The following is a 72,089-nucleotide window of genomic DNA, read 5'->3' as shown; positions in this document are numbered from 1 at the left end:
AATATTACAACTACCTTAGCACTCAAAACGATAGCCTCGAATGTGGCCGAAACACTAGGAGATCAATCATGTCCGGGCTCATAACCTACAAAAGTGTAGAAGAAAGGGGTGAGTACCAAACAACACGGTACTTAGCAAGTGGACAACTAAAACTAAGCAAACCTCAATAGGAGCCCGTTTGGATGGGCTTAAAAAAAGTAACTTTTATGTATAAAGTGCTTTTAGAACTTTAAAGTGCTGTAAGTTATTTTTATAAATAAGCAGTTGAGTGTTTGGATAAAAGTGCTTATGATGTGAATTTTAGGGTTAAAAGAATAAAAAAAGGTAGTTTAAGAATTTAGTTAAAATATAAAGGATATAAAAGTAATTTCCATGGTCAAAGAAAATGACTTTAAGCACTTAGGAAAAAAAAAGTTAGGAATCCTAACTTTTCATTTTTGACTGACTTTAAGAACTTTCTAGCTTAAAGTTAGCATTAGGCAAACACGTCCAAAAGCTGAAAAAGGGCTTTAAGTTGGTTTTGACCAACTTAAAGCCAATCCAAACGGGCTCTAGATTACAAATACTCCTGTCATGCCAACTGAACCTCCTTAACTACAACCTGCATATAACCAACCCAACTCTACACTTTGTATAATAATAATAATACAGTCCATGAATACTCATCAATAGTCTCATCAAGTGAATCATATCAAGTGAAGTTCAGCATATATAGATCAATAAGGGGTAAACATAAATTCATAAATATCAGAAAGGTGTAGTGCAATGCAATGAAATGATGAATGTCTTTCCTATCGGTACACATCCATTGAATCACAGTACGGAACCCATCGGACACATTTCTGTCCATGTAACCTACCCCAGAGCATGTGGCCCATCCCCTCAATATATATATCCTGCCACAGAGCATGTGGCCTGACCTTTTTGTTTCTGTGTAGCCCGCCTCTTTTGTTTCATACCATTTCCAATCTCAGCACAGTATATCAGAATCAATGTGATCAATTCATGTTCATATAATTCACGATAATAGCATGAGATCAATAATAATTTTCACATCTCATATAAATATAGTCCATATGTCCAAAATAAGTCAATAATATCATCACATCGATCATACCAATACAAATCATGAGATTGCCATTTTATACCCCTCATCTTCATTTTTAAGTTCAATCATACAGTCCAATATCCATTACTCTCCAACGTACATAATAAGGAAATACTAGCATTTACAAGGTTAAATAGAGGTTTAGAAATTCACTTTCCATAAATAGTCGATCAATCACTCCAGAATTTGAGCCTTCCCCTTTCATTGGGTTTCCAAATCAATGCAATCTATTCAAATGAATAATTACGATAAGAATTTGAGCCTTCCCCTTTCATTTTTGAGGTCCTATGTCTTCTCTCTTTCTCTTTTTTTTCCAAACTAATTATGTACTAAAATCACAAACCCCACTAACTTATTGAATAACTAAGGTGGTATAGGGTATTAAATAAACTAACACTTTAGCCCATCAATTACATTAATTATTTATAATCACCATCAACTAATTTATCGTGGTTATCAAAAAGTCCAAAATTCCCAATTTAAATTTACGGAAAGGATCTTTAATGAAAGAAGGAGAACTCATTCTCAAACTGACCTAACGGGTCATTATATTATCCACTACTAAAAATCATATTCGTCCTCGAACATAAATTAAAGAAATATACCTGAAGCCTCAAAAAGATGAGGATCTCTAGCAAGCATGCCACCTTTCATCTCGCAAGTCACCTCTCCAACTAAATGATGCTTCCACTGTACCTTCATTGAAGCTATCTTCTTGGTTCTACGCTTACGGACTTTCTTATCTAGAATGACTATAGGCTCCTTCTCAAATGTTAGATCTGGACCCAACTCCACTGAATTGAGTGATAACATATGGGAGTCATCCGGAACATACTTCCGAAGCATGAAAACATGAAACACATAATGCATAATTGATAAACTAGGTGGCAAGGCGATTCTATAAGCCACCTCTCCAACTCATCCCAAAATCTCAAATGGGCTAATGAATCGAGGGATGAGCTTGCCCTTCCTCCCAAATAGCATCACACCCTTTAGGGGAGAAACTCGAATCCATACATGATCACCCTCCATAAACTCTAAGAGTCAAACCCTCCAATTTGTATTACTCTTCTACCAACTCTGGGCTGTCAATAATCTACCCTGAATCCTCTGAACCTGCTCCATGGCATCTTTAAGAAAGTCTGTATCTAAAGATTCCATCTCAGCCGAATCAAACCATCTAATCAAATATCTACATCGTCTACCGTACAACGCCTTGAATGGGGCCATTTGAATACTAGAGTGATAGCTGCTGCGATAGGAAAACTCTGCTAAGGGTAAATACTTATCCCATCTAGCACCAAAATCAATAACACAAGCTCGGAGCATATCCTCCAACACATGGATCGTCCGCTCAGACTGACTATCAGTCTTTGAATGAAAAGTTATACTCATATCAAGTGTAGTATCCAAACCATGCTATAATGCTTGCCCAAAGTGCAAAGTAAATACTGAACCCCGATATGAAATAAGGGATACTAGGACATCATAAAGCCGAACGATCTGACTGATATACAACTGGGCTAACTTATCCGCTGTGCACCTCATCTTAACTAGAATAAAATAGGCAGACTTGGTCAGTTTTTCAATAATCACCCATATAGAATCATAACCACCCATGGTGGGAGGTAAATCCACAATGAAGTCCATAGTGATTATTTCCCACTTCCAAATGGGCATAGGCATCCTCTGACTCCCACCCCAGGTCGCTGGTTCTCATAATTTACCTGCTGGCAAGTCAAACACTTGGACACGAACTCCGCAATATCCTTCTTCATTCCACACCACCAATAATGCTAGATCAGATCATGATACATCTTGGATGCTCCCGGATGAATAAAATACCTCAAACAATGAGTTTCCTCCAAAATAAGTCTAGTCAAGTAACCCACCTTAGGCACACAAATTCTACCGCCAATCCTCAACACACCTTTATAATTGAGTATCGACTCCTTAGCTTTACCTCTCAATACCTTGTCTCGTATGATACATAACTTATCATCCTCAAACTGCCTCTCCTGAATCTGCTCAACCAAGGAAGAACTTGCCTCCACAAAGGAAAGAACACAATTATCCTCTGAAATTTGCAATCAAACAAGGCTATTAGCCAGACTTTAAACATCTCTAGCTGAATATATACTGAAGACTCCTATGATTGGTAAATACCCCGCAATTCATACCATATAAGTAATGGTGCCACAACTTAAGCACGAAGATCACGATCGCTAACTTTAAATCATGAGCAGGATAGTTCTTCTCCTAGGTCTTCAACTATCTAGATGCATAGGGAATCACTTTCCCCTTTTGCATCAACACACCACCTAAGCCAACTCTGGAAGCATCACAATATATAGTAAATCCCACACCCTCCTCGGGTAGAATCAAAATAGGAGCCGAAGTCAGTAAAGTCTTGAGATTTTGAAAGCTCTCCTACACACTCATCGGCCAATGAAACCCCCCACTCTTCTGAGTCAATCTAGTCAATGGGGCTGCAATAGAATAAAAATCATGTATGAACCTTCTGTAATAAATGGCTAATCCCATAAAACTATAAATCTCAGTAGGAGAAGTAGGACTCATCCAACCTTTGACTACCTCAATCTTACATGGATGCACTCTAATCTCCTCATTGGATACCATGTGTCCCAAAAATGTCACCGAATCAAGACAAAAGTCACACTTGGAGAAATTTGCATACAACTTCTCCTTTTTCAACTTTTAAAGCACTAACCTCAAATGGTGGACATGATCAACCTCGGTCTTGGAATACACCAATATGTCATCAATGAATACTATGATAAAGGAATCCTAGTATGAGTAAAATACCCCGTTCATCAACTCTAGGGGCATTAGTCAACTCAAAGGACATCACCAAGAACTTATAGTGGCCATAACGAGTCCTAAAAGCTGTCTTAGGTATATCTGATGCCCTGATCTTCAACTGATGATAACTGGTCCTCAAGTCTATCATAGAAAACAATACCACTCCCTGAAGCTACTCAAACAAATCATCAGTATAAGGAAGAGGATACTTGTTCTTAGTAGTCACCTTGTTTAACTGCATATAATTAATACACATCTTCATAGTCCTGTCTTTCTTCTTTACAAACAAAATTAATGCACCCAAAGGAGATATACTAGGGCGAATAAACCCCTTAATAAACAAGTCTTGCAACTAATCTTTCAACTTCTTCAACTCAGCCGGAGCCATGCAATATAGAGGAATAGAAATTGGTTTAGTGTCTGGCTCTAAGTAAATAGCAAAATCAATGTCCCTATCTGGAGGAAAACTTAGGAGGTCAGCATGAAACACATCATTAAACTCCTTAACCACGTGGATAGACTCCATAGGAGGTGACTCAACACTAGTATCCTGAATGAAGGTCAAATAGGACATACACCCTCTATCAATCAACCTCTGAGCATGAATATATGAGATAACCTTACTAGGATAGGAGCCACAAGTACCCTTCTACTCAATCCTCAGGGCACCAGGTATCTCTAAGGTACAATCTTAGCATAATAATCAAGAATAACATGATAGGAAGAAATTCAATCCATACCTAATATCACATCAAAATATATCATCCCTAGAATAATCATATCTACCCAAGTATCATACTCGCCCAAGGAAACAAGAAAGGATCGATACACTTGATCCATTACTAAGGGTTTACCCACGGGTGTAGAAACATGAATAAGCATGAGCATATGATCACATGTTAAATCAAAGAAGATGTAAAATAGGTAGACACATCAGAAAATGTAGACTCTGGAATAAATAACACAGATGCAGGTCGATAACAGACTAGGACAATACCTTAATAACTGAATTGGAAGTCACAGCCTCGGGCCTCCCCAAAAAAACATAACACTATGCTTCCTACCACTTTCGGCCTGTACAGAACCTTTACCTCCTCCCTGTGGGACTATAGAACCACCAACACCACTACTAGGAGTGCGACCATCTCTACTAGTCTGGCCTCTACCTTGACCTCTGATAGACGGCACTAGTCCTCTAACTGATATTGAAGAACTAGGTTTGGTTCCTCCTCAAACCTGAGATGTACATGCCATAAAAGATTATTAGGATATCCACAAGTATAACAGAATCTCTTGTATGAAAATCTCTGTGATGATCTTGAAGAACCTGTGTAACTACCCTGGCACACCGACCTCTGTTGTGACCCTTAGTAACTCCAACCTATATTATAGGATCTACGAGGTGTCTGACTATATTGAGAAGCTAGTATAGATACATGAATGGGTTCTCCATACCAAAAAGAACCATCTCCTCTATAAGACCCTCTACTTCTAGATAAGGTACCCAAAAACTGACCAAAAGTACAGGCCTTCTTGGAGTACCCACACTCCTTTCTCTCCATCAACTTCGTCTTATTAGTGGCACCTATGATGGATTAGAAGGAAGTATCCTCACGGGTAGGTCAAAACACTGTCGTACAAATAGAATAGGTCAATCCTCGTATAAATCTGTTAATCCTCTCTGTCCCATCTGGAAAGACAGCCATGGCATATTTAGATATCTTATCGAAACGAGTCTCATACTTAGAAACTGTAAGAACCTCTTGACTTAAACTCTTAAACCGTAATCGGCTCTCCTCCCTCACACTCTAAGAGATGAATCGGTCATAAAAAGAACTAGCAAACTCATCCCAAGTCACTTACTGTGATCCAACTAGCCTGGAGCTCAGATACACTCTCCACAACTCTTTGGCTGGTCCACATAACTGGAATGTTGCATATCGCACTCTATGGGTCTCATCTAACCCCATAATCTCCAATAACTCTTGGTACATGGTTTGGAACGCGTGTGCATCCTTAGTCTACCCATACTAAAACTACCATGTGTCCATCTTTTAGAACCCTATCATATCGGTGCTGATCTTCATCAGTCAACAAGGCTATTAGTGCACCCTGAGTTTCCCCTACCTGTACTCCACCCTCATCAACTCTAAGGCCCACAAGTGGCTGGCCCACTAGACCCTGAAAAACTAAAATCTAACACTGCCATTGGGTCTGAGCCCCTTCTCTAATCTGAAAACCCTTGAGTATACCAATTTATACCACACTCTAAGTAAATCCTTTGAGCGCATCCAATATGCACATCAAAGTAGCCTGAAGTTGTGGTGCAGTAGAAAACTCTGAAGGGACTTGGTCCTCTCTAGCATCAATCTGTGGCTCAGGAGAAGCTTGTCTAGCATTATCTCTAGCTGGTGTTGTTTCTCTAGTGCAACCTCTACCTACTGCCACTCCACTACCATGGCCTCTAGCTTGGCCTCTATCTCTACCCCTAGTTGGGGTCCCAATATGAACTTCAGGGACTGCCTCCTCTCCTCTACCTTAAGCAGTAGCTATGGTCCTTGCCATCTGTCATAAAAGACATATGACAATTCAGTACTAATATAGGTAACCACACATGATACAAAGTGAAAGTAAAAAAGGGATATTTCTGAACAGTCTTCATATCCTCTTAAAGATAAGTACAAACGTCTCCATATTGATCCTCGAGACTCTACTTAGACTTGACTTACACACACATGAAACCTATGAACTTGGGGATCTGATACCATTTTATTACAATCTAAATTCGAGTGTGATGGCACTCAGCTCAACCTACCAAGACAAGTCAGCCTAATACCCAATGGAAAATAAATACGAAAGAAAATAAAATGAATCAAATTTTAACTAAATCAAAAATACATAAAATAAACTCAAATCCCCAAGATTGGTTGTCACGTGTACAAGCCACTAATATATTACCAAAATATGAAAGGAAATATCATTACAATGTCTTTGTCTCTAGAATAAGACTAAAACATAATAAAAGAGTAAGGGGTGTCTTCTAGATGGATGTAACAGCTACCTTAACACTCGAAATGATAGCCTCAGATGTGGAAGGAACAGTAGGAGATCAAGCTGGTCTGGCTCACAACCTATACAAGTGTAGAAGCAAGGGGAGAGTACCAAACAACACAGTACTCAACAAGTGAACAACTACAACTAAACAAAGCTTAATCCATTACAAGTACTCATGTCATTCTAACCGAACCTTCTTAACTACAACTTGCATTAAACCAGCCCAACTCTACACTTTGTAGAATAATTATAATACAGTCCATGAATACTCATCAATAGTCTCATCAAGTGAATCATATCAAGTCAAGTTTGGCATATATAGAGCAATAAGGTATAAACACAAATTCACAAATATGAGAAAGGTACAGTGCAATGCAATGAAATAATGCATGTTTGTCCTATTGGTACACATCCGTTGAGTCACAGTTCGAAACCCATGGGTGATATTTCTGTCCATATAACATGCCATAGAGTGTGTGGACCATTCCCTCAATATACATATCTTATCACAGAGCGTGTGGCTCAAAACCTTTGTTTCATAATACCTGCCACAGATCATGTGGCCCGACCTCGTTATTTTATAACATTTCCAGTCTCAACACAGTATACCAAAACTAATGCATTCAATTCATGTTTATATAATTCATGATAATAGCATGATATCAATAATAATTTTTACATCTCATATCAATATAGTCATTTCACAGGTCCAAAATAAGTCAATAATGTCAGCACATCAATCACACCAATACAGGTTATGAAATTGCCATTTTATATCCCTTATATCTATTTTTAAGGTCAATCATACAGTCAATAATCAAGTCTAATACCCATTACTCTCCAATGCACATACCAAGAAAATACTAGCATCTACAAGCTTAAAAAGAGGTTTAGAAGTTCACTTTCCGCAAATAGTCGATCAATCACTTCGGGATTTGAGCCTTTCCTTTCATTGGGCTTCTAAATCAATGCAATCTATTCAAATAAATAATTACGATAATATTTTGAAACTAACAACACCCATATTACTATATGTCTAGCTTAGACCCGTAAACTCATCCAAATCTATAATCAAGTTTATAATCTTGATGTCAATTAATATATCGATTCGTATTTTTCAAATTTCAAACCACAGGTTAAGTCTCCATCTCTCTAAATTACATAAATTTAATAATGTTCATAGAATACACTACACCCAATATTTAATTACGTTAACCTAGTATATCAAAATCGTGAACCAACCATCACATCAAATAAAAATTGAAACTTAACCCCACAAAAAGAGTAGTTGTTGTGCCGGAATTACACCCACAAAACCTTTTATCACTTTATCGAATGATTTACTCATAATGATAATACAAGGATTGACAACAATCATTTTCTGATTGTTTTCCCCAAAATTGCAGTGACTACAAACTAAAAGAAACAAAAATAATACTTTTTATAAAATAATCATTAAGCAATTATTAACTAATCACCATCCTACAATTTATCCAAGATTAACAATGTACCATTCTAAATAATATTTGTTTTACCTGAATGCCCATTTTAGCATTTTCTCCTTTTCTCCTTGACGCCGCAGATGAGGTCCTACGTCTTCTCTCTTTCTCTTTTCTTTCAAACTAATTATATATTAAAATCACAAACCCCACTAACTTATTTTAATATCTAAGGTGGTATAGGGTATTAAATAAACTAACACTTTAGCCTACGAATTACATTAATTATTTAAAATCACCCATCAACTAATTTATCATGGTTATCAAAAAGTCCAAAATTCCCAATTTAAATTTACGAAAATGATCATTTATGAAAGAAGAATGACTTATTCTCGAAATGATCTAACGGGTCATTACAGAAGCAGTCTAAAGATATAAAAGGATTTTTCATTCTTGATGCAACAAAAGTTGTGCAATGCAAAACATCCAGCCCACTCTTAGTAGGCACTATGTAAGTCACATAGTGGCCATAAACAAAATATTTTGAAATATTTAAACCAAAATAAAATATTATCTTAAAGTAGAATAAAAGATGGTCACTAGGATGGAGAAACTATAGGAAGTCAGTTTGGTGGGATTTGGGGGGGGGGAGGGGGTTTACATTGGGAAGGAGGTCCATCGAGGCTTGGATATGGTGGATGTGTTGTCCTTGCTATTCCATCATCTCAGTCTTGAAGGAGTCAACTTGTCTTGGGAAATATCCAGTCATTCCTTCAAGAGAGCATTCTCCCATCATAGTTCAACATTCGCTTTTAAGGTAGCATCCAACCCCAACATTGACCGTGTTATTGGGATAATACTCTTCTTCCTTGCAGAAGCCGCTACACAGTCATATTCCACTAATGTAGATAGGGTAATCCTGTCACTTTTTATGATGTCTGAACCTTCGTCCAAAGGCACCTCACAATTCTTGAAAACCCATGTTAGTAAGAACCCATAAGCCAGCCCATGAGGGCCAGTCTTGGGTGAAGTAACCCTCTCCATATGTTTTATCATGAGTGCAAGAAAATTTATTTTTTCATTTAAATCAAGGACATTTGTGATACCCATATTGCGAAAGCTTGCCTCATAATGTCTTCCTCCCTTGGGTAGTACTTCCTTGATTACTATTTCAAATTAAAGTTTATAAAGAAGAGACATTTCCCCCTTCAACAAAATGCTCCTTACCCTGGTTTCTTTTTCCTGTGAGAACTTGCTTGTGAGCATGCATTCATCATTCTTTTTTCATACATATTCCTCCAAACTTTTGGAAGGAACAATTAAGATTTTGTCTAACATTTCACAATCAAACACTATATATACTCCATTCACCTTGCTACTCACCACCAACCCATCAAATATTTTATAATTTGCATAAAATTCCCCAACTTTATTTTTATAGAATCGAGGATTTAAAGCAACAAACAAATGGTACCATCCCTAAAAACTAAGCCTACCCAGCAAACTTTGAACAAAGGAATTTCACATTACCCCACTATCCAACACCCTTCTTTTTAGAAAGTTTTGGGTTGCATAATATGCATGGGGCCCCAATAGCAAAAACTTTAATTGTTGTTTATCCCAACTTGTAGAGTACATACCTCATCCTCTCTATCCTCTTTATTAACATCTATTGGTTCGTCATCACCTCCAATATTTCATTTCCTTTTGGCTAGACAAACTCATCGTAACTCCACTTTTGTGAGTGTATAGGCTGACCTCTTTCAGGTAAAAGAGAGTGGTGGAGGAAGAGATGGAGATGGAGTGGAAGAAATAGAGGCTGTGAATTTTGGTTTGCTACTACACTTATAGTTGAATATTATATAACCATCGTTGTCTATGGAGACATCGCTTGGCGATGAGGTTTTAGGCTCAGTGGGAGGAGAGATATAGGATACTTGTTCATCGGATGACCAAGAGTAGTCAAGGGAATCTGATTGTTGAGGCATAAGAAAGGGTAGAGTTGTCATCTATTCTTTGATGAGTGATTTTTGTGGGGAGAATGGAAGTGTAGGCGATAGAGGAGTGTAAGACACCGAAAGTCAAAAAGTTAGAACCAAGAAAAAAAGTTGCAGAATTTTGAATTGACCCGTGTGAGCGAGTCACTCTACTGCTCGTAGGGCATTCTACGGCCTATAAAGTTGAGTCATAACAGGATAAGTCATCAGTCTATTGACGGGTTGTAGAAACCCCTCGTCAATAAGATTTTAGAGTCCTTGTTCAAAGTTTCCCCAAGGCCAAGGTGATGACTTGTTTGGACGGGTCGTAGAAGACCTTACGGGTCGTAAGAATCACCCTTCATAAAACTTTAGAGACTCTTCAATTTTTAGGTTTTTGGGACCTATAGGATGAGCCCAAAGAACGACTCGTATCCATTATTATATGTCATAAATGAGAGTCATTCCAAAACTTCAAAGACTCAATTTTTGGTACTTTTCTCAGACCTGTAGGACAAGTCATTTAGATGACTCATCATCCCTTTGGTGACCCATAGAAATTGGTTCATAGGTTCAAAATCAAGAGATTTAATGAGGGGTAATTATGTCTTCTCCAAAGTTTGTTTCAATGAACCTAGACACTTTTATGGTCAACTTCAAATTCTGTAATTATTCAATTCTTCAAATTCCCCTCCTATTCAATTCATTCTCCCCAAAATTGACTAAGGTAAAAACAAAAGTCTCTCAAGGTTTCTCTCCAAATTCAAGCTAGGGTTTCCAAATTTTTTCGAGGTTCTTCTTCGATTCTTAGTTAGTTCAAATAAGGTATGTGGGTATTGATTCATGGGTCCTTTCCATCCATGAAGTCCCAAAGTTTCTCAAAGTTTTTATTCAATTTATAATTGATTATAAACCCTAATTTTGATTATTTGCATTGGGCTGATTTAATTCTGTTTTTAGATATTATCAATGATGATTATATGTATGTTCTTATATGAATTGCATGATTTTAAGTTGAGTTATAGACGCCCATGCATAAAGCAATTTTCAAGCTATGATTATGAGTTAAAGATGAGTTTATGAGTTGATCATGAGTTACATGATTTATAACAAAAGTTCTCAATGATTTAAAGTTGATATTGTGAATTTAAGGTTGAAGTATGATGATGGTCAAAGTTAAGATCAAATATGTTATTATAGTGTGATAATTCCAATTCTCACACAAGTATGTTTCAAGATGCTGATAAGGACAATTCTCATCGAAGTTATGAATTCCTATGTATTACTAAATCTAGATGATCTCTTCCTGATATGTTTAAAGATAGATTGATAGGAAATTACTATCTTTTTCTATTATGTTATTATCATGTTTTTATTAGTTTTCGTTGGGATATTGAATAAGAACCTAGATGGCTTCTAGGTGGGGTTCTATCCGGTAACACACTTAGTTACCCAAGGTAATCCTAGTAGTAACCTAAAGTCCCAAACTACGTTGCCAATGTATGTTACCTTCATAGCCTAGCTAGTGGATCCATATAGCCCAGTTGAATAATCACTTTTGGAGTATGCCCTAGTAAGGTAGCCTCCTCTTTTTTGATGTAAGAGTCATCGACCTATCTCGATGCAGGGGTCATCGAATTCCATGTAATATCTCATATAGTTTTAGTTGTCGGTTAATGATCCTGTTCCACACGAGTTAGAGTTGAGTTATGAGATATCAAGTTATGAGTTATGATAAAGTTTTATGATATACATTGACCAAGAATTTCTTATATTTTAAATTGCTTTTAATGTTTACTCATATTCATTATAATTGGTCAACCATCTTATGGCATATTGATTGCGTTCCTTTATTTGCTCATGCATACCTTACATACTTTGTACATTCAAATATACGAACACATATTTTTTGGACGTTGTCTCATAATGTAGGGACGGACAACACTCTCGACCATCCTATTCGTGGCTTGTGATTGCCCTAGATTTGTCAAGAAGTTGGTGAGTCCTTATTCTATCGAGGAAATGACTTTTATTTATGTTACTATTATTTCGACTTTCTTCTATTTTAGGGTGAGCCAGGAGCTTGTCCTAATCCCCCATCAAGGGTTCAACTAGAGGCATGTTGAGATGATAATGTGATGTAGTCCATGCAGACGTTGATTGGTTGATTTTATCATCTTAGTCCCATACCATCTAAGATTATTACTTCCGCTTGTCTTTATTGTATTTATTTACCTTATGTATGTAATGTATGCTAAGATGGCTTTTGGTTGGGTTACCTCGTATCCCCATCGTCGTGTCACGACTTAGCTCTAATTCAGGTCATGATAAATTTGGTATCAGAGCTAAGTTTAAAAGAGTCTTAGGGAGTCTAACATGCAGCGTTAAATAGAGTCTTCTTCATTAGTTTGAAGTGTGTCACATCCATGAATAGAAGGGTATGAAATATACTAGAAAAATCCTCACTTCTTTCATTATCTATATCATATAGTAGAGTGGTCAAGTCTTTTCCCTCTAACGCTTGTTCTTTATAATTTTTAGAATATGCCTTCATGGAGATACCCCATTAGAAAGAACATGGTTGAAGAGGAGCAACAAGCTCCAAATGACCCTATGAATGATCAAGTTTCCAATGTCGAGTTTCGAGTGGCCTTTCAAGTGCTTGCTCAAGACATTACGGCTCAAGTATACCATGAGATAGTGGATCTCATGAACCTGAATATAGGTACGGTGGCGATAAGAGTTTGTGATTTCTTGAGAAACAATTCTCTAGATTTTTGGGGTTCTAAGGTTTGTGAGGATCCACAAGATTTTATTGATAGCATCCATAAGATCATTATGATCATGGGGATTAGACCATTTGAGAGGGAGGAGTTGGCTACGTATCAATTAAGTGGTGTTTCTCAAATTTGGTTTGATCAATAGAAAAGTGAGAGGCCTAGAGAGGTGGAGCCCATGACTTAGGATGAGTTTAAAGGGGTATTTTGTAACGACCCATTAGGTCGTTTTGAGAATTAGAGGTTTTTACTTCATTAAAGACTCGTTCCGTAAATTTTTAATGGGTATTTTGGACTATTCAATAACTATGCTTAATTAGTTAAGGGGTAAATTTAAATAACCAATTTAATTAGTGGACTAAATTGATAGTTTAGTTAATATGTTATACCACTTGTCCATATTTATTAAAATAAGTTAGTAGAGTTATAACTTTTAAATACCTAATTAATAAGAAAAGAAAAGAAAGGAAAAACAGAAAATACCTACACAGTAGAGACGAGAGCAGCCGCCGAGGTAATGGCCAAAATTTTTATGTTGAGTGAGTATTTTGTTATTGTATAGATGCAGTATATTATAATATAGATTAGATATAGGGAATTGATGAAACTGTCTAAATTGATTCCATTAATTTATGTGTTAATATTATATACAAGAATATGATTGTTGGTTAAATTATTATTTTTGTGAGTATATGTGCATGTGTAGTGATTGGTTATCACTAGAAAGTGTAAATAGTAATTTATGGTAAGAGGAATTATTAGTATAGAGTAGGAATAGATATGATGGAATGCTATGGGAGTAATGTTCAACAATTGTTTTCTTGGTCTGTTGTTAGTTCGAATCAACTGGTTTTCGTAACCAGTTGGTTTCGATCTTAATTATTATTATTTTCTTATCGTATTATAAATTAAGTTTTAATTTATTGAGATAGGTAATTAAATATTAGGTGTATTGTATTATATGAAAATGATTAGAGTTATGATATTGGAGGAATTGGGGCTTAACCCTAGGCTTGAGTTTTAGGAAATTGATTATAGAGTTGGGTGAGTTGTTGGGTTAGATTAAACATATGTATAATATTAGCATCTACGGATTAGTCTGCTTATGAATATTGTATATTTGATAGATTGGAAACGTGAGGCTTCGAAGAAGGGAAAAACATTGGCGAATTAGCTTGCTTGACTTCAGTTCTTCGATTGAGGTAGGTTATGGTTTTATTCTATATCATAGATATACTCTTAATAGTGATTGATATTCATTGAGTAATATGTGTGAAGTTTACTACGCATTTAATTGTTGTGGTTTGTGTTGTGATTGGTCTAAAATCCTGAGGCCATGAAATCCATAATTTTGAACTTGCCCTATCAAAAATGGTGCCTTGAATAAAGAAGGCTTGATGAAATATTATTAATGAAGTGGAATGTAATCATGAAGAATGATAAATTAATAATATTTGGATCGGGTGTCACATTCCGACACGGTATATTTGGATTGGGTGTCACGTTCCGACATGATATATTTGGATCGGGTGTCACGTTCCGACACGGTATATTTGGATCGGGTGTCATGTTCCAACACGGTATATTTGGATCGGGTGTCACATTCCGGCACGGTAATATTAAAGAAAAATAAATTAAAATGACTTAATACTACCCAATCTCCATAACTCATTTTCCAAAAGAGTGATGTGGAGGCTTGAGTCCTCATGTGTGACCTCGATGTTGTTGAATGGTTATGAAATTGTTCATTTTATTGTCACTTGATCTTGTTGGTTGCCACCTGTTTAGTGCTATGATTGATTTCTCGCTACTACTTTGTGCATATTGATTTCTATTTTGAGTCGGCCGATGATATCTACTCAGTACATGTTGTCCTGTACTAACCCCTACTTGTATCTTTTCTTGTTTTATTTTGTGGAGTGCAGCGAGTGTTTCACCGACTTCGACTCAACCTCAGCTCTAGTCAGTCTCAAGATCATCGGATTTCAGGGTGAGCTATCCTTCTAGCTCGTGATGGATTCCCTCAGTTATGGTATAGTGTCTTTAGTTTCGGACACATTTTTTTTATTTGTTTATTCTGGTGCTTGATATTTCCAGACTTAGTTTTAGAATTTAGATATCCTTAATATGATAACTTTCAGATTTTGGGAAAACGTATTTATTTGAGCTTCCGTATTATTGTCATATTTATTAGTTGGGATTTGTATCGTTGGTTCTCCCACCTAGGAGTTTAAGTGTGGGTGCCACTCATGGCCCATTATGGGTCGTGACAAACTTGGTATCAGAGCTTTAGGTTCATTGATCTCATCACACAAGGACAAGTCTAGTAGAGTCTTGCGGAATGGTACGGGGACGTCTTTACTTTTCTTCGAGAGGCTACGGGACTTTAGGAAAACTCCATTCATTCTTTATTTCATGCTATTACTTGAATCCAATTGGTATCTAGGTGATACAAATTGGTATCTGACACTCCTTCACTTTACTTTCGCAGATGGTTAGAACTAGAGCAACAATAGCACCCGAGCCAGCCATTGGGGCTGTAGGCAGAGGAAGAGTAGCAACGAGAGTCCGCGGTAGAGGTCGCGGGAGAAAGCCCACAAGGGGCAGGGTCCAAGCAGCAAGGTCAGCCAGGGAAAGAGCAGCAACCCCTCCACCGGCTGATGAGGTAGCTAGAGATGATGTTGAGGTAGAGAATAAGCAGGTTCCTGAGAGAGAAGCACCACCCCAGCCTACTCCAGAGATGATCCACCAGGTTCTCACCTATCTCAGTGGGTTATCCGATCAGGGACAAGCTCCTCCAGCACCTCATATGCCAGGAGTTCAATATGCAGCTGTTGTGGCTCCCCGCATGAATGCTTCCTTGGGAGCAAACATGTTTCCTCGGTTAACTACAGGGTCAGTAATGACTAGTGACCAGCATAATCTCTTTGTTAAGTTCTTGAAGTTAAAACCCCTAGTCTTTAGGGGTACTGAATCTGAGGATGCCTATGATTTCCTTGTTGATTGTCATGAGCTACTTCATAAAATGGATATAGTAGAGCGATTTGGTGTTGAGTTTGTGACATACCAGTTTCAAGGAGACGCCAAAATGTGGTGGCGGTCTCATGTGGAGTGCCGACCAGCAGAGGCACCACCTATGACCTGGGCAACCTTTTCTGACTGTTTTATGGAGAAGTATATTCCCCGGACCTTGAGGGACAGGAGGAGAGACGAGTTCCTGAATATAGAGCAGGGGAGGATGTCTGTTGCCGCTTACGAGGCTAAGTTTCGTGCCTTAGCCAGATATGCTACTCAGCTTTGCTTTAGTCCAGAAGAGAGGATTTGCCGCTTTGTGAAGGGATTGAGGTCAGATTTACGGATTCCAGCTTTACAGGTTGCTGCTTCAGCAAAATCCTTTCAGGAAGTGGTTGATTTTGTGATAGAGGTGGAGGGGGTGAAGCCAGATAACTTCGCTAAAGAGACAACGTTCAAGAATTTCTGTAAGGGAGGTGAGTTTAGTGGTTCTTACTCTAGAGGACAGAGTTTTTGGGATTATTCGACCCGTCCTATTCAGTCTTCATTGCAGGTTTCAGATGGAGGTCCATTAAGGACTAGTCAACCTTTTTCTAATTTTGGGGGTTATCTTCAGTCTTCTTCGTCTTCACAAAGACCCACTCTTGACCCTAAGACTTGTTACGGATGTGGTGAGCTTGGACATATCAGAAAATATTGTCCAAGACAAAGTTAGGCTTGGCATGATCAGGGTTATAGAGTCCTAGCAGTTAGAGGTGGAGGTGACGACTATGGTAGGGGCCGTCATTCTGGAGGACGTGGTGGCCAAGTTCGTGGTGGTCGCCAGTCCGACCGGGGTGGCGGGCAGGTTGGAACTACTAGAGTATAGCCCGGCAAGGGAAATAGTCAGACAGGTGACAGATCCCATTGTTATGCTTTCCCTGGGAGGTCAGAGGCAGAGGCATCCGATACTGTTATCACAGGTACTCTTCTGGTCTGTGATAGCTTGGCTTTCGTATTGTTTGATCCTGGATCCACATTTTCTTATGTATCTTCCGCATTTGCTGATGGACTTGATTTACATTATGACTTACTTGACATGCCTATCCGTGTTTCTACATCTGTTGGTGAGTCTGTGCTAGTTGAGAAAGTGTATAGATCTTGTCTTGTGACTTTTGTGGGGAGCAGAACTTATGTAGATTTGATTATTCTAGAGATGGTTGACTTTGATGTAATCTTGGGTATGACTTGGCTCTCTCCAAATTTTGCTATATTAGACTGCAATGCTAAGACTGTGACATTATCCAAGCCTGGGGTGGATCAGTTGGTGTGGAAGGGTAACTATATTCCCGCCCCAGTTCGGGTTATCTCTTTTTTTCATGCTAAAAGGTTGGTGAGTAAGGGTTGTTTAGCCTTTCTAGCACATCTCAGGGATGATAGTTTTGAAGTGCCATCGATTGAGTGTATTTCAATAGTGCGTGATTTTATGGATGTTTTCCCCACAGACTTACCTAGTATGCCACCTGATAGGGATATAGATTTTTGTATCGACCTGGAGGTCGGCACTCACCCTATTTCCATTCCACCTTATAGAATGGCCCCAGCTGAGTTGAGGGAGTTGAAGGCCCAACTTCAGGAGTTATTGGGTAAAGGATTTATTAGACCGAGTGCCTCTCCTTGGGGTACTCCAGTTTTATTTGTGAAGAAGAAGGATGGTAGCCTTCGTATGTGCATAGACTACAGGCAGCTGAACAAAGTGACTATTAAAAATAGGTATCCTCTTCCTCGCATTGATGATTTATTCGATCAGTTGGAGGGTGCTTGTGTTTTCTCAAAAAATGATTTGAGGTCTGGTTACCATCAGCTAAAAATACGGGCAGCAGATGTACCGAAGACTGCTTTTCGAACCAGGTATGGACACTATGAATTCTTGGTAATGTCTTTTGGGCTTACAAATGCGCCTGCTGCTTTCATGAGTCTGATGAATGGAATCTTTAAGCCATATTTGGACCTCTTTGTTATTGTCTTTATTGATGATATATTGATCTACTCAAAGAGCAGAGAAGAACATGAAGAGCATCTGAGGATTGTTCTGGGATTATTAAGGGAGAAAAGGCTATATGCCAAATTCTCTAAGTGTGAGTTCTGGCTTGATTCAGTGTCCTTCTTAGGGCACGTCGTTTCTAAGGATGGAGTGATGGTGGATCCCCAGAAGATTGAAGCAGTGAAGAGTTGGGCAAGGCCCACTAATGTCTCAGAGGTAAGGAGCTTTGTTGGTTTGGCTAGCTACTATCGCCGGTTCGTCAAAGGATTTGCTTCCATTGCTTCCCAGCTGACTAATCTGACCAAGTAGAAAGTTCCATTTGTGTGGTCGGATGAGTGTGAAGAGAGTTTTCTGAAACTCAAGACCTTATTGACTACTACACCAATTCTTGCCTTGCCAGTAGAAGGTAAGAATTTCATTGTTTATTGTGATTCATCATATTCTGGTTTAGGTGCAGTGCTAATGCAGGAGAAGAAGGTAATTGCCTATGCTTCAAGGCAATTGAAGTTGCATGAACGTAATTACCCCACTCACGATTTAGAGTTGGCTGCGGTTGTATTTATATTGAAGCAGTGGAGACATCATCTATATGGAGTAAAATGTGAAGTGTATACAGATCATCGCAGTTTACAACATGTATTCACTCAGAAAGACTTGAACTTGAGGCAAAGGAGGTGGATGGAATTGCTAAAGGACTATGATATCACTATTCTTTATCATCCAGGAAAAGCTAATGTAGTGGTTGATGCCTTGAGCAAAAAAGCAGGGAGCATGGGGAGTTTAGCTCATTTGCAGGTTTCCAGACGTCCATTATCTAGAGAGGTTCAAACTCTAGCTAATGACTTTATGAGGCTGGAAGTAACTGAGAAGGGAGGATTTTTGGCCTGTGTGGAGGCAAGATATTCTTTTCTTGACAAGATTAAAGAAAAGCAATTTGATGATGAGAAGCTGAGCCGGATTCGTGATATGGTCTTGCAAGGAGAAGCCAAAGAGGCTGTGGTCGATGAAGAAGGTGTCTTGAGGATTAAGGGGCGGGTATGTGTGCCCCGTATTGATAATTTAATTCAGACTATTCTTGTAGAGGCTCACAGTTCGAGGTACTCTATACATCCTGGTGCAACCAAGATGTATCGCGATCTGAGACAACATTATTGGTGGAGCAGAATGAAGCGTGACATTGTTGATTTTATTGCCCATTGTCCAAATTGTCAGCAGGTAAAATATGAGCACCAAAGGTCTGGAGGGACACTTCAAAGAATGCCCATTCCTGAATGGAAGTGGGAAAGGATTGCAATGGATTTTGTGGTTGGTCTTCCAAATACCTTGGGTAAGTTTGATTCGATATGGGTGATTGTTGATAGGTTAACTAAGTCTGCTCACTTCATTCCAGTCAAGGTGACTTATGATGCTGAAAAGTTAGCCAAACTCTATATCCGCGATGTTGTCCGATTACATGGAGTTCCGGTTTCTATCGTATCAGATAGAGGTACGCAATTTACTTTTAACTTTTGGAGGACCTTGCATGCTGAGTTAGGTACTAGATTGGATTTTAGTACTGCATTTCACCCTCAGACCGATGGACAGTCTGAGAGGACAATTCAAGTGCTGGAGGATATGCTTCATGCATGCGTGATAGATTTTGGCGGTCATTGGGATCAGTTCCTACCCTTGGCAGAGTTTTCGTATAATAATAGCTATCACTCGAGTATTTATATGGCTCCATTTGAGGCATTGTATGGGAGGAGATGTAGGTCTCCGATTGGTTGGTTTGATGCGTTTGAGGTGAGACCTTGGGGAACTGATCTTTTGAGGGAATCACTAGAGAAGGTGAAATTTATTCAGGAGAAGCTTCTAGCAGCTCAGAGCAGGCAGAAAGAGTATGCAGACCGAATGGTTAGGGACATGGAATTTATGGAGGGAGAGCAAGTGTTGTTGAAGGTTTCACCCATGAAAGGTGTGGTGAGATTTGGAAAGCGAGGTAAGCTCAGTCCGAGGTATATTGGGCCGTTTGAAGTTCTTAAGCGTATTGGAGAGGTGGCCTATGAATTGGCTCTACCTCCAGGTTTGTCTGGAGTGCACCCAGTGTTTCATGTGTCTATGCTAAAGAAATATCATGGTGATGGAAACTATATTATTTGCTGGAATTCGGTCTTGCTTAATGTGAATCTGTCTTATGAGGAGGAGCCTGTAGCTATTCTTGATAGGGAGGTCCGCAAGTTGAGGTCAAGGGAGATTGCGTCTGTGAAGGTCCAGTGGAAGAATCGTCCAGTTGAGGAGTCCACTTGGGAGATTGAGGCTGATATGCGTGGAACATATCCACATTTGTTCGTCGAGTCAGGTACCCTTTTCTACCCTCGCTCTTCTGTTGACCGTTCGAGGATGAACAGTGGGTAAATTGGTATCTGTTGTAATGACCCATTAGGTCGTTTTGAGAATTAGAGGTTTTTACTTCATTAAAGACTCGTTCCGTAAATTTTTAATGGATATTTTGGACTATTCAATAACTATGCTTAATTAGTTAAGGGGTAAATTTAAATAACCAATTTAATTAGTGGACTAAATTGATAGTTTAGTTAATATGTTATACCACTTGTCCATATTTATTAAAATAAGTTAGTAGAGTTATAACTTTTAAATACCTAATTAATAAGAAAAGAAAAGAAAGGAAAAACAGAAAATACCTACACAGTAGAGACGAGAGCAGCCGCCGAGGTAATGGCCAAAATTTTTATGTTGAGTGAGTATTTTGTTATTGTATAGATGCAGTATATTATAATATAGATTAGATATAGGGAATTGATGCAACTGTCTAAATTGATTCCACTAATTTATGTGTTAATATTATATACAAGAATATGATTGTTGGTTAAATTATTATTTTTGTGAGTATATGTGCATGTGTAGTGATTGGTTATCACTAGAAAGTGTAAATAGTAATTTGTGGTAAGAGGAATTATTAGTACAAAGTAGGAATAGATATGATGGAATGCTACGGGAGTAATGTTCAACAATTGTTTTCTTGATCTGTTGTTAGTTCGAATCAACTGGTTTTCGTAACCAGTTGGTTTCGATCTTAATTATTATTATTTTCTTATCGTATTATAAATTAAGTTTTAATTTATTGAGATAGGTAATTAAATATTAGGTGTATTGTATTATATGAAAATCATTAGAGTTATGATATTGGAGGAATTGGGGCTTAACCCTAGGCTTGAGTTTTAGGAAATTGATTATAGAGTTGGGTGAGTTGTTGGGTTAGATTAAACATATGTATAATATTAGCATCTACGGATTAGTCTGCTTACGAATATTGTATATTTGATAGATTGGAAACGTGAGGCTTCGAAGAAGGGAAAAACATTGGCGAATTAGCTTGCTTGACTTCAGTTCTTCGATTGAGGTAGGTTATGGTTTTATTCTATATCATAGATAGACTTTTAATATTGATTGATATTCATTGAGTAATATGTGTGAAGTTTACTACGCATTTAATTGTTGTAGTTTGTGTTGTGATTGGTCTAAAATCCTGAGGCCATGAAATCCATAATTTTGAACTTGTCCTATCAAAAATGGTGCCTTGAATAAAGAAGGCTTGATGAAATATTATTAATGAAGTGGAATGTAATCATGAAGAATGATAAATTAATTATATTTGGATCGGGTGTCACATTCCGACACGGTATATTTGGATCGGGTGTCACGTTCCGACATGATATATTTGGATCGGGTGTCACGTTCCGACATGGTATATTTGGATCGGGTGTCACGTTCTGACACGGTATATTTGGATCGGGTGTCACATTCCGACACGGTAATATTAAAGAAAAATAAATTAAAATGACTTAATACTACCCAATCTCCATAACTCATTTTCCAAAAGAGTGTGATGTGGAGGCTTGAGTCCTCATGTGTAACCTCGATGTTGTTGAATGGTTATGAAATTGTTCATTTTGTTGTCACTTGATCTTGTTGGTTGCCACCTGTTTAGTGCTATGGTTGATTTCTCGCTACTACTTTGTGCATATTGATTTCTATTTTGAGTCGGCCAATGATATCTACTCAGTACATGTTGTCCTGTACTGACCCCTACTTGTATCTTTTCTTATTTTATTTTGTGGAGTGCAGCGAGTGTTCCACCGACTTCGACTCGACCTCAGCTCTAGTCATTCTCAAGATCATCGGATTTCAGGGTGAGCTATCCTTCTAGCTCGTGATGGATTCCCTCAGTTATGGCATAGTATCTTTAGTTTCGTACATATCTTTTTTATTTGTTTATTCTGGTGCTTGATATTTCCAGACTTAGTTTTAGAATTTAAATGTCCTTAATGTGATGACTTTCAGATTTTGGGAAAACGTATTTATTTGAGCTTCCATATTATTGTCATATTTATTAGTTGGGATTTGTATTGTTGGTTCTCCCACCTAGGAGTTTAAGTGTGGGTGCCACTCATGGCCCATTTTGGGTCGTGACATATTTCTTGATCGGGTTTTCCCGTTAGAGTTGAGGGAGGCTAAAGTGCAAGATTTGATCAACCTTAAGCAATGAGGTATGAGTGTGATGGAGTATGCCCTCAAGTTTGCTCAATTATCAAAGTATGCTTCATTCATGGTTACCGACTCAAGAGCTCGTATGAGTAAGTTTATTTCTAGGGTATTGGACATGGTAGCGACAGAGTGCGAAAAGGATATGTTTATTCGGGAGATGGATATATCTAGATTCATGACCTATGCAAAATAGATAAAGAGTGAGAAGCTAAAGGTGAAGAATAAGGAGTCCAAGATGCCAAGGATCGATGATAGTGACTTTTCCCATGGCAAGTCAGAAATTGATGGATGTCCTTATTTTTGCCAAAAGTATTCCAGCCAAAGGCCTTCTAATGCCACTACTCAAAGATTTAACAAGGATAGGGTGCCCAACCTTAAGCCTCAAGGAGGCCCTCTTATTGGCCAAGCTACTCCCGCATGCAAGAGGTGTGGTTGCAACCACAAGGGCAAATGTTTAGCCGGATTGAATGTGTGCTATCGGTTTGGTAAGCCGAGTCATCATGCTAAGGAATGCAAGGTCAAAGATTCTCGTTCTCAAGGCTAAATTTCTCAAGATGGCCAAGTGAAACCAAAGGGTGGTTAGTGCAACAATAGGTTTTATGCTCTTCATGGTATGCAAGAGGTGGAGCAGACTTCTGATGTTGTTACCGGTATGTTACGGGTCTTTTACTATGATGTTTATGCTTTGCTTGATCCAGGTGCAAACTTGACTTTTGTTTCCCCTTATATGGACATGAGATTTCATATTAGTCCTAAGATATTGTTAGAGGCTTTCTCTGTTTATACTCCCATAGGTGAGTCAGTTGTGGCTAAAAAATCTATAGAAGTTATCCGGTTATGGTTTTCCATAAAGTTACCCTATGTGATCTAGTTGAACTTGACATGATAGATTTTGATGTTATCTTTGGGATGGATTGGCCATATGCATGTTATGCTTCTACTGATTGTAGAACCTGAGTAGTTAAGTTTAAATTCCCAAATGAGCCAGTCCTAGAGTGGAAGGGTCGTAACTCCGTGTTTAAAGGTCAATTCACTTCATGCCTTAAAGCTCAGAAGATGATTTTCAAGGATTGTATTTACCATCTTGTGAGGGTTAGGGATTAAAATTTCAAAGCCTCTATCTTGGAGTCAGTCTCTATTGTTAATGAGTTTCCGGATGTGTTTCTCGACTATTTACCCAATGTCCCTTCCAAAAGGGAGATTGATTTTGGTATAGACCTTTTTACGGATACCCAACCGATTTATATTCCTCTTTATTGGATGGCTCTAGTGGAGTTAAAGGATCAATTGAAAGACTTGTTTGATAAGAGTTTCATTAGGCCAAGTACATCCCCATGGGATACCCCTATTTTTTGTTAGAAAGAATGATGGTTCATTGCGTATGTGCATTAACTACCAGCAATTGAATAAGGTAACCATCAAGAATAAGTATCCAATTCTAAGGATAGATAACTTGTTTGATCAATTTTAAGGGGCAAGTTACTTCTCCAAAATATACCTTCATTTCGGTTATCACCAATTGAGGGTGATGGAGTTTGACATTCCCAAAATGGCATTTCGAATGAGGTATGGCCATTATGAGTTTTTAGTCATGTCGTTTGGTTTGACCAATGCTCCTTCGACTTTCACAGACTTAATGAATAGGGTGTTCAAGCAATAGTTAGATATGTTTGTGATTGTATTCATTGACGACATTTTGATTTACTTTCGGAATGAGGAGGAGCATGCAAATCACTTGAGGATTTTGTTGCAAATTCTAAGAAACAAACAACTATTTGAAAAGTTCAACAAATATGAGTTTTTGTTAAAGGAGGTGGCTTTCCTTGGTCACATTGTGTCCGGTGAAGGAATTATGATTGATCCTAAGAAAATCGAGGCAATTAAAAATTAGCCTAGACCATTATCTCCTTTGGATAGTAGGAGTTTTTTTGGGCCTAGCCGGATACTATAGGAGATTTGTGGAAGGGTTTTCATTGATCTCATCACCTTTGACCAAGTTGACTCAAAAGAAGGTTAAGTTTTAATGGTTGGAAGCATATGAAAAGAGTTTTCAAGAGTTGAAAGATCATCTCACTAGAACTCCTATTTTGACCTTGCTATAAGTGTCCGATGGTTTCGTAGTATATTGTGATGTTTCAAGGGTTGGTATTGGTTGTGTATTGATGCAACATGGTAAGGTAATAACCTATGCTTCTAGGAAACTTAAGGTACATTAACAGAACTATCCAACCCATGATCTTGAGCTAGTGGCGATTGTGTTTTCTATGAAAATTTAGAGACACTATTTTTATGGTATCCATGTGAATGTGTTTACCGACCACAAGATTTTACAATATGTGTTTAAGCAAAAAGACTTGAACCTTCGACAAAGGAGATAACTTTAATTATTGAAGGATTATGATATGAGTGTGCTGTATCATCCGTGTAAGGCAAATATGGTTGTCGATGCACTAAGTAGATTGTACATGAGTAGTGTGGCACATGTTGAAGAAGATAAGAAAGAATTGATTAAATATGTTCATAGATTGGTAAATTTAGGTGTGCGTTTTATTGATTCTAATGATGGAGGTTTTCTTGTTCATAATGGTTTGGAATCGTCTCTTGTAGCGGATGTTAAGGCCAAGCAAGACCAAGATCAAATGTTGGTTGAGTTAAAGAAGTCGTTGCCGAAAAAGCCATTGAGAGTTTCTCCCCGGGGGAAGATGGTGTGCTATGTTACTAGGGTCATTTGTGTGTACCTAATGTTGGTGGGTTGAGAGAGTTGATATTGAACAAGGCCTATATTCCCCAATATTCAATTCATTCGGGTTCCACCAAGATGTATCATGACTTGAGAGAAGTGTATTGGTGGAATGGCATGAAGAAGGACATACCAGAGTTTGTAGCTATGTGTCCAAATTGTAAACAAGTTAAAGTTAAGCATCAAAGACTGGAAGGTCTAGACCAAGACATTGATATTCTTACTTGGAAGTGGGAAGATATGAATAAGGATTTTGTAATGGGTTTGCCTCGTACTTAGAAACAACATGATTCCATTTAGGTTGTTGTAGATCGAATGGCCAAGTTGGCTCATTTTCTATCGGTTAAGACTTCCTATGGTGCCGAAGATTATTCTAAGTTGTATATTCGTGAATTAGTAAGACTTCATGGTGTTTCCCTTTCCATTATATCGGATCTAGGTACATAATTCACTTCACACTTTTGGATGTCGTTTCTAAAGGGTATCTGGACAAAGGTTAAGTTAAGTACTGCTTTCCATCCTCAAACTGACGGTCAAGCCAAAAGAATAATCCAAAATTTAGAGGATATGTTAAGGGCGTGTGTTATTGATTTTAAAGGAAGTTGGGATGAATATTTTCCATTAATTGAGTTTGCTTATAATAATAGCTATCACTCTAGCATCCAAATGGCTCCTTTCATAGCATTATATGGGAGGAGATGTAGATCCCCGGTGGGATGGTTTGAAGTAGGTGAGATGGCCTTGATTGGTTCAGATTTGGTGATGGATGCTATGGGAAAGGTAAGACTCATAAGAAAGAGGTTGAAGATGGCTCAAAATCATCAAAAGTCATATTTTGATGATAGAAAAAGAGAGCTTGAATTTGAGGGGAATGATTGGGTCTATTTGAAGGTTTCACCCATGAAGGGTGTAATGATTTTTGGTAAGAAAGGAAAATTGAGTCCAAGATACGTTGGACCTTATAATATATTGAGATGTGTTGGAAAAGTGGCTTATGTGTTAGATTTTCCATTTGAACTAGCTATGGTTCACCCTGTATTTCATGTGCCTATGTTGAGGAAGTTCGTGGGTCATCCAAACTCCATTATACCATTTAAATATATAAGTGTTAAGGAGGAGTTGACTTATGAAGAAGTTCTGGTGGAAATCTAGACCGGCAAGTTAAGAAGTTAAGGAGCACAGAAATTGTGTCCGTCAAAGTGTTATGGAGGAATCAACAAGTAGAAAGTGCTACGTGTGAGGTGGAGGCAAATATGATGAGACGATACACATACCTCTTTCCATATAATCAAGCCTAAAGTAGTAAGTTGCTCTTATTCGAGATAAATTGAACTCTTACGAATTCAGTTCCTCCCATGTCATTCGTATGCATGCATGTTAATGAAAGAGTTGATTTTAAAGTCATGATTTTATGTTAAGTTGAAGTTTTCCTGTTCCATGCATTTTAAGATGTCTTCATATTCATGTTGGGTTTCTAGTCCTTCTTCCGTGTCTTTCCTATGATAAGTTAATCTCATTCGAGGATGAATATTTCTAAGGAGGAGATATTGTAAGACCCCATAAGTCAAAAAGTTAGAACCAAGGAGAAAAGTTGTAAAATTTCGAACTGAACCATGTGAATGATCACTCTATGGCTCGTAGGTCTATCTATGGCTCATGAAGTTGAGTCGTAGAGTGACCCCTTGAGCAAAAATAAATGTTTCCCTCAGTCGAGGTTCTACGACCCAACAGGACGAGTCATCATTCTATTGACAAGTTGTAGAAATCCCTCATCAACTAGAGTTTAGAAGCCCTATTCAAAGTTTCCCCAAGGCCAAGGTGACATCTTGTCAGGATGGATCATAGAAGACCTTATGGGTCGTAAGAACCATCCATGATGAAACTTCAGATACTCTCCAATTTGTAGGTTTTTAGGACCTACAGGAAGAGCCCAAAGAATGGCTCATTTCCATTATGACGGGTCATAAACGAGAGTCATTCCAAAACTTCAGAGACTCAATTTTTGGTACTTTTCTCAAACCTGCAGGACGAGTCATTTAGACGACTCATCATCCCTTCCATGACCCGTAGGAGTTGGATCGTAGGTTCAAAATCCAAGATTTAATGAGGGCTAATTGTGTCATTTCCAAAGTTCGGTTCAATGAACCTCAACACTTTTATGGCCAAGTGAAAAGTCTATAAGTATTCAATTCTTCAAATTCCCCTCCTATTCAATTCATTCTCCCAAAATTTGACTAAGGCAAGAAGAAATGTCTCTCAAGGTTTCTCTCTAAATTCAAGCTAGGATTTTCATATTTCTTCAAGGTTCTTCTTCAATTCTTAGTGAGTTCAATAAAGTTATGTGGGGATTTATTTATGGGTCCTTTCCTTCCATGAAGTCCCAAAGTTTCTCAAAGTTTTCATTCAATTTATAATTGATTATGAACCCTAGTTTTGATGATTTTCATTGGGCTGATTTAATTCGGTTTTAAGATGGTATCAATGATCATTATATGCATGTTCTAATATGAATTGCATGATTTTATGTTGAGTTACAGATACCCACGCATAAAGCTATTTTCAAGGTATGATTATGAGTTAAAGATGAGTTTGTGAATTGATCATGCGTTAAATGATTTATAATGAAAGTTTCAATGATTTAAAGTTTAGATTATGAATTTAAGGTTAAAGTATGATGATGATCAAAGTTAAGATCAAAGATGTTATTATAGTGTGATAAGTCCAATTCTCTCACAAGTATGTTTCAAGAAGGTGATAAAGAGAATTTTCACCAAAGTTTTGGATTCCTATGAATTACTAAGTCAAGATGAACTATTCTTAATATGTTTTAAAGATGGATTGATAGACAGTTACTATCTTTCCCTATTATGTTATAATCATATTTTTATGAGTTTTTGTTGGGATATTGACTAAGCATAGAGAGGGATTCTAGTTGGGGTTCAGTCCAATAACGCAGTTAGTTACCCATGGGAATCCTAGTAGAAACCTAAAGTAGCAAAGTACATTGCCGACGCAGGTGCCTTCATGGCCTAGCTAGTGGATCCACATAACCTAGTTGAATAGTTACTTTTGGAGTATACACTAGCAAGGTAGCCTCCCATATTTCGATGCAGGAGTCATCGACTTGTTTTGATGTAGGGGTTATCGGATTCCATGTAATAGCTCGCATGATCTTAGTTGTCGGTTAATGGTCCTATCCCACACGAGTTGGAGTTGAGTTATGAAATATCAAGTTATGAGTTATGATAAAGTTTTATGATATGAATTGACCAAGCGTTTATTATATTTTAAATTACTTTTAAGCTTTACTCATATTCATTATAATTGGTCATGCATCTTATGGAATATTGATTACTTTTCTTTATTTTCTTTTGCATACCTTACATACTTAGTACATTCAAATGTATTAACGCATATTTTTCCTACATTATCTAATAATGTAGGGACGGACGACACTCGCGATTACCCTATTCGTGGGTAGTGATTGCCCTAGATTTTTCAAGAATTTGGTAAGTCCTCATTCTATAGAGGACATGAATTTTATCCACGTTACTATTATTTTGACTTTCTTCTATTGTTAGGGTGAGCTAGGATCTAGTCCTAAGCCCCCATCAAGGGTTAAACTAGAGGCATGTTTAGATGATAGTGTGATGTAGTCCATGCAGACATTGATTGGTTGATTTTACCGTCTTAGTCCCGTACCCTTTGAGATTATTACTTCCACTTATCTTTATCATATTCTTTACCTTATGAATGAAATATATGCTAAGATGTCTTATGGTCGGGGTTCCTCGTAATTCGATCACCGTATCGCGACTTGGCCCTAGCTCGGATCATGACAAGGAATGAGTTTTTTTTCTTCTTAATCAAGAAGAAAAAGATAGACGGGTTGCATGTCGAAAAGAGTGATGGGATGGGGGGAGTCGAAATGACGGTTCTCAATTTGAAAAGTGAGCTAATCATGAATGCACAGTGTTGGATTTCCCCTTTATGAATACAATAAATTACAAATTTTGACTCATAAGTTGCACAAGAAGACTCAAATATTGCAAAAAATACTCTTTATTTTGAATAAACTTTTTAAAGTTTATCAAAATGTTATAATATGAGTTTATAATTATATTAAAAGTTAATTAATTTCAAATTATTTTAATGATCTATAAGTTTACTTTCGAATTTTAAATGAGTAATAATTATGATGTCCAAATATAATTTTTGAAATGATAATACAAAGTAGTTTCAACTTTAACTCCCCGTATCTTGTATATATTAGAAAATTTAAAATTAAGTTTGGAGTACATAACTAATTTTATAGACAATTGTTATCCTTATTATAACTATATGTAATATAGTTTGGAGTGTTTTTATTACTTGTTTTGGTTAACATTATATGGTTAACATTATATGGATTGATCAACAAGTTGAAGCATGTCATCATTATGTCGCAACTTGTGACATATATGCTTCGACATATAATATTTATGTTGCAACTTGTGAGTCATATTGTGCAACATGCCATGCTTATGTTGCAACTTTGGACTCATAAATCTCACAAGAAGACTGGAATTTTGCAACTTGTGAATAATATGTTGGACCATTTGCCGAATAAGTTGCAATAAATGCTCTGATTTTCAATTAACCTTTTAAAGTTTAGTATTTTTGCTGTCAGTTTATCATCAAATATATCACTTTACAGTTTGACTTCTAAAATATAAAACACTATATTAAAATTTAATTATTTCAAATTACTTTTATGTTATATAAGTTGATTTCGAAAAGTTATATGATCAATAACTTAAATTATTTTTTTTTAAAAATGATATTACAAAATATTTGGAAATTTAAATAGTCATACATATTCTATAAATTAGATAATTTAAAATTAAGTCTTATTAACGAGTTCTAAATAAGAAAATGTATAAATGGTAGAAAATATAGGTACAAAATGTTGATTTGCACATCATAACTTACTTACACAAACATTGAGTATTTACCAATACAAAAAACATACAAACATAAGCTGTTAACAACCTTCCACCATGCCACCATTTCTTCCCCAGCAAACAAAATAACATCAACATAAAAAGACTTAACAATATTACAACCTCCCATCATACCACCCTCCGAAAAAAGAACATTGTGGCATCTCTTGCTTAACCCATTTAGCCAATCCCTCACCACATCCTCCATCACCACCTTCAGTGGTCAGATTCCTAACTTCTTTATCCAAGTTAATGAACTTATGTGTCAATGTCCAGATATCCTGCCTAAGCTTCTCCAAACCTCATTTCAGGAAATCGAGTTCGCTCCTATGGAGTTCTTTCTCCCAGATGGAATCACTTTCCATAGCGCGTTTCATGAACAATAATTTGCTCTTAAGGAATTTCTTCTCCCAAATTATCTCAGACCGAGACATAAAAGCATCTTTATTTTAATTTGCTGGGAAAGACATGGTTGGGTTTATGGATGAAGAGTTCAGCTTTCAATATAGAAGTGGAATGAGGGTTGAGTGTATTTATAGTGGCTAACCCGTCATTTTGGTTTTGTTCAGGTCTAATCGACATGACCTTATGAAATGGGTTGTCAGAAATTTATTAATTAATGGATCCCCTTCCCCATAAATCTACCAAATCCAAGAAGATGTGTAATTATTACTCACCTAAAATGCATGCCTTTTTAGCGCGAAGCAACTAGCAAAGGCTTGGCCCATTGTTTTTAGGGGCCTCATTTTTATAAAAAATATTTTTACAAATATAAAATTAATTTAAAATTTGAAGCATATAAATATTTTTGATTCTTCATTTTATGGTAAACATGTCTTAATCACAATTTTTTAAAATATAATATAATTAATATATTGGAAGGGATCCATCTAGATCTTGATTCACTTTTCCAATTTTATTTCTTTTTTCTGTTGCTTTTATTCATTTAATAGTCCTACAATAAGTTATTACTATTAATGTATTATAACATACGACTCTTATGTTGCAGCATGTGACTAATATACATAAATCTGATGATTAATAAACCACTGTATGCAGTTATCAATGCCAACTAGAAAACATTGATAGTTCATATTAATATGATAACACCTTACCTGTCAGGGAAATAAGCTCCCGGATGCTATCCTAGTAGCCCAAACCTCTTGCATTCTATTCAAAGTATTATCATTTAATAAGGTCTTTTTGACATCCATAGTAGTGCTGGTTAACAATTGGTCGAGGAATGCAAGCGAGTATGATCTGCACGCGGCATTACTTTTATTTTTGAGGAGGTTGGCAACTAAATTTTCTTTTTTGAAAATCCATGATTCGTTCGGAACTTTTCTTGGAAAAAGATTAATGAATCCACTTTGCCTCAACGTGATCGAAAATAAATCCAACATAGGCTAAATGAAGGGAAGAAACTCAATATCTTCAAAAACTGGCAAGTTGCGGTCATAAACATTCATGACTCCCTCGTATAAGAGGATCTCAAGAGTCGCAAAATGTTTTTTGTCTAAACACATGATTCCCAGAATCCTCCTTGCTCCTATCCAATCCATGCCACAAGGAAATGGTCTCTTTTATCTAACATAGTTAAAAAGATCTTCGTCCCATTTATAAGATGCAAGCAACTCTTTTAAGCTTCTACCACCAAGAGTTGTTGCTTTATCACAAATTTGTTGGTAAGATTTTCTTAAGGAAATATAGAAGTTTAGATCTAAGATTCTATTCCGTGCATCATAATGCTCATTGAATTGGATTTGCCTCTCCTGCATGAGGCAAAGAATTTTAGTTAGTAATGACTGGAAATGTAAAACAAATTAGTCACATTTGGAAAAACTTACTCAGTCCGTCCACCATTCGTCCATAGTTGTCATCTTCCTGAAATACTCTCCATCAAGGTAGTGCATTTTGTACATTTTTCTCCTTTGATTTTAGGACTGCTGTCAATTTTTTATTTTTGTTTGGCAGTAATTTGTAAATATTCACCAGCTTCAGCGGAGGATCCTCCCCTGTGTCCATCGACAATTCTCCAATAGCTTTTTTTTTCATATTGGATAATGCCTTGGAAACAGACTTTCTTATTCTCTTAGCTTAAGGAGTATTATATAGACCCCCTAGTTCCTTTGATGGAATGACACCCCTCTTGGATGCCAATTGTTTAACGGCCTCAGTCAATGCTATAAGAGTCTTCACAACATGGTCAGCTTTTGCCGTGTACTTCTCACATTGATAGGCATAATATTTTTTGGTCGCAACATTCGTTGCACACCCTGAAAGGTGTCGAGCTAAATGAAAAAAAATCTATGGCCCCATCCCTACAAGCGCCAGCACCACCAACACCATCCCCAACTTTTTAATCCCCAAACCCAAAACCCACTAGATCGTACAGCTGCGTCAACCATATCCACGTTTAAAAAATCATGCTGACTAAAATCAACTAACCTCCTTTTGATTGTTGTTTCTCCATCCAATTCTCTTTTAACCCTATTCACCACAGGATCAAATAGGGTATCAAGAAGACATAGAGTAACGATGAATGACATTTACAACTCTTTTTCTATTGGTACAACTACGGATGTACAACCTATAATAAACTATGAATATGTTAGGTAACCATGCTAATTTTTTAAGGCAGCATATGATAGTCATGCTACAACATATGAGTACCAGGTTGCAACATATCACCATTTGAGTTTTAATTTACAACATGTTAGGCATAAGTTATGAATTATAGATATTATGTTGCAACATCTGACTCTTCTTTCAAAAACTTGTTCTTATTACATCATCTAGTTGGTTAAAAAGATCCAGAGGATTCTTGTTATTTTTTGCAGACAACCTTCTCAGAATTCTTGGGGTTGATAACTCTTTCTTGAAAATTAACTGTTGCCTTAAATGAGGAGTGGCTTCAAATGTCCAAGCTTAAAAAAATAGATGTCAACAAACAAACTATTGGATTATTCAATAAGATATGAAAGAACATCAAAGATAATATGTATTTACCATAAAAGGCCATGGAAAGATACAAGTTGGTCATCTTTGAAGATAATCGAGACAACATGTATTTGACAGTCAATATGTAGCTTTCATGACCCCAAGGATAGTTGTTGAAAGCGTCGATATCCTTCGAGAACTTCACCAAATTAATGGGGATGTTGTTGTTGAGATCTCTGGCAAAAGTATATTATGTACAAACCAAAGTAAGCACAGTGACTCCTTGTTCTTCTTTGAGACATTTTCCCCACTCAACAGAGCTACCAATTTGGGATTATTGAAGCTTAGACCAATAAGGGACACAAGGTTCTTATCACCGGACTCATATTTATTTGTTGTTTCCATAGCTTCTTCTATATTTCGATCGGTCCTTTGGTTGCAAGGTTGTTTAGGTGGTTTAAAATCAGGGATGGGCTGAGGAGGAGGATGACAGTTTAGTCCAGTCACTATGACAAATTATCTTCTACCGAAACAAAATATCATGCCACAGTAATTGATCCAAACCTCATCCTTCTTTTCATTATTTTAAAAAAAAATCTTCTTTTGAGCAGAGCATGCACTATTCTCTTTTGAAAATGGGCATTATTGTCTAAAGAAAAATTAAGATACTTGCCAAAATAAATACTCCTAAAAAATCTTCAATAACTTGTTTCTCGAGTATATCAACCCTGAACCTGTCAAAAAAAATTCAAAGATTGACCTTATTATGATATCACCAGTAACATCAGGCTTGAGACGCACAAGAAATCTTCCTGCATCGACATTTTTTATTTCTTTTTCACGTGAAGAGGTGGTAAGATCATTATGTCTGCCAGGAGTTTTGTCTTCATCATGTTTCAGTTTCTGTTTTTTTTTCTATGTTCAGCAAGAGACTTTTGATCGTCTTCTTTCTCTTCATCATTGTTATTTTTTCTTCTTCTTGCTGGTCATCTTTATTTTGTTTATCTTCTTCCTGGGCCTTGCCTTCTCCTTTTTTTTCTTCGTTGTCATTATTTTTATTATCTTTATTTTCTTCGCCGACCTTAGCATGTCCTTTTTCCTCTCCTCCATCTTTTGTTTCTTTAGAGGATTGAGCAGGAATTTTTTATCTAACAAAGAAAGACGGAGAAACTCCTTCTACTTGATGCGCTACTCCTCCTTCTACTTCAGACACTGCTTGGGATGCAAGCTCATCTAAATTAGGTTGGTGATTCTTCAACCCTATTTTAGAACATGGCTCCCTTCTTGTTGATTTTGTGCTGGTGCATTTTGTTCTGAAAAACAAATACGTAGACAATGTAGTAATCCCTTATTTAAAAAAGCAATACCAATTAAATAGTTTTACTACAGAATATTTCTATTTCTTACTTCTTATTTTACTTCTTTGTTTCTTTGTATTTTTGTGTCTAATTTTTTGCTTCATTAGACCCATTGTATCTGCAAAAACCAGAGATAGAAAAAAGAATTTGTAATCACTTTTCTTGTGAATATTACCAAGACAAGAACAACAACATATCTACCAACATCCGAAAAATACCACACATTCAACAAAACTAAAAAAACAACACAACCCACAGTAAGAAATTATTTGCATTTTTTGAGACATGCATAGAAAAGATATGCATATTTTAATTTATGAGTTGTTGCAACAGATGACCCATATATTGGGTCATATGAGTTACCTGTGACAAACAACAAATGGGTGATATGCTGCAACCTCTTCCTCTTAACAAGACAAGAACAACAACATATCTATCAATATCCAAAAAATACCACACATTCAACAGATCTAAAACAAAAACACCACCCATATCCAGAAAAAAATAGGGTTTCTTCAAATGTGTACAAAACTATAATAAAAAGATATGCATATTTCAAGTTATGGGGTAATGCAAACGAAGAGTCGTATGTTGGAAAATATGAGTCACCTATTACAAACAACACACACATGATATGCTGCAACTTGTAACTCTTAACAAGAAAAGAAAAACAACACAATAACCAAAATCTTAACAAAGAACAGATTCAACAGAACCAAAACAACAACTCAACCATAAACAGAAAAACAGAAAATATTTGAAAGCCCTATAAATAAAGTTTACCTTGAACTTGTTGATTGAACGACTGGTAATGACGATAAAATGGATGTAGTGTAGTGCAACATATTAGGCTATGTTGTACAAAGTGAAACGCAATAAAAAGAAAAGGAAGGGAAGGTATGAAGGAAGTTCTATTATGATTTGAGATGAAGAGGAAGACGAAGAGAAAAGTGAACAGGAATGACAGGGAGAAAGAAAAGCAATGTCTTATTTTTTAGTTTGATTTGATATAAGTTAACACGTTTAAAGAGGAGAGAGAATACTATCATCTTTCCTTTTTTATGTGATACGTGGGTTCAAAATTTTAAATTTTTGTTACAAAACCCCTAGTGGAAGGGTCTGAATTGAAGTTCAAAAGTATCGCCCAAATTTTGCAAGAGGCTTTTCATATGTTGGGACACATGTGAAACTTGGTATTTATATGTTTCAACTTGTGACACATGTGGTGCAACTTTTCAGTCATACAATATTCATTTTTAAACTATTCTAAATTAATTGTGCATGTCTTGTTAGCAATATTCTGCAATATCCGACTCATATGTTGCGAGTTCGGACTCACATGTTTCAACATACAAATTTGATGTTTTAAGTTGACACTCATACAATCATGAATAGAGTATTTTACTATTCTAAAGTAACTTGTGCACAATACTATATACAATCGAAACATAAATTACACCAATTGTTGAAGTTAGACAAAATGTACAAAATATATGCACAAATTATCATACAATACTGCAAGGGTGTGGACTAGATGACTATACACATAAGGTGGCTCCGCCCATGGGTATAATGCCAAATCTCCAATGATACACTCAATTTTGTTTTGACAACTACAACAATGACACTGAAAATCTACATGATAATAGTTATTAGTATCACTATCAGGCCAGGGCCGCTTCATGCGAATATGAGGATGCTCATGCTGAATTGTGCAATAAATGGACCTTCCTCTCAGTATTATGGGATTCAGAACCCAAGTATCACACAACATTAGTTTTAATGTCTTTCAACATTCCCTTATTTTACTAAGAGGCTCTTTTTCTTTCATCTTGCCAATCAACATCACACCCTCTCGCATGAAGTCACCACCCAATAAGGCTAAAATTATGTCAGAAGCATACAAGGCCCAAGCGCGGCCTCCATTTGCTGCTAGTTTTAGAAATTCAAAGGTTTCTTCTAGCCTATCATTTCTGAAAAAGTCAATCTATTAAAAAATATCACATATAAGTAAACAGTAGTCATTTAGTCTCGGTTAACATGAATAGATCAACAAGTATTTTAAACTCGTTTAATTAATTTTTACCATGCCATTTCTGTACAAGGCATCTCTATTACCACAACTCAAGCATAGGTTAAAAATTTCATTCAGCTTCTATTTCCTCAGACTCTCTAAAGGCAATAATGCATCATTAACAGAAAGCCTACCAGTGATAGGTGCTGCAAAACTTTTAATTCTATTCCAACATCAATAAAAGCCTTAGAACTCAAAAGGCAAATATTCATAAACTATATTGAAATTACTCATTATAAATAATATATATATATATATATATATAATATTCATACCTTAGTTTAAGATTTATATAATCCATAAAGGAAGAAGAAGCAACCTTCGCAAATATATCAGTCAGAACCCCTTTAGAAAGGGATATTAACCCTACAACTTCCTTTGAAAGTATTTCCTTCATTTTTATTCTTCTTTTAATAGTCTTCTTCATGCTTTTCCTAGAAAAACGATTCATCAATAGCATGAAGAATTTTATTTTGTGGGTTTATAATGAAGAGTTACAAACTATGTGTTGTCAAATAGTTTGTAGTAGAAAAATAAGGTCAAGTTGCATGCAGGGCTGCGGTTTTATACTTTGATTTGATTTTCAAATTGATAGATAATTATAGTTAAAAAAGTCAGACTCTTTTATGCATGAAATAGTGTAATCATTATATTTTCTTTCCAAGACAATGCATAGTTGGACATGACTCCAAGAACATGAATAGTTGGCATAGATGTTGATAATTGTGAACATTTCCCTCGTACAAGTAAGAATGTAATGACCTTGAGGGTCATTTTAGGAAAATTGCACGAAATTGTTATTTTAACCTTATCATTAGTGCTTCTGAGTGTTATTTTTTTAGTTTATGTGGTTGAATATGTTAAAGTCTTTGTAGTTGGTGAATTTGCCAGATTCCTGTGTTTTATAGAGTTAAGTTGTGAGAAAGTGGTTTTCAAGACCAAATGAAGCTACGGGTCTCAAAATGGGATTTCGTAGTTCCATTAGCTCCGAAATGTGAAAATTGGTCTAGGAGAGTCATCAAAAAGATATTTGGGATTGATATGTGAAATTTATGTCTAAAGTTAAAAAATAAAGTTTTAAATGAGTTAGTTTGACTTTGGTCAACAAATTATGTTCGGAGACTTGGATTAGATTTATGATGATTCCATTGGTTTGGGCGGGTGATTCTAATGCTATAAATGACTTTGTTGTAATTTTTAGAGGTTCCGAGGGTATTTTAGGTATTTCAAGTGCCGAAATTAGTTTACCTGTGAATTAACGGATACCGGTTTAAGGAGACCTCAAATTTGAATTTAGATGATCTCATTAAGTCTGGAACATCAAATTTAGTGGGAATTCAATTAAGCTTTGTGTATAAAGGATTCTGAATGACTTTCAAGGACCCAATCGAGAGCGTTTTTAGACTCTGCAAATCTGTTCTGATCTGGTTTTTGGTGCAGTACTTTTTCTTCATCGTAATCACAACGTAGGGTCAACGATTGTGATGTACTGGGTTCATGTCCTTTGTGATTGCGAGGAGGGATAATCAATCCTGAAAGGTCTGTTATTTCCAATGCTCTTCATGATCGCAAGGGGGATACACGATCACGATAAGGGAACTCTTTTCTTCTTCGCGATCGCGAGATTTAAAGACTCATGATCGCGATGACTAAATTTGGGATCCCTAAACAATAACTTCGGGGAAGAGCTCAAATTTCTTCATTTCCACCATTTACAAACTCTTAAAGCTTGTGGGAGGCGATTTTGACGAGGTTTTTGGAGAAAATCCTTTGGGTTAAGTTCCTCTTTCTGTTCTAATTCATTTCTTAGCAGTTTTACATCCCTAAATCATTGGAAAGTCTAGTTGTTAATTAAGATTTTGGGGTTTTTGTTCTTGAAATTTCCAATTCGGTTTTCATTAATTTCTACCTTATGTCTTGGCCTATTTTTATGGGGTTTTCACCCACAAACCCCCCTCAATGAGTAGAATGTGTTTTTGATAGAAATTTCTAGATTCGACTCTCTTCAAAATTTATCAATTTTTGGAATGTTTTACCTCTTGTTCTAAAACCTACCAATATGGGTGTCATTGGACTCCTTATGACACATATATTTCACTCTTGATAGTGGGTTGTCATTCTGGGCATTGAATTTGAGAGTTGATCATCTGGTGGAGGTGTTCGAGTGCGGTTTCGGCTATCGAGGTTGGTTTGGCTATCCTTCTTGGGGTTTATTGCAGTGATTAGTCAAATTCTATCTTGTAGACTTTGGAATGGGGTCGTAGTGTAGTTTGGGACTGATAATTGATATTATGATGCCTGTGTGGAGGGCTTGTATGTGTTGTGTAGCCCGTGTGGGGGGCCTATGTGAAATTTTATTTGTGATTGACACTGTGTAATCTATGACTTGACTGAGTAGAGGTATTTGACTGGTAATTCTCGTCTAAGGGGTTGAGTTGAAGGTTTCGAGCATGAATGAGTAGTGGGATATTGTTGACAAAGGGGTGAATACTTAATTGATGTCTTTCCTTCCCATTACTATCTATTGAGGGTGAATATCATTCTTAGGTTAAGTTTTGAGAACTTTAAACCTTGTGCTACATATTGAGTTGAATGTTACCACTATGCCTTATACATTGTGATTACATTCATCCTCATTCATACTATTATTGATTATTGGAAAGTTGAGAACTGTGGAAACCCTTTTGAGAAAGAAAATGTGACATCTTTTGTATCTTTGACCACAAGATATGTGGCAAGCGAATGAGACATTAGTATCATGAGTCCTTGACCATGAGTTGGGTGGAGAGGTATTTGATACATAGATTGTGATGAGGTATATGGTATGTGAGACCCCCATGGGTCCTTCTTGGTAGCACAACGTGTATACGACAGATTATGCGACAGCCTTGATCCTACCGTATCATTATATCATTGCATCATTATATTGCATTACATTGCATTGATACCATGATACTTGACCTTTTTGTCTAACTGTGAAATTAAACTATATTTATATGTTTATTTTAATTACGCCGTTCTATATAAATTAGCGGCAGCATAGCTAGAGTGGGACTTTTCTATGTGTAGGTGGAAACGTTCCTTAGTTTATTTCATAGCTTTTGATTAATTAATAATACTCAATCGATTAAACCTTGTGAGCACATGTGGATTGTACTCACCCCTACTTTTGTGTTCGTTTTATTCCAGATCCTAGTCAAGGTATCCCGCGTAGCAGCTGATCTTCTTATTTTAGAGATATTTTATCATTTGTATTAGTGGTGAGGTCTTGGGATTCAGACGACCTTTATTTCTAGCCTATATGTACAGTCTTTACTATTTTTTGAAGACTTATGATGTCTATTAGACTCGATCATTGCACTAGATGCTCTTTAAACTTATGACACCAGGTTTTGGGGTATTTTCATTTTTCTCCTTTATTTTGCTTTAATTATGGCCTAAATTTGCTTTGGGAGTCTCATATGGTTTTACTTTTTGGTTTACGCATCGGAATGGGGCATGGGATGCGTGCTATCATGACCTCAATTTTTAGGTCGTGACAAAGAACTTGATGGAGATAAAAAGGAGATGGAGAGGAGCTCTATCCAAACCTTTTCTCAGCGGGAGAAGATTCTACTCCATGTATAGCAGTTGTGGTGTCACATCAACGGATTGGCCTAAAATTATCAAATATAGGGGCATTGTTTCTTCATAGGTCCATATAATGGACTTGCTTGAATAAGGGAAACACATATTTGGTAATCTTAGGCCAATTTGCTGATGCATCACACAACGATGGCAAACTAATTTTATCGTGAAGATTTGACTCAGGAGTTTGAACATATTAATGAAGCAAAGGGTTGTTGAAGGTAATTAGAAAGGATTGATGGGAAATGAAAGGGTTTTTGAATGAATTTAATAGGTTTGAAAAAATGACTTTGCTTTATTGAGTATCCAATTTTAAAAATTAGACTTATTTAATTCATATAACCTAATTAAATGTTGTTCTTTAATGTAAAAATAAATAAATATTAGTTTTAGTAAAGATTCATTCTTTTTTTTTGGAAAATACATATACAAAGAACTTATATTTTTTAAGAGACAGGCAATTTATAGAAGGCGACCATCACTTCATGGACTCTTTTATAATCAATGATTCACAAGCTTCAATCGTAGTGAATACATAGTAATTAGATGATTATCTAATTGTATTATCCAAATTTGATGAATGGACTGATCAATTTGATGAAAATTATTACATTAAAATAGATAGTCACAAATAGTATTACAATACCGAGTATATTTGTAATACCTCATAAGTTGAAAAGTCAGAACCAAGGAGAAAATTCTCAAATCTTGAACTGAACCCAAGTTCACGACTGTCTCTAGGAGTCGTAGAAGTTTAGAAATGAGTCATAGAGGGAGTCGTAGTGGTTAGTCATCACCAACCTCAAAAGAAGGTCTTACGACGTATCTTGATGACCCGTTCTTACCTAGACGACCCATAGACACCACTCGTAGGAAGAGTTCTAAGGTTAAGTTCCAATAGCCCCTCAAGGTAAAATCTATGACTTGATAAGATGGCTTGTAGAAATTGTTACGAGTCATAGAAATGACTCATAGGTAAACTTCAGAGAGTCTCCAAATTATAGGTTTTTGAGACCTATAAAACGAGTCAAAAGGATGGCTTATTTCCATGAAGATGAGTCATAAATGAGGGTCATTACAAAACTTCAGAGATTCAGTTTTTATGCTCTTTTCTCAGACCTATAGGACGAGTCGTTTAGATGACTCATCCAACACTTCCACAAACCGTAGAAATGGATCTGTCGGGCCAAATTTCTAGATTTTAATAAAGGGCAATTATGTCATTTTCCAAGTTCAGTTCAATGAATCTATTCACTTTTATGGCCAAGTTCAAAGTCTATAAATATTCAATCCTTCAAATTCCCCACCTATTCAATTTATTCTCCTAAAATTTTCTAAGGCAAGAATAAAGTCTCTCAAGGTTTCCTCTTCAAGCTAAAGCTATGGTTTCTAGATTTCTACAAGGTTTCTTCTTCAATTCTTAGTGAATTCAAGTAAGGTTTGTGGGGATTGATTCATGGGTTCTTTTCACCCATGAAATTCCAAAGATTCCCCAAGTTTTTATTTAATTTTTAATTGATTATGAACCTTAGTTTTGATGAATTGCATTAGGCTAGTTTGATTTCATTTTTAAATGTTATCACTGATATTTATGTGCATATTCTGATATGAATTGTATGATTTCAAGTTTAATTATAGATGCCCATACATAAAGATATATTTTCAAGCTATGATTATGAAGTTAAGATGAGTTTATGAATTGATCATGAGATAAAGGATTTTTAATGAAACTTTGATACGACTTAAATTGAGATTTTTTATTCTAAAGTTAAATTTATGATGATGATCAGAGTTAAGATAAAAAGATGTTTTTAAAGATAGTGATAAGGACAATTCTCACCGAAGTTATGGATTCATATGAATCACCAAGTAGATGAGCTATTCCTAATAAGTTTTAAAGATGGATTGATAGGCAGTTACTATCTTTCCCTACTATGTTATGATCATGCTTATGAGTTTCCGCTAGGATATTGACTACGTACCAAGAGGGCTTCTAGTTGGGGTTCGGTCCAGTAACGCAGTTAGTTAACCAAGGGAATCTTAGTAGCAACCTAAAGTCCCAAACTACATTGCCTACATAGGTTGCCTTAATGTCCTAGTGTAACACCCCCTAAAAACGTTGTATATGATATTCCAATTCTCAATGAAAATGATGCCACTTTTGTATTTTGGGAATCACATTTAATAGATTATTCCAAATTAGGTGATTCAAATTTTTGGATAACCCGAACATCATTACCTACAACTTTTATGAGGACCATATTTTAAGTTTAATCATTTAAGTAGGTCAAATAAATTAATTATTGCAAGACACGGTGTAGTGACGAAATAGAGTATTTATAGAAGAAAAATCATCTCACTGTAGGATGCTCCAAATTAGTTGATTCTTGAACGACATGAAAGTATACTTTTAGAGAAACAATTCATATGAGACACCAAATCCTAATGAGGAAGTTATCTTTTTCAAACGCAGCTCTGAAAAAGGGTATTTCATTAAAAGAAGATTCATCTCATCAACCATAGAAATATCTAGATCCATTTGACATCACCCATTACATCAATAGTCCTCCATTTGACATCACCCATGACATCACAATCTTCCATTAAATTTTTAGATTTTTCTTTATAATTATTTTAATTATTGTTAGGTCCTTCCTTCACATCTATAAATACCCACCTTGTTTCATTATTTTGTTCATCAAGCTTTCTCAAGCAACTGTTCTCTCTATACACTCCTTTACTCATTCTTAAAATATAGTTTTTATTCTTAGTAGTGTAGAAATACTATTCCAGTAATTTATATACTCCGGGTAGTACACAAAACTCTCCGACAAGGAGAAAATGCTAGGATTCGAGAGTGTTTATTAAGTCCATTGATTCTGAGTAACGCTTCGGATTCCAGGAATTTAAGGCTTCAATGAGAGTATTCCTTCCACTCTTATGCCTAAAATATTTTTTTTATATGTTAAATTGTGTTTATTTTCTTTAAGTTTTACTTTAAGTTATGTGGGTGTTTATCCATGGGTTCTTCCACCTATGTAGTCCAAAAACTCTTTCAATTAAATATCTTGATTTCAAGCAATATTTTCTTATGGGTAATTCTTATTTTTACTTAATAGCATGAATCATGGTTAAACTAATGATTATTGGTCTATTTTGATGCAACGTAATTTCATATGTATGAATTAATGGTTTGCAAGTAATTTTTCTATTTAGCTCTTTAAAGTTTCTTGAAATTCACGGTGGGTTGTTTAAAGCATAATTTTTAATTAATTGATTTCAAAGTATTTATAAAGATTTATTTACATACATGTTTGTAAGTTGAAGTGATTTGAACCCACCTAGTTTTACTATATTTTCAATAAAATTTGACTTAAAAGCTTTGACTCCAAATGAATATTTATTAAAGCAATGTATATGATAAAAAGGGAGTCTTATAAAATAAAAGAATGATGCTATGAATGATGGATTTTTTATGCTATAAGGATAATTCTTGCATATTTGAATCACCAAATATTTTAATGAGCTATTCTACCGAATATGATGTTTTGAATTCTCAAGTTATATGCTATGACTATTTTGTAGTATTAAACTATTCTGTGAGATTGACTTAGCACCGAATGAGTCATTGAGGTGGGATTCGTTAAGAAAATCCTAGTAGCAACCCCTTGTCTCATTAACTATGTGCCAACATAGGAGCCCTTGTAGGCTTAGGCTAATGGATCCATGAAAACCCTTAAAGTTAAAGTTAAAGAAATGAATGAAGTTGACGGAGTTCTACCAAGCAAGTAGTCTCCCCGGCCAATGTAGGGGGTTATGTTGGATTCCATGTTATAGCTCGCATGGTCTTAAATGTCGATTATGGTCCTTTTTTCACATAATAAATATTTTAAAGGATATATATATGATTGATTATGCATGCATTGTATTATGTTTCATAATACATAAATATTTTAATGTTTCCTCAATGTTCATGCATGCTTACATACTTAGTATATTCAAAGTACTAATGCATACTCTTTTGCTTATATGATATCATCATATAGGGACTAGTGCTCCTCCTCGTTCTCCTTCACGTGGCTAGTTGAGATTTTATTTTAAGACTACTTTTGGTGAATTCCCATGTTTCGAGAATAATACTCCTTTATCTTTATAGCTTATGATATGTTGAGATATTAAGACACATACTATGGCATTTCTTTCTATTATGATTGAGGTGAGCTAGGGACTTGTCTTAGCCCCGTTAAATCTAAAAGCTAGAGGTATTGTTGGATATATGTAAGTTGAAGATTTACTATTATGATTTCTTCTTATTTATTTATTGTCATTACCTATGAAAGGCTAAAAGAATGTTAAGAGGCTTGTTTGAGGTACTTTCGGGTTTCTCATTCGCCATATCACGTCTAGGCCATAGGCTTGGGTCGTAAAAAACTTGGTATCAAAGCCTGAGGTTTTGAATGTTCCTTGGAGTCCAACATATCGCGTCAAATAAGATTTTGTTCATGGTTGTGAAGCGTACCATAATTATGAATAAGAGACTATGGGACGTTTAGGAAAGTGTTCACTTTTTTCAAATTCATGTCATGCCTTAGAGTGTCCTAAGCTTTCCTTTAACTAACTAACACAAACTTTTTCCCTATATCATATCACCATGTAGGAACCAACGTCGCTCCTCACCCTCTTCCCTGTGGCTAAGTTGATCGTTGAAGGCTACCACTTTAGTGAGTTCCCATGTTCCTGAAATGACACTCTTATCTTATCTAGCTTATGTTATGTTTAAACTCTTACATTGAATTTTGGTAATTTTGACTAAATCTTGAAGGTGAGCTAGGGACATGTCTTAGCCCCCGCCAAGTCTTTAATGTAGAAGGTATGATTGGTCATAGAAAAATATGTTATTTTATCTTTGGCTCTTATTAAATGTGAAACCTTACTCCGTATATCCCTTTTGTTTTTGCTTGATTTGTTTGTCATTACAAATGAAATACTTAATAAATGCTAAGATGCTTGGGTGAAGTACCTCTGGGTGTCTTATTCTCTGTGTCATGTCTAGGCCCCATGCTTGGGTCATGACTAAAGGTGAAGAATAGGGAGTCTAAGAGGCCAAGGACCGATAATAGTGAATTCTCTTATGCTAAGTCCAAAAGTGGTGGACGTCCTCATTTTTACCAAAAGTGCTCTGGCCAAGGGTCTTTTAATGCTACTACTACAATGTTTGACAAAGATAGGGTGCCCAACCCTAAACCTCAAGGAGGTGCTCCTATAGGCCAAGTCATTCCCGCATGCAAGAAGTGTGGTAGGAACCACAAGGGTGAATGTTTAGACGGGTTAAATGTGTTCTACTGGTGTGGTAAGCTAGGTCATCATGCTAAGGAATGCAAGGTCAAAGATGCTTGTCCTCAAGTCCAAGTTGCTCGAGGTGGCCAAGTGCAACCAAATGGTGGTCAATGTAACAATAGGTGAAAAGGCCAAGTTGCTCAAGGTGTCCAAGTGCAACCAAAGGGTGGTCAATGCAACAATAGGTTCTATGCCCTCCATGGTAGGCAAAAGGTGGAGGAGACTCCCAAAGTTTTTACCGGTATGTTATGGGTCTTTGACTATGAAGTTTATGCTTTGCTTGATCCGGGTGCAAATTTATCTTTTGTTTGCCCTTATGTGGCTATGAGGTTTGATGATCGCCTCGAGACATTATTAGAGATTTTCTCTATTTATACTCCCATAGGTGAGTCGATTGTGGCTAAAAGAGTATATAGAAGTTGTCCGGTTAAGGTCTTCTATAAAGTTACTTTATGTGATCTAGTTGAGCTTGAGATATCCGATTTTGATGTTATTCTTGGGATGGATTGTCTATATGCATATTATGCTTCAATTGATTGTAGAACCCATGTGGTTAAGTTTCAATTCCCGAATAAGCCAGTTTTAGAATGGAAAGGTAGTAACTCTATGTTTAAAGGTCAATTTATTTCGTTCCTTAATGCTTGGAAGATGATTTCCAAAGGTTACATTTATCATCTTGTGAGGGTTGGATGAAAATTTTGAAGCCCCTATTCTAGAGTTGTTCCCCATTATAAACGAGTTTCTGGATGTGTTTTCCGATGATTTATTCTATGTCCCTCCTAAAAGTGAGATTGATTTTGGTATAGACTTTCTTCCAGATACCTAACCTATTTCTACTCCTCCTTACCGGATGGCTCCAACAAAGTTAAAAGAGTGGAAGGATCAATTGAAAGACTTGTCAGACAAAGAATTTATCAGGCTAAGTATATCCTCATGGGGTGCTCCGATATTGTTTATTAGAAAGAAAGATGGTTCACTACATATGTGCATTGATTATCGATAATTAAATAAGGTAACCATCAAGAGTAAGTATCCAATTCCGAGAATAGACGACTTGTTTGATCAATTGCAAGGGCAATTTATTTCTCCAAAATAGAGTCTTCATTTTGGTTATCACCAATTGAGGGTTAGGGAGTGTGACATTCCTAAAATGGCATTTCGGATGAGGTATGGACATTATAACTTTCTAGTCATGTCATTTGGTTTGACCAATGCTCCCACGACTTTTATGGACTTAATAAATAGGATGTTGAAGCAATAACTAGATATATTCGTGATTGTATTTATTGATGATATTTTAGTTTACTCTCGGAATGAGAAGGAGCATGCAAATCACTTGATGATTGTGTTGTAAACTCTAAGTGACAAACAACTATTTAAAAAGTTCAACAAATGTGAGTTTTCATTAAGAGAGGTGGCTTTTCTTGTTCATAATGGTTCAAAATTGTCTCTTGTAGCAGATGTCAAGGCCAAGAAAGACTAAGATCCAATGTTGGTCGAGTTAAAGAAGTCGGTGGTTCAAAAAGCTATTGAGTCTTTCTCTAAAGGGGGAGATGGTGTGCTATGTTACCAAGGTAGGTTGTGTATACCCAATGTTGATGGGTTGAGAGAGTTGATATTGAATAAAACCCATAGTTCCCAATATTTGATTAATCTGGGTTCCACAGAGATGTATCGTGACTTGAGAGAAGTATATTGGTGGAATGGTATGAAGAAGGACATAGCAGAGTTTGTAGCTATGTGTCCAAATTGCCAACAAGTCAAAATCAAACATCAAAGATTGGGAGGTCTATCCCAAGATATTGAGATTCCTACTTGGAAGTGGAAAGATTTGAATATGGATTTCAAAATGGGTTTGCCTCATACTAAGAAACAACTTGATTACATTTGGGTGGTTGTAGATCGGATGACCAAGTAGGCTAATTTTCTATCAGTTAAGATGTCTTATGATGCCGAAGATTATGCTAAGTTATATGTTCGTGAGTTTGTACGACTTCATAGTATTCCCTTGTCCATCATATCAGATCGAGGTACACATTTCACTACATATTTTCGAAAGTCATTTCGAAAGGGTCTCGATACAAAGGTTAAGTTAAGTAACGCTTGTCATCCTCAAACCGCCGGTCAAGCCGAAAAAATAATCCAAACTTTAGAGGATATGTTAAGGGCGTGTTTTATTGATTTTAAAAGAGGTTGGGATGAAAATATTTCATTGATTGAGTTTGCCTTTAATAATAGTTATCACTCTAGCATCCAAATGGTTCATTTCAAAGAATTGTATGGGAGAAGATGTAGATCCCAGTGGGATGTTTGAAGTTGGTGAGATGACCTTGATTGGTCCATATTTGTTATCGATGCTATGGAGAAGATAAATCTTATACGGGAGATGTTGAAGATGGCTCAAAGTCGTCAAAAGTCCTACATTGATGTTAGGAAAAAAGATCTTGAATTTGAAGTGGATGATTAGGTCTATTTGAAGGTTTCACCCATGAAGGGTGTAATGCATTTTGAAAAGAAAGGGAAATTGAGTCCTATATACGTTGGAACTTACAAGGTATTGAGACATGTTGGTAAAGTGTCTTATGAGTTATATTTGCCATTTGAGTTAGCTATGGTTCACCTGGTATTTCATGTATCTATGTTGAGGAAGTCCGTGGGTGACCCAAACTCCATTGTGCCATTGAAAGATGTAAGTGTTGAGGAGAATTTGACTTATGAGGAAGTTCCAGTGGAAATGTTAGATTGGCAAGTTAAGAAGTTATGAAACAAAGAAGTTGTGTCCATCAAAGTTTTATGGAGGAATCATCAAGTAGAAAATTCTACTTAGGAGGCGGAGGAGGATATGATGAAATGATACCCATACCTCTTTCCCTGTACTCAAGTCTAAAGTAGTAAGTTGTTCCTATTCAAGCTAATTGAACTCTTACATATTTAGTTCCTCCTATGTTATTCATATGCATCCATGTTCATAAAAAAGTTATAATTTTGAGTTAAGTTGAAGTTTTCATGTTCCGTGCATTATATAATGTCATCATGTTCATGGTTGCTAGTGCCCTTTCCGTTTCCTTCCTATGATAAGTTAATCTCATTCGAGGACAAATGTTTTCAAGGTGAAGATATTATAAGACCTCGTAAGTCGAAAAGTCAGAACGAAGGAGAAAATTCTTAAATCTTGAATTGAACCCAAGTTCACAACTGTCTCTACGAGTTGTAGAAGTTTACACGACCCACAAAAATGAGTCATAGAGGGAGTCGTGGTGGTTAGTCAAGATCAACCTTAAATAAAGGTCTAATGACTCATATTGACGACTCGTAGACACCACTGATAGGAAGAGTTCTGAGGTTAAGTTCCATCATCCCCTCAAGGTCAATTCTAAAACTTGACAGGACGGATTGTAGAAATTATGACGAGTCGTAGAAATGACTCGTAACTAAAATTCAGAGACTTTCCAATTTATAGGTTTTTGAGACCTGTAGGGAGAGTCAAAAGGACAACTCATTTACATGATGATGGGTCATAAACGAGGGTCGTTCTCAACTTCAGAGACTCTATTTTTATGATCTTTTTTCCAGACCTGTAGGACGAGTCGTTTAGACAACTCGTCACCACTTTGACAACGCATAGAAATGGATCCACTGGGCCAAATTTCCAGATTTTAATCAAGGGAAATTGTGTCTTTTCCCATGTTCGATTCAATGAACCTAGAAACTTTTATGGCTAAGTTCAAGTCTATAAATATTCAATTCCCCTCCTATTCAATTGATTCTCCTAAAATTTTCTAAGGCAAGAACAAAGTCTCTTAAGGTTTCCTCTTCAAGCTAAAGCAAGGATTTCCAGATTTCTACCAGATTTATTCTTCAATTCTTAGTGAATTCAAGCAAGGTATGTGGGGATTGGTTCATGGTCTCTTGTCACCCATGAAGTCCCAAAGATTCCCCGAGTTTTTATTCAATTTTGAATTGATTATGAACCCTAGTTTTGATGAATTGCATTGGGCTGGGTTGATTTCATTTTTAAATAATATCATTGATCTTTATATATATGTTCTCATATGAATTGCATGATTTCAAGTTGAATTATAGATGCTCATGCATAAAGCTATATTTTCAAGATATGATTATGAAGTTAAGATTTGTTTATGAGTTGATCATGAGTTAAATTATTTTCAATTAAAGTTTTGTATGAGTTAAAGTTGAGATTTATGATTCTAAAATTAAAGTTATGATGATGATCAGAGTTAAGATTAAAAGATAATTTAAAGATGGTGATAAGGACAATTCTTACCGAAGTTATGGATTCTTATGAATCACCAAGTAGATGAACTATTCCTAATATGTTTTAAACATGGATTGATAGACAATTACTATCTTTCCCTGCTATGTTATGATCATGTTTATGAGTTTCTATTGGAATATTGACTAAGCATCGAGAGGGCTTATAGGTAGGGTTCGATTCGATAATGCAGTTAGTTACCCAAGGAAATTCTAGTAGAAACCTAAAGTCCCAAACTATATTGCCCACGTAGGTTGCCTTCATGTCCTAGCTAGTGGATCCACATAAAGCACAGTTGAGTTGAGTTGAGTTACTTTTGTAGTCTGCCCTAGCAAGGTAGCCTCCCCTGTTTTGATGTAAGAGTCATCGGCCTGTCTCTATGCAGGAGTCATCGAATTCAATGTAATAGCTCGCATGATCTTAGTTGTCGGTTAAAGGTACTACCCCACACAAGTTGGAGTTAAATTATGAGATGTCAAGTTATGAGTTTATGATATACATTGACCAAGAGTTTCTTATGTTTTAAATTGCTTTTAATCTTTACTCATGTCCATTATGATTGGTCATGCATCTTACGACATATTGATTACGCTCTTTTAGTTGTTCATACATGCGTTATAGACTTAGTACATTCAAACGTACTAATGCATATTTTGCGTACATTGTCTCATAATATAGGAACGGACGACACTCGTGATCATTTTATTCGTGGCTAAAGTTTGTCCTAGATTCTCGAGAAGTTGGTGAGTCCTCATTCTATCAATACATAAATTTTATTCAAGTTGCTATGGTTTTGACTTTCTTCTATTGCTAGGGTAAGCTAGGAGATTTTTCTAACCCCCATCAAATATTAGACTAGAGGCATGTTTAGACGATATTATGGTGTAGTTCGGTTGGACATTTATAGAGTTGATCTCCCTTAGTCCTATTCCCCACTTAATGATTACTTCCATTCCTCTTTATATTGGTCATTACCTTATGTATGCGATATTAACTAAGATGGCTTATGGTTGGGGTCCCTTGCATCCCGATCGTCGTGTTACGACTAGGCCCTAGGTTCGGTCGTGATAATATTTGATGATTTGTTTATGTGTTAGATCTCAAAGGTAGTGAATTACATAGTAATTAAATGATTAATTAATGGTATTATGCTAATTAAGTGAATGAATTGATCCATTTGATGGATTTTGTTACAATTAACTCTATTTGATCACTAAACATTTCTGACATAAGTTGCAACACATAAAACAAGAGCATTAAAAAAAATTGAAAAGTCTACATTTGTAGGAGAACATTAATATGATGTGATGGCAGCTGCATAGTATTTATTGTATTGACTACTGCAAGCAACTAAAGTGACCATCATTTGCATCAGCTTCCTACATTTGTTGTTTGTTGCAACTTGTTTGGAAGATGTGGGAACATATAGGTCACAAGTTGCGACGTTTGCTTCACTAGTTCAACTTTTAAGTCACAAGTAGCAATATATCGTTGACATGTTGAAAACATGTTATGCTAGATTTACAACATATTAAGGATGTAAAGAGTTTTTGAAGGTAAATCGAAAGGTTTGATGGAAAGTGAAAGGGTTTTTGAATGAATTTAAATGGTTTAAAAAATAAACCAACTTGTGCTTCATTAAAAGTATCTTGTTTTAAAGTTGAAGTGGAGAAGTGCAACCATGTAAATTATATGCAGTGTAATACGTGTCTTATTTTCCCTATACAAATAAATAAACGGGATTTTCTAATTTTTTATTTATTTTTATTGGGTGGATGAGTGGCGACACTTTATTTAAATACAACATTTTTAGTTAGTTAATAATAACATTGTACTTAAAATTATTTATTTATTTCTAACAGTTAAATTAAGAGTAGTAAGTATGTTTATCCACTTTGATAGTTGTCGTATGTTTTATATTGTGAGTTAAATATTGCAACTTTTCTGCCATAAGTGGTAACATATGACGCACAAAATCACTAAAAAAAATTTAAAAAATATAAAAGGATATGAAAAGTCTAAATTTGCAAGGGATCAGTAACGTGATGGGACAGTTGTATCAGAGCCTTTATTAAACTCACTTCCACAAGCGATTGACTAAGTGGTCAGCAATGCAGAATAATTCGCATACCTGGCAACATTTAGGTCATTAGTTGCGACGTTTGAGTAATCTGGTGCGACTTATTAGTCAATAGTTGCAACTTGTTTATGACATGTTGCCATGTTTGACTAAATAGTTACAATATTTTAACGAAAGGTGAGTAATTTTCCCAAATAGTCATTTGGAAAATTGCATTGAAATATCACTTTTATTTCTTTTAGAATTACAATATCACCCAACTATTCATAATTTATCCCATAATATATTTGGACATATTATTCCCTTTTTTACCATTTCCTCTTTCAAACCATTCATATTATATAAAATCTTCTTTATTACTATTCCATATTGTTAAAAAAATAATATTTATTGTTACTATAATGTCAAATCATATTTTTAACTCTATTTATGTTTGCATTATAATATTATCATAGCAAGTGAATGATTTTACTTTTAGTATTAACTATTCATTCTAAATTATTTCCCATTTTACTATAATGTCAAATCATATTTTTAACTCTATTTATGTTTGCATTATAATATTATCATAGCTAGTGAATGATTTTACTTTTAGTATTAACTATTCATTCTAAATTATTTCCCATTTTTAGCTATCTATTTCCCATTTTTGATAACTAAAAGAAAACATAAAATTCTTTTTTTATTATTCTCTTGATATGATAAAGTAGATAAATACAAATGCAACTTCATTTTTAATATAGTATATAAATAAAAGTAAATTTATTAAAAATACACTGGTTTAAGAATAAGATATGAGAATTAATATCAATAAAATTATATTTTTTAAATAATATGAAAAATTAATAATTTTTTTATTTGTTAAAACGTGAATGGTTTAAAATAGTAAAAAAAAATATTATAAAAAGAGATAATGTTAAATATCACCCCATTAGGAGAGAAAAAAGATCTCTATTATTTATTTAAAGTATATAATATGAATTGTTGGGCGATATTACAGTCCTAAAAAATAAAAGTTATATTTCTAGACAATTTTCCAAATATAAGTGACTATTTAATTACTCATGAAAGGGTTTTGTATTGCAAAATAAATAAGTAGACTTGTATTTAAACCAATGCTTCATGAACTCTTTTATTTGTAACAAAAAATTACACAAACTCTCTACTTATCCCAAATATGGCAAAGTTCACACCCGTCGCCAACATAAATATTCCCAATCCAACATTCTTGATTACTCTAAGAAGAACGTATGCAGACCTTGACGATGTGGTAATTTATCATTGTAATATATTTTTTTCTTATATTTTTTGTTTAATATACACTTAAATTATTTTTTCTGTCTTCATAGTGGCTGCCGCTATTTGTTTGCCCATTTATTCCCGCACATAGATCATTCTTAATAATAAATCATGTAGTTTCTGAAGGAACTAAAGACGGCCGTGATATTTGGAGAGAATATTATACAACTGTAGGTCAGAGCGGGTCTAATCGGTGGACGATAACTAATGGATGGAACCAGTTGGTTCGCACAGCAGGTTTCAAGCAAGGAGACGTTTTGGAATTTAAAATATTCCATAGTTGTGCCTCTTGTTGACCCGACCCGACCTAGGTCCTAGTCATAACACGGTGATTGAAACCCCGAAGGGATCCAACCAAGCCTCTTGTACATATCATAAGTATACATAAGGTAAAGCAAATGCAGAAACATCATAAGAGAGTCTAAACTATGAATAGAAATTTAAGAACGTCACATGACAACATAAAATCGAAACATTTATCCAACTAGATGCCTCTACTCGTGAATATGGGCGGGGGATAAGACATGTCCCTAGCTTACCCTTAATAAGAAACATAGCAAAAGTCTTTGAAAACAATAACTAACTCGATAACTAGTCTCCGATAAATGAGGAATCACCACAAACACTGTTGGATAGGAAAGCTTAACTAGCCATGTAGATGAGTATGATCTTCAACCTCAACCCCTACATTATGAGACAATGTAGGCAAAAAGTATGCATTAGTATATTAGAATGTATTAAGTATGAGGGCGTGACATGCAACGTAAATTATGGAATACAATGGTCAAGTAAATCACATGATAAGATGAGGTAAGTAAAGTAATGAGAAAATCATATTGACCAAAGTATTTAAAAATCATAATTTAAAATCGTAGAATACATAAGAGATCATAAATATGTGGGATAGAAACCATAATCGACAATAAGACCATGCGAGCTATAACATGGAATCCCGTTGTCTCCCCATACAATGAAGAAAAAGGGGAATCTACTTGCGAAGGTAGACTCTACCCCACTAGGCGGGTCATACAAATGCTATATGTGGATCCAATAACTAGGCCATGAAGGAAACCTACGGTGGCACGTAGTTTATGGGGCATGAGTCTGCTACTAAGGCTTTTGGTAGGGACCCCACCTCATGTCTAGCCGGTACTAAGTCAAATCCTACGGAATACATGCATAACATAAAAATCATAATTACATATATCATAGTCATGATCATAGGTTTGAAATCATAGAGTATCTCATTTTCATAACATACTTGTAACATGAGAATTGTCCATTCATCATTATAATCATATTTGCATAATTCATATCGTTAGGCCTTAGGTCACCCATAGGACCCTAAGTCACCTTTTAGGCCTTAGGTCACCACATAGGGCCCTAAGTCACCTTACTTCATAACTTGCATAAAATTCATACCTTGAACTTAGAGTAGAACTCAATTGCATAATCAATTGACTTTGAAAATCATGTAATTGACTTGAAAACATGCATGATCATAAACTTTATATCATCCTATACATAATTCATCTAATAATATCCTTTTAAAATATAATTCAAAATACTTATAATTTACATCATGAACCCTAGAGATCAAAATAAGAGAATTCATGGGAAATTTTTCAATTTAATGCAATAACCGTCAATTTATATCAAAATAGACTCATGATCATACATTGAATCATAATTCATGAAATAGGAATAGAGATCACAAAACTCATAAAATACCATACTTTAATTTAAAAGAAAACGTTGAGAAATTGATTGGGCTTTATGGATGAAAGAATCCATGAATCAATACCCACATATCTTAAGTGAGAACATTAAATAATTTGGAAGAACTTGAGAGTTTTGATGGATATCTTGAGTGAATTTACTTAAAGTCTTCAATGGAGCCCTTGAGAGTCTTTTGTAGAGAGAAATATTTGAGTAGGTGAATTGTAGAAGAACGAATAGAGTTAGAGGTTTAGGTCAATTTATAGAGTTGAATTAGGTCCTAAAACCCTGTAGGTTTATTAACTATCAATTAGGAAAAAGTCTAGAGTGCCCTTCATCAAATAAAATATAAAAAATGGACCCAAAACCCTGTTGGTGCTATAGTGATGCGCCGCACCAGGGCCAAACTACTGCAGCTAGTTTCGAGCGTTCTGCTAGCGCGTCGTGCCAAGCCCATAAACTATTACAGCGGTAGTCTTTGGTAAAATAATTCATAACTTTTGACTCCGAACTCGGAATGAGGCAAACTTGGTGGTGTTGGAAAGAAGACTCAAAGACCTTTAATTTGATAATTCATGGAATACCTAATTCCTTATATAATAGGAGTTATAGGAATTTAAAGTTGACCCTTTTCTGAACTCATAAGAAAACTTAGCCGATGAAAATTCTTTAGACTTGGCTTGGTGTTAGAGATCCCTTATGACCCTAAAATATATCTAATACACTTCAAATACTTAGGAATTGGTCCTAAATCATATGTAAAATTAGAATTTGATGAGTTCAAGCCTATACGCCTTTGAGGAATGGTTCGGGTCTTGGCATAGAAGTTTTTGAGGTGTTACACTTGTGTAGCGATCACTATTTGAAAAATCACCCCTTTGTAAGTTGAAGGGGATGATTGAGAAATATTTATTTACTCGTTTATTTTATGTTTTATTTCTTTGTTAGCATCGAAGTTTAATATTTCTTTCATTTCCTTATTTTTTCCCCTAGTATTTTTTAATGATACACTGAAGGTGTGTTTGTGTGAGTGGTCAAACAGTAAAAGATGTCACATCAAAATAAATACACGTAATACAACATCTCCCAATACCGATATAATTTAGCTTCCTCTTTATAAAGTTATACACTCAACCCTATCTCATTCTAACATCAACATCTTCCTTCAAAAAAAATCTCTACCATGTTGACTCAAAACAACATTAGTGTTGTGCTTTGAAGACAATTAAACAATATCTGAATAATCGAGCTATCGAAGGATGAAGTTGAAGACCTTAATGGTACTGTCATAAATATGAAGCATGGAAAATATATTCTAAAGTAACGGTTTCTTGCCTTACTTCAGGAGATTCACAATGACATCGAAGAGATCGGTGTCAGAGGTGGTGCCCGTGGCCCTGGTGTTGACATTGTTGTTGCTATTGACATTGTCCCTGGTGATGATGTTGTTTAGTTTTTTTATATATATTTATTTTATATATACCACGACTTTCTCTTTTTTGCTATTCCTTGTTTTTATCTTATTTTCAATATGCTTGCCTTTATCTGACCTTTTATCTTGTTTTCCTCTCTTAAATCCGAGGGTCTTCTGGAAATAGCCGCCCTATCTTTAAAGGTAGGGGTTAGGTCTGCGTATACTTTACCCTCCGCTGACCCCACATTGTGAGATTGTACTGGGTTTGTTGTTGTTGTTGTTGCATTTATTTTATATATATATGGTGATCCTATATGTTCCGTTTAAATTTTAGTTACGTGTGTATTATAAAATGTTAATAATGCATGTTTTATTTATTTATTTTCTTCAATTTTTTTATTTTTGTTAATGTCACAAATTTTCAATTAATTAATTAAAAGCAACTAAAGTTTGTTGAACTCATCCAATAATAAATGTAAATAAAGGAGAAAATGGAAAATTAAGTTAATGTGAAATGTCTGAACAAGGAAATTACTATGGAAAAATATCAACAATTTAATAAACATCAATTTTTGTGATACTTTATCATATCATATTGTTTCGTTCTTTAATAATTGATAAGAGTTATGAAATGAACTCACTTAACATTTTGTTTTCAAACAATAAAGATTATAAATTCATACTACTATGGTAACCTATATTATGATCCTCTTATCTAATGGAAAGATATATTACATTAGTAATGAAACTAGACAAGACACCAAGGAAACAACAAATTTCTACATCACAAATACAACCACAACAATGAAAATCTACATGTTCATAGTCAATACTATCACTATCAGGCCAGCCTCGCTTCTGGCGAACATGAGGACGTTCATGCTGAACTGTGCAACATTTGGGCTTTTCTCCAAATATTATACGATTCTGCACCCAAGTATGACGCACAATGTCTTTTAATAACTTTCGATATTCCCTTATTTTACTAAGGGGCTCTGTTGATTTCACTTGCCAATAAGCTTCACACTCTCTCGCATGGAATCACACCCCTTTAAGAGTGAAATCATACCACACGCATACAAGGCCTAAATTTGGTCTCCACTTGCTAATTTTTTAAGAAATTGAAAGGTTTCATCCGGCCTACTGCTTCTGAAAAATTTCACATATCAAAAGCAACATATTTATTTAACAAAAAAAGCAAACATTAGTATGAAGTAGACTGAATACATCAATAAGTATTTTAAACTCTTTTATTAAAATTCATTAAGTATTACCACGCCTTTTCTGTACAAGGCTTCTCTATTCCCACATGTCCAGCATAGTTGAAATAATTCTGACATCTTATGCATCCTCAGACTTCATGGAAGATATTGTGTATAACTAATCGATAAGTCTACAACCGATAGGTTCTGCAAAACGTATGGTTCTGTTTTGAGTTCATAAAAAGCCTTGGAACTAAAAAAGCATATGGTTAGTAAACAATATTTGAAGAAAATTAACTTTTAAATAAAGGATATCAGCTTAGATGAAAGTAGGGTTGGGTTCATTCATATGGTCATGCACTTTTGCATGCCTAGGTAGGGTGGCTGTCATAAGTCACCTTCAAATTATATAACTTAAGTCTTATTGAACTCTTGATATTGTCAATAAGAGATTTAAAATAATAACTATATACATACCTTAATTTGAGATTTTTAAAATCTGTGAAGCAATAAGAAGCAACCTTCGCAAATATTTCAGTTGGTAATACAATGGGAAGGGTTGCTAACATTATAACTTTCTCAATCAGTACCTCTTTGGGAGGCGATGGTATCCTTACATCTTCCTCACTTTTTCTTATTATTTCGATACCCTTATTCATGGTTTTCCTAAAAATACAATGAAGAAATTCATTAAGTTGGAATGAAGAGTAGCAACTTCTGATTAGTGAAGAAGGTATGTACTGAAATTGTGACGACCCAACCATGTAGGCCGCGACTGGGGTCCACCCTTGACCCCCCCCTATGCGTATCTATCAGCAATACCTAAGTTGAACTGTGTGTGATGTGACACTATACCCAAAAGACTCAATAGTTGAAAACTTTTTCATGTACATGTAGACACTTTCATTCGCATCATATGATGAAAGGGCACGCAAGCCGATGAGGCTGCCATAACATAAAAACATTTACAACCTGCCGTATAGACACAGTCGAGACAAACTTATAAACAACCCACATATACATATGTCTACAGACCTCTAAGAATAGTAACAGCAACATATGGCAGGACAGGGCCCCCGTCGTACCCCTGGACAATTAAATACATACATATTACATGACTAGTATAAAAAGTTAGGCTCCAAAACAGTGGAGTGCTCCCAGTATCGCTGAATGGAAACCCTAAGCTGGAGGATCTCCAAATTGAACATCTGTATCTGCGGGCATGAAACGCAGACCCCCGAATAACGAGGGGTCAGTACGATATATGTACTGAGTATATAAAGCATAAAAATACATAACTGAGCTAACAACTGAAGTAGGGATGCAGGAAACAAATATAACAGTTAACGAATTTCTCTACCTGCATCTTATGACATGAGGGCATGTATACCTTCCTTACATACCATACCTGGCCCACTATGGAACTTGGTGCTACAAGTGTGTCACTATATTTCCGCATGCATGCCTACAGACTGTATTTGGCCCTTTAGTGAGAGACTCAATGAAGATGTCATTTCATCATTTATCATGCCCGTCACTTCATGGGACGCGGTGAATGATCATTGAATCATATATCATGCCCGGCCCTTCATGGGACGTGATGAATAATCATTTCATCATATATCATGCCCGGCCCTTCATGGGATGCGGTGAATTTATCATGTCCGGCCCTTCATGGGATGCGATGAATTTATCATGCTTGGCCCTTCATGGGACGCAGTGAATTTATCCTGCCCGGCCCATCATGGTACTTGGTGAGTTTATCCTGCCCGGCCCTTCAAGGGATGTGGTGAGTGATGTATTAACAGCCTGCACAAGTAAAGTAACGAGAAACCATATGTAATTAGTTCATCATCTGAGATTCGGTATAACAATCATCATGGACTATCATTTGAGGATCAAAACTATCATCTGCTCACGTATCCTCTAACTTCCATTAGGGGCCACATTGACGGAGTCTCAAGAGTCCTAGGCTTTTATTAAGGTAATACCAAAGGGCTTATGCAATCAGAGACACTTGTCATTATAGAGTTCTTAGGCATGAGAGCTCATACATTCAATTAGTATTCATCATATAGGGACTCGAGGTTAGTAGTTCAACTACTTCAAAAACTTCGATATTAAGAAATGAATAGGAGTTATAGTTCATGCTTCCCATGCATTCGATTACTATTTCCTGTATAGAAGGCTTGAGGGTGATAGCTCAGCTACCTTAAGAGCCTTAGCATTTAGAAGTGAACACGAGTCAATAGGCTCTACATATATTACCTTTTATCCTATAGAAGCCTTAAAAAGGCAATAGCTCAACTATTACAAGAGTTCTACCATTACGAAGTGGATAAGAATTATGGACTGTACTCGGAGCTTTATGAAAGAAACTATCCTCAAGTTCCATATACAAACCATTCATAATTTATATCTAAGATATGCCAAAATAAAGAAGAATAGATTTACCTACTTATGCCAAAAACATGCCAAGAGAAGAAATAAGCTTTACATACTTATTCCAAAAACATGCCCAAAGAAAGCTTCACATACTTATCCCAAAAACATGCCAAAAGAAGGCTTCACATACCTGTTATGGGTTAGTCTTTGTCCCGATCGCCTTGTCGTCTCGTGAACCTAGGTAACATGAAATCAATACGAACATCAAACTCTTTAGACCTTTTAGCGTCTTACATTACTTAAGAGTATTCATAAACCCCATTCCCTCGCTCGCCTTGTCGACTAGCCTTAACTAGTTAAGGTATTAACGAAAATCGGACAGTACCTCCCCTATAATGTGCCCTATCCAAATTCCCAATTACATACATAATTACTACATCCAACCAACAACAACAACCTGCAGCTCATATACAAGTAAAACATGGAAACATTACACAATATAAACTCCACCCGACTTGCTGAAAATTGTAATACCAAAATAGGGTTTCTAGTCTTTGTTTCACAAAACCTTTAATTATACGAAATAAGGGGTCGTGTGGATGAAACCATCAGTACCCAAAACGCTTTTAAAATACATTGAGTCCCTGCAACAAATCACCAAACACCTGCAGCATCACCCCACACGCACAACACCCCATTTCGACTACAATTTAACTACGACGACTTCACTTTCGATTGTTCCTATTGTCGAGCATTTACACGACCTGTTTTATACTTTAAGCATTATACAAGGTATATAATACCCTACATAACAACCCCATAAAGACAAATTTAAAGGATAAGTCTTACCTTACCCGAAATTAGCCAAAACTCGCCAAAACTTGCCTCGGAACTTCTCTAGTCGCGCTGAAACTGTGTGGACTGTTTACTGTCCGTTTGGTGCTGCTCCAAACCCTAAATTCACATTATTAACACCCTAATTATATTTAAAAATCATTGACAAAATATGGGAGAAGAGAATCAAGCCATAGCTTATCATATGGCTTCCCAAACTTGTTGAAAATTAACTTCGAAACCTCCTTGACGCGGCTGAAATGTTGTGGCTGGTTGTTACTCGTTTTTGCTGCCCCAAATAGGTAATTTACGTTAGTAACCACCTACTATTGATAGAATAATTCTTTAGCTAATTAATTTATGGAGCGAAATCGGGACTTACCTATTTTTTTCCTCCAAGCCGTCACGTTTTTCTCTCTTATTCTAGGGTTTGCTTTTCTTTTTGTTTGCTGAAGTTTAAGTCCAGGAACTGAACTTAAGACATGATATACATGTATATTTGTGTTCCTAGGAGGTGACACATGTCATCCCCATAGGGTGACACATGTCCAGCCCCTATTGGGCCACGGATCCATGCCTTACCCCTAGGCTGCCACGTGTACTTATGGACCCCACCTCCAAGTAGGTGGGTCACCTACTTGGACCTAAGTAGGTGGGTAACCTTCTTGATTGAGGTGATTCCATGTGTCGCTCCTCCATTGGCTGCCACATGTCATCTTTTTCCCTTCCTCGTGGGTTCGTAATCTCGTCTTATTTTAAGAGCCTATGTAATTCATGCTACGTAAGCTTGGTATGTCCTCAAGTAGCTCAAGTATGTAAGACTTCTAAGTTAGTAGATTACATAGGTAAATCGAGTCCTACGACCCATTACTTGGCCTCCAATTCCTTCCGGATTCTTATGACTCTATTTTCACCCTTCTCTACTATGGGGTATCACATTTGTCTTTCCTTAAAGTTGTTTGTTAGTGTCGTAGCTTATCCGGTTCACATGATAATGTCTAAATAACTTAAGAGACATTCTGAGCTCGAGAGTGTGGGTTGTAATATCCTTCCCCCCTTTAGAACATTCGTCCCCGAATGTTGAATAAAACTTCCCTTAAGACTTTATACAAACTATAAGGAGATTCCCTTCTATTGCAATAACATACATTTTCATCCAAGTAATTAATATATGAGTTCCAGGAGTTGTTTATCCGTAGATATTTGGAAATAGGTACAGATACCTATGTTTCATGTCCTCTTCAGTTTCCCAAGTTATTTCTTCATGATTCTTATTCCACCACGGCACCTTGACAAAAGCTACATCCTTAGTTCGCACCCCTTTTAATATGCCGATCCAGGATGGCAATAAGTTGCCCCTCATAGGATAACTTCCTGTTACATAGACCTCCTCCTCAGGAAATATTCTGGGAGGGTCATTTATATGCTTGCGAAGTATTGATCTGTGAAAACTGAATGTATTACTTTAAATCGGACAGTAGGTCCCTCTCATAGGCAGCTTTATCCATCATAACCCATATAAACTTATACTTCCGTAGAGTGTGAGGTCAGCTTGGACTATAACCTACCTTAATTGCCTTCCATTTTCGAGTTGGGATTTCCATCCCCCATAACAAGCTATCAAGCCTCTGATGCTCCACTTCGTTTAAGCTATTATACAATTCCTCTTAATTCAACTTGTAACACCTTAGGTATGCTATCTTGCTCTTTTACTTAGATCTTCTTTCCAGTTTTACTACCAAACATTATGTTGTAATTCTTACACAAACGTGTGTAGGTACTTAGAGAAATTCAGAAAATGCCTTAGTATCGCTATACTAGCGGCTTACCTCCTTCAATCGAGGTCAGGGCTCCACTATGGCTTTTGCCCTTAATATCGATTATATCTTACTAGTTCTGCCTCAAACTATCTTACACTTTTCCTTAATCGATTCTAAATGTGGCCATCACACTGCTATTACCGACTTTATTTTATCGAGTAATCCCTTGACCTTACTCTTAATATGCCAATGTTCATAGGCCGCACAACTATTCTTGTGTTATTTCCATGAAGTGCGTTCCATTTTAGTTTTAATCTTTCCTGCTCTTGGCTTACTCTGCTCTACATGTGTCATTGTACTACCGCGCACTTATAGTCTCTTTTGTCATACTTGTTTTGTTTCCTTTTTCATTTCCCAGGGGGTCACCCATCCCAGTGCTACTCTCACCCTAGCATGCTTAACTTCGGAGTTTTGACGAAATCCGGTGCAGTAGTGCGGGTATAATTGCGTCCATCCCTTATGGCTCATTTGAAGTTTAAGCGTTACCATTTATATACAATAGTGTCGGTTGATTTTCTCTTATGCTTGTACTTCTCTTGTCCACTTCCCCTCTTTTAGGGTGTACCCATGTTATCCTCCGTTTATTTTCAGCTATTCATACGTGAATGATTCTACTCCAATATTTTTAACATACCGTACCATGTCCACATCTTCTGTTAGATCGTCTATACGTTTGATTGCTCTTATAAGAACCCCTAGCTCAACTATAGGGTGCTTTGGTATTCACAATATATCATATAAAATCTCATCTGACAGTTGGTACTCGAGTAACATCCGTAATGTAGTATGCATTCAAAGCCATATTCCATTCATCCCAATCAGTAATTGGCTCATGCCCATGATCGGTTCAAACTCTTCACTCGAGAGTACTTATAGTTTGATGATCCGTGTTTCGAGCTTCATCATAACACTAGCCTGATTCTGGTGGATACCACTTATTCTTCTAATAACCTCGTAATGCAGCAGTTGTTCTGCAAATCTTTCAACTATAACTTGTCATAGTTTATCCCTATGTATCAATTCAGGTGATGCCTTACTATATTGTTTTATCCCGATCGATCAGTCTTCTCTAAGTCGTCTTCTTTGTCCTATAGGTCCTTCCCAACATCATTTTACTTTACCCATATTGACCTCCTAGTTTTTATTGCCATTAATTCAAAAATTAACTCATTTCTCGAGGTCAGGCATACTCGTTTAGTCAAATCTCATCATTGTTGTGTGCACAACCTTTCAAGACATACTACAGCCCTGTATCTCATTCTATTTTTTATTTCTAGAAAAATTTGGACAGAGTTTCCCCTGTATTTCTTAGTATCTCCACACTTGCATGCAGAAAATACCAACAATGCCTCACAGGGCACACATATATAGTCATATCATCTCATATCGCAGCAACACAGGGCGCCCATAATTAGCAGTATGAAAAAATGACTTACTTCATATGTCCACTCGAACTGCACCTATTGCACTTTCCTATATACTTTTCCTTTCATTTTTCAGCTTTATATATCAATCGTATTGCAATGCCTTACCTGACATAGGTCCTTCGTGCCTTTGCTTACCTGCGTGCTTTGTAACTTTCCGTATCGTCAGTTACTTTCTTCTATAAATATTGTCTTTCTACTGAAATCACAAGTTAGTATGAGGAATTTCATTTCCTACAACTCAGCTCTATCGCACGATTCTAGATATGAAAGAATGTAACATCTTAAATGTCCTGTAGCCTCCTGTTTATAGATGTGGTGCACAACACACCGATAAACAAAACTCTACTAGACACGTTCTGTAGACATTCTAAGGATGAACTGCTCTGATACAACTTTTTGTCACAACCCAACCCCATAGGATACGACTGGGGTCCAACCTGGACCCCCCCTATGCGTATCTATCAGCTACACCTAAGTTGAACCGTGTGTGATGTGACACTATACCCAAAAGCCTCAATAGTTGAAATGTTTTTCATGTACAGGTAGCCTCTTTTATTCGCATCATATCATGAAAGGGCACGCAAGCCGACGAGGCTGCCATAACATAAACATATTTACAACCTGCCATATAGGTACAGTCGAGACAAACTTATAAACAACCCACATATACATATGTCTACAGACCTCTAAGAATAGTAACAGCAACATATGGCAGGACAGGGCCTCCATCGTACCCCTGGATAATTAAATACATATATATTACATGACTAGTATCAAAAGTTAGGCTCCGGAACAGTGGAGCGCTCCCAGTATCGCTGAATAGAAACCCTAAGCTGGCGGATCTCCAAACTGAACATCTGTACTTGCGGGCATGAAATGCAGCCCCCCGAAGAATGAGGGGTCAGTACGATATATGTACTATGTATATAAAGCATAACAATACATAACTGAGCTGACAACTAAAGTAGGGATGCAGGAAACAAATATAACAGTTAACGAATTTCTCTACCTGCATCTTATGACATGAGGACATGTATACCTTCCTTACATACAATACCTAGCCTGCTATGGGACTTGGTGCTACAAGTGTGTCACTATATTTCCACATGCATACCTACAGACTGTATTTGGCCCTTCAGTGAGGTACTCAATGAAGATGTCATTTCATCATTTATCATGCCTGACCCTTCATGAGACGCGATGAATGATCATTGCATCATATATCATGCCCGGCCCTTCAAGGGATGCGGTGAATAATTATTTCATCATTTATCATGCCCGGCCCTTCATGAGATGCGGTAAATTTATCATGTTCGGCCCTTCATAGGACGCGGTGAATTTATCATGCCCGGCCCTTCATGGGATGCGGTGAATTTATCATGCCCAGCCCTTCATGGGATGCAGTGAATTTATCATGCCTGGCCCTTCATGGAACGCGGTGAACTTATCATGCCCGACCCTTCATGGGACGCGGTGAATTTATCCTGCCCGGCCCTTCAAGGGAAGCGGTGAGTTTATCCTGCCCGGCCCTTCATAGGATCCGGTGAGTGACGTATTAACAGCCTGCATGAGTAAAGTAACGAGGAACCATATTCAATTAGTTTATCATCTGAGATTTGGTATAACAATCGTCATGGACTATCATTTGAGGATCAAAACTATTATCGTCTCACATATCCTCTAACTTCCATTAGGGGCCACATTGACGGAGTCTCAAGAGTCCTAGGTTTTTATTAAGGTAATACCAAATGGCTTATGCAATCAGAGACACTTGTCATTATAGAGTTCTTAGGCATGGGAGCTAATACATTCAATTAGTATTCATCATATAGGGACTCGAGGGTAGCAGTTCAAATACTTCAAGAACTTCGATATTAAGAAATGAATAGGAGTTATAGTTCATGCTTCCCATGCATCCGGTTACTATTTCCTGTATAGAAGGCTTGAGGGTGATAGCTCAGCTACCTTAAGAGTCTTAGCATTTAGAAGTGAACACGAGTCAATAGGCTCTACATATATTACCTTTTATCCTATAGAAGCCTTAAAAAGGCAATAGCTCAACTATTACATGAGTTCTACCACTACGAAGTGGATAAGAATTATGGACTGTACTCGGAGCTTTACGAATGGAACTATCCCCAAGTTCCATATACAAACCATTCAAAACTTATGTCTAAGACATGCCAAAATAAAGAAGAATAGCTTTACCTACTTAGGCCAAAAACATGCCAAGAGAAGGAGTAATCTTTACATACTTATTCCAAAAATATGCCCAAAGAAAGCTTCACATACTTATTCCAAAAGAAGGCTTCACATACCTGTTATGGGTTAGTCTTTGTCCCGGTCGCCTTGTCGTCCCGCGAACCTAGGTAACATGAAATCAATACAAACATCAACCTCTTTAGACCTTTCAGCATCTTACATTACTTAAGAGTATTGATAAACCCCATTTCCTCGCTCGCCTACTCGACTAGTTCCTTAACTAGTTAAGGCATTAACAAAAATCGGACAGCACCTCCCCTATAATGTGCCCTATCTGAATTCCCAATTACATACCTAATTACTACGGCCAACCAACAGCAAAAACCTGTAACTTACATACAAGTAAAACATGGCAACATTACACAATATAAACTCCACCCGACTTGCTGAAAATTATAATACCAAAATAGGGTTTCTAGTCCTTGTTTCGCAAAACCTTTAATTATACTAAATGAGGGGTCATGTGGCTAAACCCATCAGCACCCAATCCCATTTAAAAATACATTTAGTCCCTGAAACAAATCACCAAACACCTGCAGCATCACCCCACACGCACAACACCCCCATTTAACTATTATTTAACTATGACAATACCCCAAAACTTGCCTCGAAACTTCTCTAGTCGTGCTGAAACTGTGTGGACTATTTACTGTCCGTTTGGTGATGCTCCAAACCCTAAATTCACATTATTCACACCCTCATAACATTTCCAAATCCTTGAAAAATGTGGGAGAAGAGAATCAAGCCATAGCTTATCATATGGCTTCCCAAACTTACTGAAAATTAACTTCGGAACCTCCTTGATGCGGCTGAAATGTTGTGGCTGGTTGTTACTCATTTTTGCTTCCCCAAATAGGTAAGTTACGTTATTAACCACCTCATATTGATAGAAGAATACCTTAGCTAATTAATTTATGGAGCGAAATCGGGACTTACTAATTTCTTCCTCCAAGCCGTCACGTTTTTCTCTCTTATTCTAGGGTTTGCTTTTCTTTTTGTTTGCTGAAGTTTAAGTGCAGGAACTGAACTTAAGACATGATATACATGTATATATGTGGTCCTAGGAGGTGACACATGTCATCCCCATAGGATGACACGTGTCCAGCCCCTATTGGGCCACGAATCCATGCCTTACCCCTAGGCTGCCACGTGTCCTTGTGGGCCCCACCTCCAAGTAGGTGGGTCACCTAATTGACCCTAAGTAGGTGGGTCACCTACTTGACCCTAAGAGCCTATGTAATCTATGCTATGTAAGCTTGGTATGTCCTCAAGTAGCTCAAGTATGTAAGACTTCTAAGTTAGTAGCTTACGTAGGTAAATCGAGTCCTACGACCCATTACTTGGCCTCCAATTCCTTCCGGATTCTTATGACTCTATTTTCACCCTTCTCTACTATGGGGTATCACATTTGTCTTTCCTTAAAGTTGTTTGATAGTGTCGTAGCTTATCTGCCTCATATGATAATATCTAAAGAACTTAAGAGACATTCTGAGCTCGAGAGTGTGGGTTGTAACAGAAATGGTGATAATTATACTGTAATTTATACTTGATGATGTTTGTAGTGAAAAGTCGCAATGAAGGGACATATGTTTTTTATAGTACATTTGTTGCAACCTATAAGTTATATGTTGCAACATTTGTCACAACTCACAAGTACCAACATATGGTTGACATGTTCCAATAATTATCTCACACGTTACAACGCATCGAATAAATGGATTTTGAAAGGGTTGATGGAAAATAAAATAATTTTTGAGTGACTTTAATTGTTAGAAAAATAAAACGACCTTCATTCATTAAGTATCGGGTTTTAAAAGTGGAAGAGAAGAAGTCAAAGCATAAAAAAATAAGTGTTGTAATACGTGTTTTATTTTCAATATATAAATAAATGAACGAAATTCTTAATTTTCTTTGCATGATGCCAATTTATTTAAGTACAAATTTTTTACTTCCCAATCATTTATTACTAAAAATTATTTATTTATTTCTAATATTTAAATTAAGAGTAGTGACTATGTTTAGCCGCTTTGATAGTTGTCATATGTTGTATATTGTGACATAAATGGTGTAACATTTCTGTAATAACTCACAACATGTACCACATGAGCATTAGAAATTGAAGAAACTGAAAAGTCTAAATTTATAGAAGAGAATTAATGAGAGGTGGCGGCTGCTGCATAGCATTTATTGCACTAACTGCTACAAGCAACTAAAGTCACCATCATTTGCATCAGTTTGCTACAATCCTAATGCATGGGAAAATATTTGGTTCATTTGTTGCAACTTGTTTGAAATACGAGGCAGTATATAGGTAATAAGTTGGGACATTTGTGTCATCTGGTGATACTATTTAGTCACAAGTACGAACATATTATTGTCTTGTTGAAACAATTGACGCTACATTTGCAACATAAGTATTAAGGAAATGAAAGTGGAGAAGTGCAACGATGTAAACATTATGAAGTGTAATACGCGTCTTATTTGATAAACAAATAAATGAGCAGAATTTTTTTATATTTTTTTGGGTCGATGATACCTTAAAAATAAGTTAAAAAAATTTAATTAGTTAATAGTAATATAATATTTATATATTTTTAACATTTAAATTAAGAATAATTACTATGTTTAGCCTCTTTGATAGTCATTGTATTTTGTATATTGTGAGTAAAATGTTGTAATATTTATGTCATCAGTGGTAACATATAACGCAGAACAACATTAAATTATTATTTTTTTAAAAAAAGGATATGAAAAGTCTAAAGTTGCAGGGAATCAGTAATGTGATGGAACGGTTGCATCAGGGCCATTATTAAACTCTCTGCCACAAGCAATTGACTATGTGATCATCAGCTACATATTGATTAGCATACATGGCAACATATAGATCACTAGCTGCGATGTTTGAGTAATCTGGTGAGACCTATTAGTCACTAGTTGCAACGTGTTCATGATATGTTGGGAGATTTGACTAAATAGTTACAACATATTAAGGAAAAGGGGAGTAATTTTCTTAATATATATATTAAAAAAACAAAGCTGCATATGTATTTATCATCTATATTATCATATCAATAAAGATTAACCTAGATTATGAACCTCGTATATAATGGAAAGATAAATTTCATTTGTTCTTTACTTTAGTCAAAATGAACCAACAAACAACAAAAATTATCATATATAACTTCAAATTTTAACAGTAAGGATAGTAGCAAAATATACAGATACAATTAATTTCAACGTCATTACCACTAAAAATAACAATGAAAATCTACATGTTCATAGTCACTACTTTCATTATTAGGCCAGCCTCGCTTCTTGCAAACATGAGGACGTACATACTGAATTGTGCAACATTTGGGCCTTTATTCGAATAAAATATTAATCACTTTCTATTATTTTCCAAAATAATAATATTTGTAAGTGTGAATTTCAATGTACAAAAATAATTTTTTGTAATAGTTAATTTACCTTCAGTATTACAAATCCATTGTACAGTATATGACTAATCAATGTTAGTGGACGTTCATAAGTAATTTGTATAACAATATTTTGTTGAATATATGTCTTTATAAGTAGTCAAAGCTGATGACATTACACTGTTCCAAATGAATTGATCAAGTTGATGGAAATTATTGTAGTTGAACTAATTTGGTGACAAACAATGTTATAATTGCAGCATCTCACATAGTCTTATAATACTATATTTGATCATTTAATATTCTATTAATAGCAGCATTTCACACGTATTTTCTAACTTGTGGGTTAAATTAGGCAACATTTCTATCCTAAGTTGAAACATACAATGCAACAGATCATTTAAAAAAAGAAAGAAAATAATATGGATTGAGGCCTTGCATTATAGTGATGTGACGGCCACGGCAGCGCATTTATTGCACTGACACATACTTGCAATTGATTGACAAAAGTTATCATCATATGGATCGGCTGGATACAATCTTAATACTGGACGGGGGAAAATATTTGGTGCATTTGTTGTAACTTGTTTTACATAGATGGAAACATATAAAACACAGGTTGCGATAATTGTAATATAAAAGTGAACTACCAATATCGTTTCGATTATGAAATACAATGAATTCATGATCTTTCATCAACACTAGGTCAATTAATTGAGTTGAGATATAAAGGTGAACGCCCGATAATATTTTCAATTACGCAATACAATGGATTCGTGATCTCTCATCAATAATAAGTTAATTCATTCTGTTGAGCTATAAACGTGAACTTCTATTAATCGTTTCGATTACATAATATAATGAAATCATGATCTCTCATCAAGAATAAGTTAATGTATTATATTGAATATAACTGTGAACTTATGTTAATCATTTCGATTACGAAATATAATGAAATAATTATCTCACCTCAGTAATAGTTCAATTCATTGTGAACTTCTATTAATCATTTTGATAACGCAATACAATGAATTCATGATATCTCCTCAACAATAAGTCAATACATGTGAACTTCTATTAATCATTTTGATAACGCAATACAATGAATTCATGATATCTCCTCAACAATAAGTCAATTCATTATGTTGACATATAAACATGAACTTCTGTTAATTATGTCACGACCCGAATCCAGGTTTGATGGCACTCATCTCAACCCATCGAGATAAGTCAGCCTAAAACTCAACGGAAAGTAAATGCGAAAGTAATTGAGATAAATCAAGGTTTAATTTAGTCAAAAACAAATAAATAATCTCAAAATCCCCAAGACTGGTTGTCACGTATACAAGCCACTAATATATTATCGAAGTACATAAGAAAATACAGTCATAATGTCTTTGTCTCTAGAATAGGACTAAAACCTAATAAAAGAGTAAGAGGTGTCCGCTAGATGGATGTAACAACTATCTCAACACTCGAGATGATAGCCTTAGACGTGGTAGAGAACACTAAGAGATCAAGAAAGTCTGGGCTCAAAACCTACACAAGTGTAGAAGAAAGGGGTGAGTACCAAACAACACGGTACTCAGCAAGTGGATAACTATAACTAAGCAAAGCTCAATAAATACAAGTACTCCTATCCTCCTAACCGAACCTCCTTAACTACAACCTGCATAAAACCAACCCAACTCTCACTTGTACAATAATAACAGTAATACAGTCCACAAATACTCATCAATAGTCTCATCAATGAATCATATCAAGTCAAATTCAGCATATACAGAGCAATAAAGGGGTAAACACGAATTCACAAATATCAACAAAATGCGATGAAATGCAATAAGATGATGCATGTCTGTCTTATCGGTACATATCCGCTGAATTACAGTCCGGAACCCATGGGGAACATTTTTGTCCATGTAACCTGCCACAGAACATGTGACCCATCCCCTCAACATATATATCTTGCCACGGAGCATGTGGACCGACCCCTTTTATTTCATAATACTTGACACGGAGCGTGTGGCCCGACCCCTTTATTTCATAATATCTGTCACGGAGCGTGTGGCCCTACCTCTTTGTTTCATATCATTTTCAGTCTCAACACAATATGTCAGAACCAATGCAATCAATTCATGTTCAT

The 72,089-nt window shown here is 36.1% G+C and overlaps 1 pseudogene; it reads left to right on the top strand.

The window, feature by feature from the left end:
• Window positions 1–15,668: 15,668 nt before the first annotated feature.
• LOC129883574 (uncharacterized) lies at window positions 15,669–56,639 on the top strand (annotated as a pseudogene).
• Window positions 56,640–72,089: the final 15,450 nt, after the last annotated feature.

The sequence above is a fragment of the Solanum dulcamara genome, chromosome 3 (assembly GCF_947179165.1).
Source record: "Solanum dulcamara chromosome 3, daSolDulc1.2, whole genome shotgun sequence".
Taxonomy (NCBI): Eukaryota; Viridiplantae; Streptophyta; class Magnoliopsida; order Solanales; family Solanaceae; genus Solanum; species Solanum dulcamara.
This window is presented reverse-complemented; position numbering and strand designations above follow the sequence as displayed.